This window comes from Crinia signifera, chromosome 2 (assembly GCF_055691185.1).
Source record: "Crinia signifera chromosome 2, ASM5569118v1, whole genome shotgun sequence".
In the NCBI taxonomy this organism is placed as follows: Eukaryota; Metazoa; Chordata; class Amphibia; order Anura; family Myobatrachidae; genus Crinia; species Crinia signifera.
Genome location: NC_139218.1, coordinates 335,521,421 through 335,593,509, shown reverse-complemented (window position 1 = coordinate 335,593,509; position 72,089 = coordinate 335,521,421). Strand labels below are relative to the sequence as shown.

The window sequence follows — 72,089 nt, the reverse complement described above, 5'->3', positions numbered from 1 at the left end:
CTGGACGTCCACGTTGATTTGACAAACAAAGAAACCGTGATGTGCATGCGAGACGGAATTCCCATGTAAGTTGATTTCATGTCGGTAGTTCTGCATGTCGATTTCTCTGCAAATGTGAGGGCTGTCTAAAAGAAACTGCTACGGGCACGCCTGAGTTGAAATTAATTGTAAGTTCACTTCCCAATAAAATCAGGAAGATTATTTGCAGAGAATATTAAGAAAACTACATTGAAGATAACCTTAATTGGGTATCTACCACAGTGCTGGTCAGATCACTCAAGAAGTTGAGATACAAGATAAGATAAATACCATCGACACTCAAGAAAACACAACAGAAGAAGTGAGAAGATCTTCAAGGGAAAACAAAGGTAAAGCACCCGTACGTTTATCTTACAAAGCAGAGGCAATTAATATACAAGAACCTACCTCATGGGAAGAAATTGCTACCTTTTTAGAAAGAGAAGCACAAAAATGGCTAGAAGCCGCAAAGGAAGAAATTAAGTCACTGGAAGATAACCAGACATGGACATTGACCAGACTACCCGCAGATAAAAAGCCCATAGGATGCAAATGGACATTTAAGGTCAAATATGATACTGAAGGAAAAGTAGAAAGATACAAGGCGAGATTAGTAGCAAAAGGGTATTCACAGAAATTTGGAGAAGATTATGATGAAACGTTTGCTCCAGTTGTGAAGCACACCACCATCAGAACCTTACTCCTAACAGCAGCCATAAGAGGTATGCAGGTGAAACATTACTACGTGAAGACAGCCTTCCTACATGGTGAATTAAAGGAAGACATATACATGGAGCAACCACCAGGCTTCATAGATGCTCAATTACCAGATCACGTATGCAAGCTTAACAAAAGTCTATACGGTCTAAAACAAGCAGCGAGAGCATGGAATACAAAAATAAATGAAGTATTGATGGAGAAGGGGTTCATCAGAAGTAAAGCAGACCCCTGTCTTTATACAAAATCAATAGAAGGAAGATGTTTATACGTATTGATTTATGTGGATGATTTGCTAATTTGTTTTGAACAAGGAGGAGATGAAACTGAGCTACTACAAGAGCTAAACAGTCAATTTGAAAAAAAAAGACCTAGGGCACATAGCACATTACTTGGGAATGGAAGTCTCAAGAGAAGATGATTGTACATTCACTTTGAGTCAAAAACGCAAGATTCAAGAAACCATTGAGGAGTTCGGTATGCTAGAAGCAAAGACAGTAAGTACTCCTATTTATGTAAAGGAATCAAACAATCAGAGTGAACCATTACAAGATAACCATCTATACAGACAAGCTATAGGAAAATTGCTATATATTGCAACCGTCACAAGACCAGACATTTCCACAGCAGTTGGGATATTAAGCAGGAAAGTTTCCAAAACGAAACACAGATGGACTGGAACGCAGTTAAGAGAGTAATTTGTGACTTAAAGGGAACAATCAACAAGAAACTCAAACTCTCAGCAAGCAAAAGTCAAAAATTAACAGGACATGTTGATTCAGACTGGGCTGGAGATGTAAACGACAGAAAATCCACAATTGGATATCTATTCTCAATCGGAGAAGGATTAATCAGCTGGACAAGCAAGAAACTGTCATCTACAGAAGCTGAGTACATAGCAGCAGCTCACGCCAGTCAAGAAGTTACATGGTTAATGCAACTATTATCAGACCTAGGTATGCATCAAGAAGAACCTATCAATATATATGAGGATAATCAAGGATGCCTTGCGTTAGCGCAAACTGAGAGAGTAAATCCCAGAACCAAGCATATTGATGTCAAGCATCATTTTCTGAGGGATCTACAAGAACAAGGTCTTATAGAGTTGAACTATTGTCAGACAGAAGACATGACAGCTGATATCCTGACCAAGCCTCTTGTCAGAGAGAGACATTCGAGACTTACATTAAAAATGGGTTTAATTGAAGAAACCTAGTCTGATGAGAAGGGGTGTTGGAATATGTGCAACAGACTGTGGGTTTCACTCATATGCATATACTGTACATGTGTATGTACACTGGAGGGACAGTAGATGGTGATATACTGTCATATGTATTGTTTGTCTGCTGTTATATTCCTGTATCTCTCTGATGTTTCCTGTTTGTTGTTGTCTTAAAGAGAAGGAATGGAGAAGCACATGTAGCAGACATCTTGTGTGAACAAGATACCACTGAATGCTGATGTTATGTAATGTTACATTGATCCTGTTACTCAGTTATACATTAAGAAGTTATACCTTTACAAGACTCATCCTATCTGATTGCAAGGTAACACCTGTGACCATCTTTTATGTGAAGCTGACCGCTGCATACATCATTGGTAGATTCCATCGCAGAAACGCCAACAATTACATTGCAGCTAAATGAATTCACCTCCCAGCTACAGAGGGTAACATCTATACATGGACTGGCTTGAGAGCAGTGGCGTAACTTACGAGAGTGCAGCTGCTATGCGGCCCTACCTGCTTTGAGGGCATAATGTGTATGAGGGGGCTCTGCCAGGTGTAACGTGGCATCTATGGATTGTATCATGTAATGGGGGCTCTTCCTGGAATAACATGTATAATGGGGCTGCGACTGGTGTGATGTGTAATGGCCCTGTCTGGTGTAATATGTATAGGGGGCTTTGCCCGGTGTAACATGTATAAAGGGGCTTTGCCTGTATACGGTTGATAGATCTACAGTCTGATAGATAGACAGTAGTGCAACAGCAAAAGTTCAAAATGCAATAGGTCATCAGGGTCAATAGTTCAACAATGAGTAGTTTGTCATTCATGGCATAATGTGTAAAAGGGCTCTACTTTACATGTTGTTTATAAGGGGCTCTACCTGGCATAATATGTAATGGGATTCTACCTGGTGTAATGAATATGAGGGCTATACCTGGTGTAATGAGTATAAATGGGCTCTACCTGGCATAATGTATATGAGAGGCTCTACATGGAGTAATGTATAAGAGGGGGTCTACCTGGCATAATGTGTAAAAGGGGTCTCTACTTGGTATAATGTGTAACGGGGCTCTACTTGGCATAACATGTGTAATGGGGGCTCTACTGCATAACATGTATAAAGGGAACTCTGCCTTCCCTAACATGTAATGGGGGTTCTGTCTGGTGTAACATGTAATGGGGCTCTGCCTGGCGTAATGTGTAATGGGGGCCCTGCCTGCTGTAAAATGGGAGCTTTCTTCCACCATTGTTAGACTTCTTCTTCTTCCACCATTACCAATATTACCCCAAACTGGTCTGCAGTGTAGACCCAGGGGTACAAGTACCCCAAGGCTTGGAACTGCTGCTCTGGATCTATCAATTCACAACCACTCTGTCTGGAGTAACTTCAAGGGCGTAACTACCATAGGTCCAGGGGGTCAGCTGCTATAGGGCCCAGAGCTGAGAGGGGCCCACTTTGCCTGTTAAAGTTACATGTGCTGTATACATTTTTCAGCATTAGGTGATAAATAGGGGCCCTTCCAAACTTTTGCTATGGGGCCCACATGTATCTAGTTACGGCACTGAGTAACTTGTATAATGGTGCTCTGCCTGGTGTAACGTGTATAAGGGGGCTCTGCCTGGCATAACATTTATAAGGGGGCTCTGCCAGTTAGAATGTATATAAGGGGGCCCTACCTGGTGTAATGTATGCTTTATGAAGTGTAATGTGTAACAAAGGCTCTGCCTGGCATAACTTGTACAAGACAGCTCTGCTTGGTGCACCATGTATAATGGGGCTTTGCCTGGCATAATGTGTATAACAGGGCTCTGTCTGGCATAACTTGAAACAGGGGCTTTGTCTGGCATAACTTGAAACAGGGGCTCTGCCTGGCATAATGTGTTCTTGGCATATTGTATATAAGGAGTTTTTACCTGATTTAATGTGTAATACATTGCAGCTAAATGCATTCACCTCCCAGCTACAGAGGGTAACATCTGTACACAGACTGGCTTGAGAACAGTGGCATAACTTACGAGAGTACAGCTGCTATGGGGCCCTAGCTTCTTCGAGGGCATGCGTATAAGGGAGCTCTACATGGCATAACATGTGTAACAGGGGCTATGCCTGGTGTAACATTCAAAAAGGAGCTCTGTCTGGTGTAATGTGTAATGGTGGTTCTCCCTGGTGTAATGGAGGCTTTTCCAGGCATAACATGTAACAGGGGCTCTGCCTGGTATAACATGTAAAAAGGGTCTCTGCATGGTGTAGCATGCATTTTGGGCTCTTGCTGGCATAGCATGTGTAAAAGGGGGCTCTGACTGGCATAAAATGTGTATAAGGGGCTCCGCTTCGCATAACTTGTATAAAGGAGCTCTACCTGTTGCAATGTGTAACAGGGGCTCGGCCTTGCATTATGTGTAACAGGGGCTCTACCTGGTGTAATGTGTAATGGGGGATCTATCTGGTGTAATGTGTAAAAGGGCTCTACCTTACATATTGTTTATTAAGGGCTGGCCCTACCTTGCATAATACTGTAAGTATCAGTGTTCTACCTGGTGTAATGAATATGAGGGTCTCTACCTAGTGTAATGAGTATAAGGGGGCTCTACCTGGCATAATGTATATGAGGCTTTACATGGAGTAATGTATATTAGGGGCACTAGCTGGTGTAATGTGTATTACTTGTTTCCAATTGTAAAGCGCAACGGAATATGCTGCGCTATATAAGAAACTGTAAATAAATAAAATAAATAAGTGGAACTACTGTGTGGCATCATTTGATTAATGGAGACTATTATGCTATGTAACACATAGTTGCCTACCCTCCTGCATTCTGCAGGAGACTCCCTGAAATAGCAGCAATCTCCCTCTCTCCCTCATTACACTAGCAATCTCCCTCATTTCACCTAGCCCACATTACACTGTTACATTTTGGGGGGGAAAAGGAATGAGAGATAGATACAGTTACATTTATTCATCAGCACCATTTCTCAGCACTTTACCAAGTATAGTACTTTGGGGCTCATCTACACTTGGATATAAGTCATTTTGCAAGATTCCTCTCAGATGTAGTAGTGCACACCCACGCTTCTAGGTGCCACGTTCACAATCTCTTTTCACAATGTCTCCATATATGGAACTAGACACGCCCTCTGGGTGGAGCATGACACGCCCCTTCAATGGGACACTGTGCAAACTTCTACTACCAACTATAATCTCCCTGAAATTAGTTTTCAAAAGTAGGCAAGTATGATGTAACATGAATTGGTACTATTTTGTGGCATCCCCATGAAGCCCATTGTTTTAAATATGGGGGAGAAGGGCACCAATTCTCTTTCTGGCACAGGGCACAAAAATGTCTAGTAATGGCTCTGTTCTCTCTTCGTGACACTGTATCTCTCTCCCTCTCACACTGTCTTTCGCTCTCCCTGACATTGTCCCTCTCTGTCCCCCTGACACTCCACTCTGTATCCCTCTCTCTCTTCCTCTCCCCTGCCTTGCTATCGCTCATTCCCTATACCTATTTCTGACACTCTCTCTCAACCAAAACCTCCCTCCCTTGCTCTCCCCTCTCATACCTTTCTCCCCGACACCCTCTCATTCCTCTCCTCTGGTATGAGCCCCACAAAGTTCTATTTAAGCTCCAGCCTGAGAACCTTGTTTGGATACAATTCAATATTTAGCAGAATGTGATGGTGGAAAATAAAATGTTTTTTTTTATTTTTTTTGCATTTCTAAGAGAAAACTTGCACATTGGAGTTTTTCTACATTTTCCTGACTGCATCTTTACAGTATCTGTTTAACTGCCCCTCTCACTGAGGAACAACTGAAGCTCATACTACTGTATCTGTTGTCTGTTGACTTCTTTACTGTCAGCTATCCTTCCCCAAGTTCATCCCTAACAATTTCTTACCGCTTTTCAGCCTTAACCTACTGTATCTCTTGCTACCCACTGTCTTTCTAGGTTCTAGGTCATTAACTCCATCAACAAGTCTTCTAACAAAGCTGCCAGGGCCGGTTCTAGAGTGTTTTGTGCCCCTTTGCAATCTATAAATTTGAATACTCCAATAAATATGTCCTCTTGACATGTTTCAAATGATGAAATGTAAAATGCAAGGGGAAAGTCCTCAAAGTTTGTGCACCTTGGACCTCATTGTTTCATAGATTTCTTTATAAATGATGGGATTTTATCAAGATTGTTCTTCTTCATTGTTCTTGGTTTTTTTTGTGCAGCTTTCACCCACATGGACAAATCCCTTCCCTTTCTGACGTAACTACCGTGGGTGCAATTGGTATGGGGCCTAAGATGTTCCCAAAGCCTGACGGCGGCCCTCATACCATACATACACACACAGACATCATGCACACACACACAAATACTATATCATACATACACACACACACACACACATCATGTACATACCATGTACACACACATATCATCAGGTACACACACGTCATGTAAACACACCATAAAGTACAGGCAGCACGGATGGTGAAATGGCTAGCATTACTGCCTCACAGCACTGAGGTTGTGGGTTCCATTCCCACCCTAACTGTGCAGAGTTTGTATATTCTCCCCGTACTTGCACGGGTTTACTCCGGGTATTCCGGTTTCCTCTCACAATCCAAAAAATATCCTGGTAGACTAATTGGCTCCCAGCTAAATTAACCCTAGAATGTCTGTGTGTACATGTGGTAGGGAATATAGATTGTAAGCTCCACTGGGACAGGGACTGATGTGAATGTTCAAATATTCTCTGTAAAGCGCTGCAGAATCTGTGTGCGCTATATAAGAAACTCTTAATAAATAAATAATAAATAAACACATACATACATACACACATCATGTAAAGATAGCCACCCTCAAACAAATATCAGGACAGTCCCTGAGCCACCCAGCATAACACCATCTGGTCAGATAATACACTCATGCCAGCTCCAAAAAGATGATTAACGGCGCTGGTCCCTTCCACTAATGGTAAAGTGGGTTTCCTTAATATTTCTCAGAAAGAAGTGATTGTACCTTCTTGAGTAAAATCTGTACTATGCTAAAGAGTTACTTTACTCGGGACATAAGAACCTTACAAAGAACTCCTTAAAGAGTTCTTAATGCTAGAATTAGAAATAAAATCATTGTGAATTTAATGCTTAAAAAATGTTGTTATATTGCTTTGAAAGAACAGTGCTCTCTTTAAGGCGTTCTTTGCAACATTCTTATATCCCGAGTAAAGTAACTCATGCCAGCTTCTGGTCCCCCCTCGCAGCCTGCTCTCTCACTGCCTGCAGGGCCACCAATAGGGGGTGCTGTGGGTATAGCTGCCCCAGACCCCAGCCTCTGGAAGGGCCCGGGAGCTCATTTTGCCCATCGCAACCAAACCGACTGCCTCCGCTGCGCTCAGTGTGCTGAACAAAGCAGGTTCCGGAGTGCAGGCTTATTCATGCCAGAATGCCGACGGCCAATTAAAATGCTGCAATGGCTTTTGAGCCAATCAGAGCTTGCGTACTGGCAGCCAATCAGAGTGGCTGCCGGTACGCAAGCTCTGATTAGCTCACCAGCTGGAGCTCCATTTTAATTGGCCGCCGGCAACCTTAAGTTGAAGAAGCCTGTGCTCCGGGACCTCTGGGAGGCAGCTCGGCAGAACAGTAGATGGGGGAGAAGGAGCCGGGTTACGGTAAGTCAAGTGAGGAGGGGGGAACCGGACTGAAAATGAGTCCCGGACCCCAAAACTCCTGATGGCAGCCCTAACTGCCGGGGAGAAACTGTAGGCTGCCTTTGTATCCAGTGCCCCCTACCTCCAGCCAGCGTGCACGTGTGCCGGTGACCGCATATCCTTTTTATTAATTTTTGCTCCCTCTAATTCTTTCATAAACCATGCTTGGTTTGTTCATAATAGTATTTATCTTACATTTTACATTACATTACATTGCTTGATATTTCATTGCTTCCTTTGTCAAATTGTAACCGTTTACTAAGAGGCTTTTGTATCTTCAATAAAAAACAGTCTAAACATGAAAACCTTGTCCTTACTTCAGAGTGTTAGAACAGCGCATTAGAAGGTTGTTTATTAACAATAACAGTGTTACAGCTTCCCATAAACAAAGAGTATTGTCGTCCATTTTATTTTGCCAAATAGTTTTAATGCTTCTGAATGCCGGCAAAAGATGAAATGATCACTTGCCGGAAAGTCTGTGTACATAAAATGTATCCATTTATTTACATAAGATGCTTTTTATGCATAAAATTATCACCGATGTACATTATACAGTAATACCTATTTATTGAATCCACATACATGGGAAAGGAGATAGTGGCACCTTCATCAAATTTTTCCTTTGCCAAAGTGCTTGCAGCCCGACTGACACGCAGGGGGCGTTCTGGGGTGGACAACCGGCGTTTCATGGGCATGCCCATAGAAATGCTTCCTCCTCTGTGCATGTGCTATCACATGGGCTTGGACAGGGCAGGCGGAGTGCATTTGGCGGGGCAACGTTAACATGCTCACTGGGCTCCGAACATGCACAACCCAGCGGGCAGGTCTGAATAGAACCCAATGTGAGGAGTTGGACATGAATTCATACCTCCCAACATTTGAGATTGGGGGGGGGGGGGGGGGCATGACCTTGGCATGTCTTCATGAAAAATAAACAATGGTGAGCCACGCCTCCTGTTTGCCATCATTATGGGGGCATGCCCAGCACGGTGAGCTGCAGGCCATACCCCCAGGCTCTCTCCTGTGAATAAATGCACACAGCATTTACTCACCCATCTGCCCCCCCCCCCCTCCCCTGGAGGACACTGATGCTTGTAGGTGAGACAGCGGTAATGCAACTGCCCCACAAAAATCAGGACAGTTGGGAGGTAAGTTGAATTCATTTGAAAATAGGAAATCAGCATCTGTTACATGATGAAACAAGAAACTGATGGAAGTGGGGATTACAAGTGCAGGGGCATACGGACGTTAGCTCCAGGAGCTGTTGAGGAGCAGAAAGGATGCACAGCCAGTCATCTCTCCACCCGCCTCCGCCGTACCTGCCTGAGTGAGAACAGGTAATGAGACAAGTGCAGGGAGGGGGGAGGGTTTGAGGCTCATACAGACAGAGACCATGCAACCCTCCAAAAATGGCTGCCGCCATGTTGGAGACGAATGCTAGAGGTACATTTTTCAGGGGAGTGTAAAGTGCCTGGTGCGCTGTGCACTTGCAGCCCCCTGGCAGCTTACAAAAAGCATTTAACCCCCCAACCCATGGCAACGAGCATGTAACCCTCCATGGCAACTAATATGTAACCCCCATGGCTTACTCCTGTGTGGCATAATGTGTAATAGACATTACAGTGTTCAGTATAATATGTAATAGGCATTGCAGTGTGTGGTATATGTAGTATGCATTACTGTGTGTGATATAATGGGGGAAATTTACTAAGAATACGAATAAGAAAAATTGTATTCGTATTCTTAACACAAATGAATATGTATGTATACGGCTGTTATAGCCATATGCAAATTCTTATTCCGGAGAGTAAGTTACAAATCAGTCAAATACGACTGCTTTGTACTGATGTTGTATCCATTTGTATTAGCGGCTGTATATACGGCAGCTAATACAAATTCGTATAGGCAGCCTGCACAGAACAGTCAGTCAGGCTGCAATGCCCCCACCCCAAGTCCATAACCAGCCCCGGGCTCACAGAGCCGGACCTGGTTTTGGCCGCAGGACTTTATATAATAAGTGTCCCCCGGCTGTGACATTACACTTCTGGCTGGTTGGGCCTGGTGCTGGTTCTTAAAATACGGGGAATCTCCCGTATTTTGGGAATCAGGACCGGCCCTTGAGCCTGGTGCTGATTTTAATTGTTTCCCTGATTTTTTAAAACCAGGATCAGCTCTGTTTACGGCCGTGGGGGGGGGACCCCACGCTGTTTTTTTAAATTTATTTATTCATTTATCTCTTTTTTTTTTACAGTGAAGCAGGCTTCTGCCAAGTACGCCTAAAAAATGAATCATATTTTCCAGGCATATTTTACCGGCATTTAGCGTCTGTATCCTGCTAATTGCTGATAATTACCTAATTAGTAAATTAATATAGCTTCCCTTCTGGACTTGTAACTTGGTGGGATTGCTATGCTATTACTGGTGCCTGTCCTTGTGTTTCCCTCCTATATCCCTATAGATTGTAAGCTTGCAGCAGGGCCCTCCTACCTCCAAGTCTGTCTGTTGTTACCCAGTTTGTTTTATCACTGTCTACTATTGTAAAGCGCAATGGAATCTGCTGCACTATATAAGAAACTGTAAATAAATAAATAAAATAGTAAATTAGGAATCACCATTCTTTTGAATAATGATTCCTATTCGTATTTCCACCTATTCATATATACACTTTCCAGTAGTTGCATTAAAATATAGGAAACTTATACACAAATTACTCATACTGTATACAGAATCTCAAAAAAGAACAAACTCATTATACTGTAGATTGCCCAAGTAAAATAAAAAAAAAAAAAAAAAAAAGAAACACCTGGTTCAACTCACATGAGTACTGGTCCATAAATTAAAAAATACTCTATAGACAAATACAAATACTAAATAATATATAGACAAAGGTATAGGGAAACCTGACCATTACCATACCTAACAACAGTCCCGATTGTCAGGGCCTGTCCCACCCGCGGGCGGCAGTGTCCCGCGGTGTGGGGGGGCTGTTGGGAGTCCCCCCTGTCAGCAGCTAAGCAGCGGGAAATAAACGCTGTGCGCATGCGCACAGCGTCTATTCCCGCAGCCAGGGGGCTGGGGGCATGGCTAGAGGCTCACAGAGCCTCTGGGTCATGCCCCCATAGCGGCAAAATATATTGTCCTACATGTCCTCAGTGCAGGAGGCCGGCGGCCATCTTCCTGTAGCCGCGGCCGTGTTCTGGAAGCCGCGGCCAGCGCAGGAGGGCTGAGTGTCGGTAGTAGCCTCACCGGTGGGCAGGAGGGGCATGTACTGCGCTCTCCCCTGCCCCCTCCTCCCCCCAGCAGCAGCAGATGGAGAGACAGCAACAATGGTGAGTTGCTGGTGGGAAATTTGGGCACTGTGGGGCATATGTGTTTCTGGCACTGTGGGGGCATATCTGGCACTGTGGGGGCATATGTGTATTTGGCACTGTGGGGGAATATCTGGCACTGTGGGGGCATATGTGTCTCTGGCACTGTGGGGGCATATGTGTATCTGGCACCATACCTCCCAATATGACCCTCTCCAGGAGGGACACAATGCTCTGCTTCTGGACTTCCCTCTTAATTTAGGATTGCCATCACCTGTGGAGAACCACCTTTCTTATTAGTTATCCTGTTCGAAAACAGGTGATGGCAATCATACATAAAGAGGCAAGTCCAGAAGGAGAGAATTTTGTCCCTCCTGGCATGGGTCATGTTGGGAGGTATGTGGCACTGTGCGGGAATATCTGGCACTGTGGGGGCATATGTGTCTCTGGCACTGTAGGGGCATATCTGGCACTGTGGGGGCATTTGTGAATTTGGCTTTGTGGGGGAATATCTGGCACTGTGGGGGCATATGTGTCTCTGGCACTGTGGGGGCATATCTGGCACTGTGGGGGCATATGTGTATCTGGCACTATAGGAGCATATGTGTCTCTGGCACTGTGGTGGCACATGTGTATTTGGCACTGTGGCGGAATATCTGGTACTGTGGGGGCAAATCTGGCACTGTGGACATCACATTGTGTGGTGTAATGGGCATCATGGTATGGGGCATAATGGGCATTACGGTGTGGGGAGTATTGGGTAATTGCCATCACAGTAAGGGGTGTAATGGGCATCAAGGTGGTTGGCATAATGTGTAATTAGCATCACAATGTGCAATCTGCAGGTACACAATACAATCTTGGTACAGGTCACGCCCCTTATGATAGGCCACATTCCTAATTTTCCAGCGCGACACCGGCGCGCAACAAGCATTCCGTCTTCCAGAACGTGGCGGGGGGGGGGGGCGGTGGGGTGGTGGTGGTGGTATGGGCCAGTGCTCTGGACTTGCCCCCTAGGCTAAAAGTTGCCAGCCAGCCCCTGGGTGCCGTGGCGCCAGTGTCCCTGGAGCAGGGACAGATACAGAGGGGGGCGATCGCTGCCTAGGGGAGTTGATTGGAAGCTAGTGTGCCAGGAGGTAGGGTGCAGATGCTGCAGTGTGCCGGGAGGTGGGGGTGCAGATGGTGCAGTGTGCCAGGAGGTAGAGGTGCAGATGATGCAGTGTGGCAGGAGGTAGAAGTGCAGCTGGGTGCAGAGTTGTTGTGCAGGTGGCGCATTGTGGCAGGAGATGGCAGTGCAGGTGGATGCAGGTGTAAGCTGTGTGCCGTGGAGGCAGGGGGTTAGGCAGATACAGTTGGCAGGGGTTAAGCGAGTGCAGCGTGGCAGTGTGGGTGGTTGCAGTGGCGCAGGGGTTTAGGTGGGTGCAGTGAGTTAGGTGGGTACAGTCTAGCAGGGGCTGGCATAGTGCAGGTGCATGTAGGGGGTAGGTGCATTGGGGCAGTGGGTTAGATGGGTGTTGTATGGCCAGGAGTTGCAATAGGGATTAGTTGGGTGCAGTAAGATAGATGGGTGCAGTGCCCCGCTCGCTGCTGTCCCTGGCTGTGATGTGTGTGCTGGGAGCCGCTGGGAGCATTTTAAATTTTCGCACGGGCCACCTACTTGCCCATTTTAATTATTTTGGCTTAAGGATGCCTTTAAAAAGTCATGAAGATCCAAAAGGTGCCTTGGACTGAAAAAGTTTGGGAACCACTGGCCTATAGCAACTAATCAGCTTCTACTTGTTTATTTAGCACCTTCTAGAAGATAATATAATCAATAGAACTCTGATCTTAGTAAATTTACCCCTATCTATCATTTTTGTAAAGAGAAATAATAGAATCTGATTGGTTGCTTTGGGCAACATGACCTCTTTTTAATTTTTGGAAGCTTTAGTAAATGTACCCTTATGTTTTTATAGCCCTATTGTACATTGGTACACAGTCTTGTTGGATCAGAAAAGGGCATTCCCCAAATTGTTGCCACATAGTTGGAAGCATAGCGTCATTCTAAATGTCTTTGTATGCTGAAGCGTTAAGATTGCCCTCCACAGGAGATAAGAGGCCTTGCCATAGGCGAATCTAGAATTATGGTAATGGGTGTTCCCAGATCCAGACATAACAGCAGGGGGACCTTTGCGCGGCGTAGGCGCGCGGCAAAATAGGGGGCATGGCCTCATGGGAAGGAGTCACAAAAAGGGGTGTGGTATTACACTTTAGACCATACACAGTAATGCCCATTACACATTTTAGCAAACTCCGTAATACCCATTACACATAAAGCCACACGCCGTAATGCCAATTACAAATAAGGCCACACACCATAATGCCCATTACACATTGTGCCACACATCATGATGCCCTTACATACTATATAACAAGGTAATCTGTGACAAATGTAAATGATAATTATGTTGATAAACATTAGCTATGAGGTGCCCACCGTCACACTTGCCCTTTTGTTTGGCGTAATCGCAGTTTAAGATGGGCCACTCTAATGCAGGATGGCCCGAATAGCAGTAATGCCGGGGTTAGTGGTTCACTAGTCTAAACAATTGTAAGGGGAGCTACCCAATGTTGGGGTTCCCCTGATGTGTACGGTTCCCTAAAACGTAACTTTTAATTAGTTCATAATTAAGATAATAGACTAGACAAACATAAAATTCACACAATGACACACATTACACATAAACACAGATATGACAGTAAGGTGGTGTACAAGATAGAAACTGTACCTCCTTGTGGTCCTGGATAAGGATACTAAATAGATACTTTGTCACAAAATAGTTACATTCAATTAGATGCTTATCCTGTATTGTTACACTTTTTAACAGGGGACCCTGGGTGGGCAATCCTCAAGTGTATATCAAAATTTGCTGTGCATATATGTCTTTATTACGCCACGGAAGACGTCAACATCTTCCTAACATTTTCAAAGTGTGAAATCATGTAATCACTGGTGAAAAAAGTACAATATGCACATACACTTTTACTCTGCGCCACGGAGGGCTTGTACACCATTAAAGCAAATTTATCACTGTCATAGTTGGAGTTTTAAAACTTAAGAGTCTAGGAAATGCGTCTTGACTCGTATTCAAACCATTACACAAGTGCGCAATTTCAGAAATGATTAGTTACAGAGCTAACCAGCAGATCAAATATACTTGATATGTTTTTAGCGGTTCTAGACCCCTAGGGTGTCCGTATAGGTATGAGGGGTGCCTCCCTCAATCTCGCACACCGCACAGACTCCCCTAAAAAACTCTATGGCCAGAAAACTAGAATAGGGAGAGAGATAGAGTAGAATATCAAAGTCCGACGTTCCTGAACGGGTACTTGGGGGTGTTCCCAAACCGACTTTATATACCCGGTGTTAAAGGGGTAGCGGGGTCTGGTTAAACAGGGAAGTCCCCTTTCCTGTTCCGCAGAGACCACTATTCTCCCTATCAGCTGCCACTGATAAAAGTGGGCTTTTAAGGGTATTGTGGGAGAACACTTTTCCCCTTAGGGTGTCAGAGAAAGTATAGATGGCTCCGTGTGCCCTAGGGTGACAGGCGGCTGCTGCCCAGCTTTATATACCACTAGGTCAGGGTGGAATTAATACATAGGTTCCCGTGGGAGGTCCCCCTTCCCTCAGAGAATGTTTTCTACACCCTGACCGGCTACCATCAGGTTAAATCAGATGGGCCTTATGGGTATTGCGGGTGAGCGGGCCTGTGTGCACCTATCAAGGGGGTTCCTATATTGTCGAGCCAGTGAGTGGGGGTACTGCTGCCCAGTTGTGTCCCTTTGTCCCCCTGGTTAGATAGATCTCCAGTGCAGGGTGGTCCCCAGGGGCACAATCTGGGTGAGTGACCCTTGGAGTGATAAGAGAACCAGAAAAGAGAGAGGTAGAGCTGGACAGTATGCTGCTGTCCTCCACTTGTAACCCTGTACAGAGGTGAGGGATGAGCGGTACTTAAATCCAGCAGAAAAAATAATAGTTTTAGAAAGTAAATGTAGAGAGAAGATAAGATGGGCGGTTTAACATGGGTTAATTCCAACAAGTATAACCGCCACTCCGCAAACGGAGTAGTATAGATTACTTATCTGGCCAAAGAGTTCAAAGGAATTGATATGGCTAAGTGCGTGTCCTGAGTGCAGGATTTAAGCGGGGTCAGAGGTAGTATAGCCCAGATTATCGTCAGTGCCGTGTGCGGGATGTAGGAAAGAAAATACCTGTAATGAGCGCCTGTTGCGCTCACGGCACCCGGCACAGTCTGTGAGTCTGCCCGTTTAAAGTTCGCTGCTGCTGGTTTCGGGGGAGGCTCGAGAGGGTACCTGTACTGGGCGCCTGCTGCGCTAGCGGCACCCGTCACCGTAGGTCAGTCTGCCCGTCTGCTGTATGCTTATACTAGTTGCGGGGAGGCGCACGGTAGTGGCGTCACTCCACTACACCACCAACGATCGTTTCACCTGTTGAAAGGCTTCTTCAGGGTGCGCACCCTGAAGAAGCCTTTCAACAGGTGAAACGATCGTTGGTGGTGTAGTGGAGTGACGCCACTACCGTGCGCCTCCCCGCAACTAGTATCAGCATACAGCAGACGGGCAGACTGACCTACGGTGACGGGTGCCGCTAGCGCAGCAGGCGCCCAGTACAGGTACCCTCTCGAGCCTCCCCCGAAACCAGCAGCAGCGAACTTTAAACGGGCAGACTCACAGACTGTGCCGGGTGCCGTGAGCGCAACAGGCGCTCATTACAGGTATTTTCTTTCCTACATCCCGCACACGGCACTGACGATAATCTGGGCTATACTACCTCTGACCCCGCTTAAATCCTGCACTCAGGACACGCACTTAGCCATATCAATTCCTTTGAACTCTTTGGCCAGATAAGTAATCTATACTACTCCGTTTGCGGAGTGGCGGTTATACTTGTTGGAATTAACCCATGTTAAACCGCCCATCTTATCTTCTCTCTACATTTACTTTCTAAAACTATTATTTTTTCTGCTGGATTTAAGTACCGCTCATCCCTCACCTCTGTACAGGGTTACAAGTGGAGGACAGCAGCATACTGTCCAGCTCTACCTCTCTCTTTTCTGGTTCTCTTATCACTCCAAGGGTCACTCACCCAGATTGTGCCCCTGGGGACCACCCTGCACTGGAGATCTATCTAACCAGGGGGACAAAGGGACACAACTGGGCAGCAGTACCCCCACTCACTGGCTCGACAATATAGGAACCCCCTTGATAGGTGCACACAGGCCCGCTCACCCGCAATACCCATAAGGCCCATCTGATTTAACCTGATGGTAGCCGGTCAGGGTGTAGAAAACATTCTCTGAGGGAAGGGGGACCTCCCACGGGAACCTATGTATTAATTCCACCCTGACCTAGTGGTATATAAAGCTGGGCAGCAGCCGCCTGTCATCCTAGGGCACACGGAGCCATCTATACTTTCTCTGACACCCTAAGGGGAAAAGTGTTCTCCCACAATACCCTTAAAAGCCCACTTTTATCAGTGGCAGCTGATAGGGAGAATAGTGGTCTCTGCGGAACAGGAAAGGGGACTTCCCTGTTTAACCAGACCCCGCTACCCCTTTAACACCGGGTATATAAAGTCGGTTTGGGAACACCCCCAAGTACCCGTTCAGGAACGTCGGACTTTGATATTCTACTCTATCTCTCTCCCTATTCTAGTTTTCTGGCCATAGAGTTTTTTAGGGGAGTCTGTGCGGTGTGCGAGATTGAGGGAGGCACCCCTCATACCTATACGGACACCCTAGGGGTCTAGAACCGCTAAAAACATATCAAGTATATTTGATCTGCTGGTTAGCTCTGTAACTAATCATTTCTGAAATTGCGCACTTGTGTAATGGTTTGAATACGAGTCAAGACGCATTTCCTAGACTCTTAAGTTTTAAAACTCCAACTATGACAGTGATAAATTTGCTTTAATGGTGTACAAGCCCTCCGTGGCGCAGAGTAAAAGTGTATGTGCATATTGTACTTTTTTCACCAGTGATTACATGATTTCACACTTTGAAAATGTTAGGAAGATGTTGACATCTTCCGTGGCGTAATAAAGACATATATGCACAGCAAATTTTGATATACACTTGAGGATTGCCCACCCAGGGTCCCCTGTTAAAAAGTGTAACAATACAGGATAAGCATCTAATTGAATGTAACTATTTTGTGACAAAGTATCTATTTAGTATCCTTATCCAGGACCACAAGGAGGTACAGTTTCTATCTTGTACACCACCTTACTGTCATATCTGTGTTTATGTGTAATGTGTGTCATTGTGTGAATTTTATGTTTGTCTAGTCTATTATCTTAATTATGAACTAATTAAAAGTTACGTTTTAGGGAACCGTACACATCAGGGGAACCCCAACATTGGGTAGCTCCCCTTACAATTGTTTAGACTAGTGAACCACTAACCCCGGCATTACTGCTATTCGGGCCATCCTGCATTAGAGTGGCCCATCTTAAACTGCGATTACGCCAAACAAAAGGGCAAGTGTGACGGTGGGCACCTCATAGCTAATGTTTATCAACATAATTATCATTTACATTTGTCACAGATTACCTTGAGTAATCAATGTTAAAGAGTGCCCCAAGAAAAGAGAGAGTCTTTTTTCTTCTTTTTTTCACAGCAGCATTTACTCTCCTGGGTGCACCTCCACAGTTCGAATAAAAAATACGGAGGGAATCTACCCCCTACTAATTAACTTTAACTATTGTGGATCTTCATACTGTAACATATTCTTTATACTTAATTCTGACTTGTGCACTGGTCGCCATCCCTTCCCCCTTTTCCCTCATAACAGTATACTATATAACAAACCATAATGCCCATTACATATTTTCCACATAAGTGCTGCTTACCTACGTGCTCATTGCTAGGGGGTTCTTGCTTGATGGCACCATAGTACCCATTACACATGATGCCGCACACCATAGTACCCATTACACATGATGCCGCACACCATAGTACCCATTACACATGATGCCGTATGATCAAATAGTTGCTTTACTGGCTTTTTTAAAATGTCTATAATTCCCTATTTGCTATCTATAAAGAGTCACAGAAGTATGGTATTAACATAGCTGATGTACTCATAGTCCAGATATTTGTGTTATTACCATGGATGATTTTACTTAGGGGTTGCAGGACTGACATCTGCTGTAGGTAGGACATAGAGGTAGGAACCACTGCTGGCTGGGATAAGGTCATTAGGTCAACCCATAGTAGATTGACATTAGGCATTGGGTCGACCACTGAAGGTCAACAAGGCTTCGGTTGACACATAAAATAGGTTGACATGGCAAAGGTCGACAGGGTTGGAAGGTCGACACAAGCATTAGGTCAACAATGGGAAAGTCGACATGAGTTTTTCACTTTTTTATATTAGCCAACATGTGCCGACAGGCGGTATTTCATGCCCTACCATCCTCTAGGTCGTGGAGTGAGAATAGAATAGTGCACTGATCAGAGCGCAGCAAGCCAGGCAAGGGGACGCGGTACACTTTGATGGTGTCATGTCAACCTTTTCACTATCAACCTTCCCATTGTCGACCTAATGCTTGTGTCAACCTTCCTACCCTTAAGTGGTCGACTGAATGCATGTCAACCTAATATAGATCAATCCAATGACTCATACCCTGCTGGCTATTATATGAGTCTTATTTTTATTCTTCTTATTACTATTTTTTGTACAGCACTCCCAACTAAATATAATAATGTGGCCTCCCCACACGCATTCCACAAAGTATTATATCATCCTTCATAACAAACACGTAAAGTTTTACTTTGTAAGAAAATAGAAGGAAAAGTACGATATAAATCTCCAGCCACTTGTGTGTCCTACGCATCCATTGCAAACCTATTAATGTTGAAATTTGTTTTCCAAACATCCGTGATGTATTTGTGAAAACAAATTTGTATTTGCAGCAGAGACCGACTTCAATGATTCATATACCAAGCCTTAGGGATGGACCTAGAACTTTTCAATCTCGGCAGGAAACATTCTGGTCAAGTGTTTTATACAGCTGCCCGCTTCAATGGGGGGAAAAAAAGTTGCAGTGAGCTTAATGATAACCAATTCAAAAAAACACTTATTTAATTGAATTCAGCTACCTCTTTTCTACCAAAATCCCATGTCCTCTCAGGGCATTCTATTAATACTCAGAGAAAGGCTAAACAGAAATAATTAAAAGGTATCCTTGACGACAAATTATATTCACTGGCCAGATGGAACCATTTGTTTGGACATTTAAAATGTTTTCTACCTTCTACCATTCTGATAGGGTGAACAGACAAAGTAACTTATTTTGAACCGATGAAAGAATTCTACTTGTTTTTCTTCTCCTCCAGCTTGTTTACAGCGTAAGAGCGCAGCTCCATGTTGTCTTGGAAACATGTCCGTCATACATTTTTTTGAGCATTTCTGTTAATGCATCTGGTTCTCAAATATATTAGTATTGTTTTACCTTCTGCCCTTTCCATATATTTTGTTTGCTTCTCATGCTCACCTTCTGGAAACCAAAGTACCACTTATGGATGCTGGATGCTTTTTACAATGATAAAAAGGAATGTTCACGACATGATTTCTTTATGAGCGCTAGCATTTACATGAATAAAACTAAATGAGATCACTCAGATCCAATAAAAACATAAATAGTTACTTTAAAGAGTCAAATAAAACATGGGTATAGAATGTAAGAAACGGGAATGGGAAATTTTTTACAATTGTAGACATTACATATGATAAAACAAACTGGGTAGCAACAGACAAACTTGAAGGTAAGAGGGCCCTGCTGCAAGCTTACAATCTATAGGGACATAGGGGGGAAACACAAGGACAGGCACCAGTAATAGCATAGCAGTCCCAGCAAGTTGCAAGTCCAGAAGAAAAGCTATAGAATACATAAGTGCCTCAGAGGGTTATGTGTGTGGTACTTAAATATGGTAGGCTTGCCTGAAGAGGTGAGTTTTCAGGGAACGCTTTAATGTTTGGAGGCTGATGATTCTTGTCTGTCTCCAGAATGTATTTTCACCAAAAAGTGTTTGGCTACGCAAGTTTGATATAACTTGCCGGTCCTCCAATAGCTCATTAATTATGTATATAAGAATCAGAGAAGTATGTAATACTAAAGCTTATACAGAATGTCAAGGAAGATAATTATTTATCACACCAATATTCCACATCGCTTTATAGAGAATAATCAGACCCTGTCAAAATGGGACTTACAAACTATATTCCCTCCTCCATGTATGGTCAGGAGAGTGGGTGGTCTGGTGGGTGTGATGCTGAAAATTGCATCATAGTAGGCCCAGCCTGGTATGCAATGCTTTGATTTATGATTACTGTAATTGCAAATCATAAAGGGCCATGATGATGCGATTCAGCCACCCACATTTGTAGGTAAGTATGCCTACCAGTATATTATTAGATTATGGGAGGAGTCACATACAAAACGAGGAGAGCATAAAAATGCCACACAAAGCTTTCATAGCTATTGAACCCAGCACCTAAGAAACTATTTAAGATGCACTAAAAAAGGTCTTTACCTTTACCAGTTTTCTTAAAGTTGACATCTGTTCACAGGTTCTTACTTACCACCAGGTTTTAGGCACATACTGTAGTAGTAGTAGTAGTAGTAGTAGTAGTAGTAGTAGTAGTAGGGACTTATTCCAGAACTGGCCTGGTGCTAGATCTAAAGAAGCAATACTACAGTATAGTTGTGTGGGTAAAAATTGCAGGTACTCAAACAAACAGGTGCTACAGATGTGTCCACATACATCTTGGCTTTTTTTCTCAATTTGTCACAACATGTAAAACACGGCTTAGCTGTTTTTCCAAATGTAGCAAGTAGATAGAGTCTAAAAAATTTCTGAAGCAGTAGAACTTGTGGTACTCTTTACCTAGAACGGCGCCCATCGCGGTGGTCGCAGGTACATCGCATGCCATTATTGTCACATGCGATGCGACCGATGCGATCAACGTTTTAACGTTGAATTTCTATATTACATTGAAATAGCGTCGGTCGCATCGTGCACAACCAAAACGGCCGCGATGCGATGGCTGAGATTTCAACTATTTCGCATAGGGAACAATGTTAAATTCCCTTCAGATCAACCCAGTGGACACGATTTCAAATAGGGAGCAATGTTAAATAGCCCACAGACCAGGAACAATGTTAAATAGCCCACAGACCACAAATTTTATTGAATAACCACCAAGAAGTGTGAAGTGGCCCCCCACCATTGCCAACGCCACCACACTATCAACAGCAACCCGAAGCGTGGTGAGCGCAGCGAGCCCACAAGGGGCGGCGGTACGCGTCCTCCGACCTTTTCATACCCCCACTATCCACATCGGCGTGGAGTTGAGAATAGAATGTGTGGCGAGCGCAGCAAGCCACCGAGCCCGAAGCGTGGCGAGCGCAGCGAGCCCCGCGAGGGGACGTGGATACCTGTGAAGCCCGCGAGGGGACACGGATACCTGTGCCGAAGCGTGGCGAGCGCACGTGGATACCTGTGAAGCCTGCGAGGGGACACGGATACCTGTGAAGGTATTCGAGTCCGCTCGCCACGCTTCGGGCTCATCGCACAAATCGCATGCATTGGGTGCATAAAATGACGCACTCCGACTCAATGACCGCGATTTCCTATGGACATGATGAATAAACAGTATAATCGCAGTCATCGCAGGCATCGTATGCATCACTCGGACTCAATGAACGCGATTTCCGATGGCCATGATGAAAAAATAGTGTAATCGCAGGCATCACATGCACGATAGCCGCGATTTACATCGTCAGCATGGCAGGACGGGAGAAATGCCCAGAACAGGAGTAGGTGAGTCCGCAGGTCCGTAGGCAAGGCACCGGGGCGGGAAGGAGCGATCAAAAGCTCCACCTGCCCACGGCCCCTGTCAGACGCTCCATGTCCCCCCACCCACAGCAACAGGCAGCAAGGGGATACGGTTTAAAAACCGGACACCTTCGCAACCGGCTGAACAGGGAAAGAGGACGCAAGGAGCACCCAGAGCTGCCATCACAGAACCCCCACCCAAACGGCACCCACCACCCCCGCCAAGGAGGAGAACTATCCCCACACCCTCCGCAGTCCAACACCCATCGGCAAGTCATTCGGCAAGCCAGGCACCAACACCGCAAATCAAGGACATGGCACAGCGGGACGCTGCAGCCGTATAAGCATACAAACCTGGACTGTAGCCCCCCTGGATCCCTTTGCATCAGAAGAAACAACGTTCGACCCCCCACACCCACAGAAATCCAGGCTCACAGGAGTCAGACAGTTCTGTGCCATAAGTAAAAACCTGCATAAAAGTGTTATAGAAACTGCATAATATTGCAAAAGCATTTTATTTCCCATTATTGTATCATTTGATTGTAACATTAATTGTAACATCATTTGTATCATTTGATTGTAAATGTATGTATACCTGCACCACTTGAAGTACAATTTATTTTACACAAAATCCCATTGTTTATTCATCCAACCCTGGACCAATCGCACACCCCACATCAAAGGAGCGGAGCGCTACACTAAACCTTACCTGGTCAACAGTCATTAGGTCGACACCATTAGGTCGACATGAGTCTTGCCTGAAGCATGGCGAGTGCAGCAAGCCATGCAAGGGGACGCAATGCTACGTTTCAGTGTCCATGTCGATTATGTCGACATTCTGGACAAAAAAAATTGAAAAACCCCACGTTGACCTAATGACCCTGTCGACCTAATGAAACTGTCAATCTAACCCATGTCGACCTAGACTCATGTCGACCTTCCTGCATGTCGACCTAGACTCATGTCAACCTAAATGCATGTCGACTTAAGGGTGTCGACCTAATGACTGTCGACCAACATTGTGGTGGCCTAATGATCCATACCCCTGGAAGAAAGTAACTACACCTATTCTGGCGACAACAGTTATCCAAAGTAACCAAAGGTGAGCGCAAGCAGAGTGGGGGTGGTGCCTTGGAAGAGGTAGTATGCCAAGCAGCTTCTAGTTAACAGGAGGGTCACTCCTGTGCAACAACCGGAACAAAAACATGAATAAGCAGCACTGATGTTAGTATATGGATAACTAATAGCAATTGGATTTACGAACAAATCAAATCTTCATACACATACACAATATTTAAAACCATGCATGTATAAATTAGGCCATATATTTTATATACATGTAAAATACACTTAGTATGTCAAGTATAAATCAAAAGCAATTGGTATTAGTTATTAATATACTAACATCAGCACTGCTTATTCATGTTTTTGTTCTATCCATATAAAGTGCATGATGTAAGTCAGGTTGTTTGTAGTGAGCCAAACATTTTATGTGTTTTTTTATTTTTTTTACAATTTGATCACTGTCTGCCAGTTTAGCTGCTAAGAAAGATGCTGAAGCTAGTTCGTAGTATCCAATTACCTGCAATCATTGATCATGGGTAATTTTCTGGCTGGGTACTACCAGGGGCTATTCAATTAGCTCCAACAAGTTTGTATGTTCCGCGTGCCAAATCCAAAGTAAAAACAGGATGGCGACAGTCGAAAACACACAGGTTTCACTCAGCCTTTGTGTTTCTGAAAGTAAATGTATTTGTTTTTTGGTGACAAAATTGGATAGCCCAAAAAATGTTTTTTAAAGAAACATCTGGAAAATTGTTAAAAACGTTAAAAAAAGGCTACTTTGATCCCCCCCCCCCCCCCCCCCCCATCATCTTTGAAGCATGACATACTATATCACTAAATAACAAGAAGATAAAGTAACGTTGGTGAACATTTTATTGTACTTTATATGTTCTGTTCTTTTTCCGGACAGACATTTTTCTGAACCACTAAAGGAAGCAAATGTCTGACCAATTCTTTAAAAACCTATTTTAGACCCCGACTACATGACAAACTACGGGCCTTTGTTTTCTAGGAAAGGTTATTCAGAAAGTTTTTGCAACTCAACTAGAAACTGCCATGGTATGTGTGCTTAATGATCTTCTGATGGCAAAAACAGTAAATCTTAATCGTTTTGGATCTCTGCAGCATTTGATACCATGGACCATGGGAATCTTATTGAGCACCTGAAGTATTTCTGTAGTCTGGATTGCCCAGTCATTAGTATAATATAATCATATAATTTGTTAAACGGTACAATTATTGTATACAGTTTGAACTAGATCGCATTGCATCGCATCAGTTTTGCAATGCAATGAGATGAGATCTAGTGCAAAAAGTGTGTGCAGCATACTGGGTGTGGTATAGGGTCCCGACATTCGGGATCCCGACAGTCATTATCCGGATGTCGGGATCCCGACTGGCCGGACTCACACAGCATGGTGAGCGCAACAAATCCCCTTGCGGGCTCACTGCGCTCACCTATTCTATCCTCCCTCTATGGGGGTTGTGGACCCGCACAAGGGAGAATAGCCGGTGGCCGGCGGGATACCGTCGGGATCCCGACCTTGGGTAAATGACTGTCAGATCCCCGTCCGGCACCCCAGCATACTTGTATTGCAATGAGACGTGTGACGGAAGTGTGCCTCTCATTACACCCAGCAATTGTACCTTGTATGGGCACCTTTATAAGCATTTCACAGAGAGATTCTTTTGGCGGATACTCATGGTCACCAGTGGCACTGCCATATTGTGTCCCACAGAGTTCTATACTATCTCCCGTGCTTTTTTCAGTATACATGCAACCACTGGGTGAAATAATCAGCCATCATGACCTGGTCTACCACTGCTATGCAGATGATACACAACTGTACCTGTCCTTTTCCCCAGTCAGTGGTGTAGCTAGGTGCCACGGTGCCTGGAGCAAGGGCATGCTTCGCACACACACCACCCCCCCCCCCTTCCCCGATTTGCAGTAGGCGGGGCTCTTGCGCGGCGGAAAGAAGGCGCAGCCTAACACTATACCACACACCATAATGCCCATTGCACATTTTAGCAAACTTTGTAATACTCATTACACATTTATTATTTATTATTTAAATATTAACCGTTTCTTATATAGCGCACACATATTCCGCAGCGCTTTACAGAGACTATTTGAACATTCACATCAGTCCCTGCCCCAGTGAAGCTTACAGTCTATATTCCCTAGGCTACCACATGTACAAGCACACACAGACATTCTAGGGTTAATTTTTGTTGGGAACCAATTAAACTACTACTATTTTTGGATTGTGGGAGGAAACGGAATACCTGGAGGAAACCCACACGGGGAGAATATACAAACTACACACAGGGCCATGGTGGGAATCGAACCTAGGACCTCAGTGCTTTGAGGCAATAGCCGCTCGCAGTCTAGCGAAGCCGCACGTGCTTTTGTAACACGCACTTTATTCACTTGTCTGTGTTATATGTTTAATGTTATTTGTCATACTTCACAGTTTTTTAAATAAATCTAATAAAAGGTATATTTTATAGAAATGTCTCTTCTTTGGTGCACCACACCGTGACAAACTTTGCTCTATTCCCCTTTAGAAGTATTCTCACTTGTCCGTGGTAGCACACCCCTGCAAGAATATTTAATTACTATATTTTCCCTCTATAGTAGGCAGGAGCTGCACACACATATGTATTTATAAGAACTGCAATGGACCCCCAAACCAGATCCGTCCCCTTCTGGAATGGTTCATGTTGGAAGGTATGTCAGTGTATGCCTATTTTCAATTCTCAAGTCTCCCGCTGGACTGCTAGCCAATAGACGCTCACAGTCCAGCAGCCAATGCTGCTTCTGATTGGCTGCTGGACCGCAAGCACCTAGTGGCTAGCCATCCAGCAGGAGACTTTAATTGAAAATAGCGGAGGACTCTAGCCAGCAGCAGGGCACAGCGGGTAACAGGGAGCGGGCGAGCAGGACGGGGGAGCCGGCGGCAGAGTGCACAGCTCCGGCGCCCTGTGGTATTTCCAGCTCCGGCGCCCTCGCTATGCCGATGTCCCCAGTTACTGAGATTCCAATAACAACCCCAAATGGATGTCTAGGTAAGTTCCCGGAGTGTATGATAAGTCACAGGACAAGACTGCAGCGTACAAAACCAACAGGACTTATGCTTGGAGGTTCAGAACTCAGGGCCGGTGCAAGGCACCGGAGCGCCCCAGGCGAGTCGGGGTGGGGGCGCCCCGGTGCCGGGGGGGGGGGTACCTGTCCTGCGGCGCTGTGTATTTAAATCTGGCGGCGGAGGCAGCTGGGGTCCCTGTAGTCCATTAGAAATCACGAGCGCTATCCGCCGGGCTATGCGGAAGCGCTTCTAGTGTGAAAACACTGGCAGCACGCTGATTGGCTGAGATCAGCCTGCGCCGTGCTGCCAGAGTTTTCACACTAGAAGCGCTTCCGCATAGCCCGGCGGACAGCGCTCGTGATTTCTAATGGACTGCAGGGACCCCCGCTGCCTCCGCCGCCAGATTTAAATACACAGCGCCGTAGGACAGGTAACCGGGCGGCGCAAAATGCCGCCCTCCAGTGGCCGGCGCCCTAGGCAAATGCCTAGATTTGCCTAGTGGTGGCGCCGGCCCTGTCAGAACTACAAAACACTGAACATGTGTAGAATCTTTGTATTGTCCTGGATAGCGGCTTGACACTGAAACATTAGGTATTAGCCACAATCAAATGCTCATTCTTTCATTTGAAGAAAATAGTTAATTCCCAGCGAAAGAATTGTACTGCTTGCAAATGGTACAAAATCCAGCTGCCAGGCTATTAACCAACCGGCACATTTCAGCTACATAACACCCATGCTCTACTTCCCTTCACTGGCAGCCTGTAATATAGCAAATCGTTTTCAAGAATAGCTTTCTGACTTTCAAAGCCCTACATGACCAAGACTTCAACTTTGTGGCCCAGACTCTATAGAACTCTATCTTGCACAGTTTGAAAATCGTTCCAAAAAAGACTCAAAACTTTCCGTTTTACTCAGCATTTGACTACTGTTCAGTGTACGGCTTGTTTTGTATTTGTGCAGTAAAGGCAAATGTAAACCACTATGAGTACCTTCTTATAAATAACTATTATTATTAGTAGTAGTAGTAGTAGTAGTAGAAGTATAGTAGTATTAGTATTAGCAGTAGCAGTATAGTAATAGCAGTAGTAGCATTTTCTTTTATTTTTTAAGTACTCTTAAAATAACAAACATTTTGTTCATTTTATTGTTTATATGAGGTGTAACCACAGTTTTAGAAAAATAATGTGAGGTTAACCACAAAAAATAATGTTGTTTAATATGTATTTTACTTATAACACCACAGATTCTATATTTTACTTAACAGGACGTGGATTACGTAACATCACCCCTTTTTGTTTGCTATTTATAACTACAAAATATTTGGTTGGGACTCGGAGCGATGAAGTCTTGTTCGTACAGGTCCAAATTTGGAAGCTGTCCGATGTTATTAGAAATGTGCATGCTCATGGCCTGCAATGCACATGTGCAGGGCCTGGTTGTGCGCATCATCGGCAATTATTGTAAGGCACTTGCAGCCTAAGTGAAATGCGGTTGGTGTATTGGGGTGGTTTAATGGGAAGGCACACAAAAAATGATAGGCCCAATGAACCGCTGGGAGTACTGGGAAGCCCCTGTTTTCCTCGCAGCCGCCAAGTGAATTCTGGGCTACAGTATGTGTCGGCTGTGAGCTGCAGGGAGAGGAGAAATCATTAGATGGTATGTAAATATTGAATGATTTTTCCTCTGAGTGGACGTCTGAGAATGGATGTGTACCCGTACACATCCGTTCCCAGCCCTGCAAATACCCTCATAAGGCAGCGGGTCGGGTGGTGGCGGCTACCTGCTGGCTGGGTTCCGAGCACTCGCAGCTCAGTGACCAGGTCTGAATCGGGCACAATGTGTAGTGGAATTACTATAACTATGGGTACTTGTGTATTATCACGGCATCGCACCTCCCGCATATATAAGGTGTACGATGGCATTACATTACCTATACAATTATAACATTGTATGACATACAATGAGGTTTTAGGCACCCCCCCCCCCACTATCCACGCCACCCCGAAGCGTGGCGAGCGGCGGCGGAACGTGTCCTCCGACCTTTTCATACCCCTACTATGCATGTTGGCGTGGAGATAATCTTATATAGTGTGGCGAGCACAGCGAGCCACCGAGCCCGCAGCGTGGTGAGTGGCCACGGATTACTTAACATGTATTCCGCATCCCCTCGCGGGGCTCACTGTGCTCGCCACGCTTCGGGTTCGGTGGCTCGCTGCGCTCGCCACGCTATATGAAGTCATGGCATTATTGTACACCCTATACAATATAAATAAATGAGCACTGAATACATTACATAGGAAAATCGGATCGCATCGCACGTCACTTACAATGGCCCATGCGATGCGATTTCCCTACGCAGAATAGCCCACTAAGCAAATAGCTTAGTGGGCGCCGTGATAATACACAAGTACCTAACTATGGGGGTTATTCTAGTCCATTCTTTCTGACAAAATCCTTCTTAATTGGACAAAACCATGTGCACTGCGGGTGGGGCAGATGTAACTTATGCAGAGAGAATTAGATTTGGGTGGGGTTTTTCTTCAAAGTGAGATCTATATTGAAGTGTAAAATAATGCAGTCAGTATTTTCCCTGCACAGAAACAAAATAACTCACCCAAATCTAATTGCCTCTGCACATGTTACATCTGCCCCCCTGCAGTGCACATGGTTTTGTCCATCTAAGAAGGATTTTGTCAAAAAGAATGAACTAGAATAAACCCCTATGTTTTATTGGAACGATTAACACATTTAAACATACTGTAAGCCCACTACTGTAAGCGCAAAAGCATCGAAAGCTAGTCTGCTGCCTTCTGTGTTTGTGCATGTGTGAGAAAGATGTAGTTTTACTCTCTGCCAGCCAGGGCCACCACTAGAAATGTTGGGGCCCAGGACTGACCTACAGTCCGGGCCCCCAGCGGCACAGCACCATACCTCTGGCCGCCCCCCCCCCCCCCCCCCCCCCGGACTGATATGACTCACTTAGCATCACCCCATGACTAATACAGCACACTTGGCAGCACCCCATGAATTATATGGCAGACTTGGCTCACCCCAGGAATTATTTGGCAGACTTGGCTCACCCCTGGACTGATACGGCACACATGGCGGTAGGCAGGGAATTATATGACATATTCCTGCAGTAAAAATAAAAATCTATGCTTTTAATGCAAAAATGATCTACGTTTCGTTGATCGGCGACCCTTTCCTGATGAATGGGTCGCTGAACCCCGAAACGTAGATCACTTTTGGATTAAAAGCATCCACTGTGTTTTTCACCATTTACCAAGTCTCCGAGTGCCACTTCTTCTGTCCGCTATATCTGGAGGGTTGCTGTACCTCATAAGGAGGCACCGGAGCAAGGAATGACATTTTCATTAAGTCCTGAGTGACAGGTCCTCTCTGCATGTATATATATATATATATATATATATATACATACCCCATGCCACCCCCCATGCCACATTTCATTATACACAGCCCCCCTCCCCCCATGTTGCTGCCCCCAGGACACACTGCATTATACATTATACATAATGCCAGGGGGGGGGGGCTCACAAACTTTTTTGCAGGGGGGAGCAAAATTTATAGTTACGCCACTGCCCCTGGAATTATACGGCACACATGCGGGCACCCCAGGACTCATACAGGACACATGGGGGCACCCATGGAATTATATGGCACACATGGGGGCATCCCTGGACTGATACAGGACACATCAGGGCACCCATAGAATTATATGGCACACATGGGGGCATCCATTGAATTATACGGCACACATGGGGGCACCCATAGAATTATATGGCACATATGTGGCCACGTAAAACAAGACATTTTTTCCCCCAGCTCACTGAATAGTATTAGTAACCAATCTTGAACACTACATGATAATAGAATTCAGAGACACTGGGTGAGATTTAATAGGATGAGAGTTTCAGAAAGTGAGAGATTTGGTAAGAAATCTCCAGTTTTTTTAAAGAGGCAATCATTAACACTGCAAAACCAGTTTGATTTTGCAGTGTAAATGATTGCCGCTTTAAAAAAACTGGAGATTTCTCACCAAATCTCTCACTTTCTGAAACTCTCATCCTATTAAATCCCACCCACTATCTCTCTTATTTTAATTACATTTAATTTTTTATTTTTTCTCTCTCTCTTTATATATAGCTTCGGCTTCCTATCACTAATTATTAACACTTAGTATCTCACTGGCATGCCGCACTGGGCTTCCTAGCTCATGATAGTTTTTGGGGTGCCACACCCTGCACCTAGATATAGTGCTAGGGACCCCCAATATACAGAGAAGCCTTGACGTGGCTTGGGGGCATAGCATAGACCTCCGCAGGTATATGTAACCAATATCTCTGAATTATATTATCATGTAGTGTTCAAGATTGGTTACTAATAATATTCAGTGTGCTGGGGAAAAAATGTCTTGTTTTACTTACTCAGTATTAACCCCTCCCTCCTGCACCTGAGTGGCATTACTGAACTAATTGAGCATCTACCACTATCGGTATGTACATATGTGGGCACCCCTGGACTGATACGGGACACATGGGGCACCCCTGTACTGATACGGGACACATTTGGGCACCCCATGACTGATATGGGAAACATGCGGGCACCTCTAGTCTGATATGGGACACATGGGGGCACCCCTGGAATTATTTGTCACACATGCGGGCACCCATGGACTGATACGGGACACATGGGGGCACCCACACGACGTATATGACATTCACTTGCCGAATGAATGAAGTAATTGGCTATTTAACACTAACAGGTTAGCCCTTTTTTCACCATTGTGAACAGATCTGCTAAACTCTGTCACCTGCACACTAATTTTCTCTATAAAATTCCATCGATATATGTTTGATTTATATGCTATTATGTATGTTGCTGATAAGGAGTCTATTGTGCACATACAACGATCCATGATTCATAAAGACCTCACTCATCCCTGCATGTGGTAATGTGCACAGTATTTCCCATTACTGGCGCAGTAATCACGAATCCATCAAAATCCTGCAGTGGGTACATATATCGTTATTCTTGGAGCAATACCTTTTTCCTTTCTTATTTATTCCAATCTACTATCACCTCTCACCTGGACTCGCTCACTCTCTCATTCGCCTGGGTGACACCGGGGGAAAAGCAGAAGTGACAACTGGCTCCTAGTTCCATTTGAGGCTCTCTCATCTGATATCATATACTGCCATACATCGCTGTGCCGCCTGATCCCATCCGAACTCAGCAGCTAAGCAGTGACTGGCTGGATCAGTACCTCTTGGGAGACCACCAGGGAATATCCAGTGCTGTATCAAACATCCAGACAGCAGAAGTAGCGAATGCATACGAAGAGCATTCCCCCTTCTTTCTCATCTATTAACTCTGCTCTAACAATAGTAACGTAAACCTGTTGCCCTTATAATTGTATACGGGTCAAATAATTGTTGTATACCATCCACTGAGGGTCTGGAGCAAGACTCAAAAAATACTAGAACCAACGCACCTTTGATGTGCACTGTATTAATATTACTTTGCCTTGCTCAAAATAAATTATTTACTGCCTGGTTAATTCCCTGCAAATCATTTTCGCCCACTTGACGGATATTGTATTACAATTTCGCTTTTCTCTGCATTGTGTATTAACTATTATAAATAAATTGCACAGTTTAATTCACATGCTGATTTACATTTTAAAATTGTTCTTTGTATCAAAATTGACGTGTGCTTGTATTTATTTTAAGTGTAATCAATAAAGGTTAGATTTTATGTCACACATCTGTACACCATCTTTTCATTATCTTAATATTTCAAGTGTGCCCCAAAAACCCTTTTGTTCTTCCTACGTCTCCTCTAAGACACCTACTTTAATTCAGTTATCCTGCTGAATCTTTTGGGAGCACCACCAACCTAGTACCCCACAATAATCTTCTTGTTATTAGGTCGCATGTTGGTTTTCTACTAAACTCTTATTTCTCTAATTTTTCCTCCACAACCTGCCTGTGACACTTCACCCAGTTATTACTGTCTTCATTTGACTCTGTTAGGCAGGAATTGTTCCCTTCCTTCTTATCCCTGCTTTGAGGAGTCATTGTCCCAGGGGTGTGTTGTGTAGGGACTCCTCGCTGTCAGTTGTGCCTGCGACTAGGTCGCAATCCCGTCTTGGCCTGGTGCCGGCAGTTAGGGGTCATTTCCCAGCTAGGCCCAGTAGTCAGATTGTCCTCTTGGGCTACCCCTTGGCGATCGCTTTCCCCTTGTCAACACCTAAGACCTAGCTGCATCAGGGTCGGAGCGGGCTTAACTCGCTCCTTCAGACGCGGCGGCCACAGGCGAAGCCTAGCTCTGCAGGGGTTTGCCATCTGCCTCGGGGACTCAACAGAGTGAGAGTAGGATCCGCTGTGGCCGTTCTAACCGGCGGTCCCAGCTACGGGCTCATGCCTGATCTCCTGCCTCCTGTAGTCAGCAGTAGCTACCTGCGCTCTGGTGGGCATCGTAACACTGATTGGCTGGATGTTTATCTCTCCTTATCACCCCTGCATGTATCTCTTGTTAAGGCTTAATACATCTTCCCCAATGTCTCAATTTGATTTTTTAGTGGTAGCTCAAGAAGCTAGTATAGCCAAGCTACAGTATCTACAGATATAATTAGGTCAAAACTACTACAATAACAGGAATGTGTGACAGTTGAATAAAATGCTGAGAATACTGCATTACACACTAAAGATCCAAAGCCCATAAAATTCAAATACAGTATAAGTGCTAGGTATGTCATAAGACAGTCCATAAAGTGTCTGACTGCAAACTTAGAAATGTGAATGCTACACAGAAATAGCAGTGTAACAGCAAAAATGAGTTAATGCCACAGTCTCAGAAAAGATTGCTGGCATATTGATTCATTTGCTGCTAGACTTTTCAGTTTCAATCAAGAGTGTCTCACTACATTGTACATGTGTGAACTGTGCCATAACAGGGTGTCAATGTGCCCCATGCTATGGACAAGCTGTTATAAATAACTAGAGATTTTTGATTTATAAGAGCGCTATGGTCTAGGGCACTAGAAATTGTGCAATGTGTCTTAAAGGAGATTAAAAGTGATAGAAATTTAAGGCGAAAGATTAAGATTAGAAATGAGTGAACACCTGTAAAACAAACTTGTTAATGTTTACGCTCCTTTTGCAGTCAGTGAAGAAAGTCCCGGTTCCTCTACTTTCCCTATCTTACCCTTACTGAGCGGGATTCCTCAGGCTTGCTGTCCGCTCCAACAGATGAATTTCTGCCGCAAATGTGGCGTTGCTGGCAGGACGAGGTCTGGTGATGTCACCGCGTCATCGTGATGTCCATAATGCATGAGCAAGGGAGACAGGAAGGAGGTCCAGCGTCAATGAGTTTCGTACCTCAAGGTTGAAAAAGTATAATACACTAATAAACTTATGAAATGATAAAGAATCCTTCTATTAAGTTTATCTTGTTGGATGCTTACAGCTTACACACACATTGAATATATGATTCATGTTTTGTGGTATATAAAATGTGTTACAGAGGGGAACAAAAATGAAGTATTAACTAGCAAAACTGTATTGCAACAACTCACAGAAGCTCACAATCTGCTATTTTTAAATATTTTTAAGGTACTTCCTCATCTTTGCGGCCACCGCTTACGCCAGTTACATTAGCTGCTACGTGAATCCCGATTGTTCCCTCATGATTGCTCACCATCCTTTGGGCTCAGTGGCTCGCACTGCTTCGCTCACCACTAAAGGTAATAAATGGCGGTGTGGACTCCAAAAATAACCCTCGCGGCTCGCCTTATGCTACATAAGTTCCATAGCGTAAGCGGTGGCCGCAAAGATGAGGAAGTACCTTTTTTTTTTTTTATTCTTAATTTTCTAAGAGAATCAATACAAAGTATAATCACTTAGATATAAGGAAAATACCAGGGGTGAGAGGGAAAGGGGGGGAAGAGGGTCAGGGACAGGTACAGATATACCACAGTTCCTTGTATATATGATGGGATTCAGGTAAATACGAATTGCAGTTGTTTGAAGATACAAAAACAAAGGGAAAAACTTATTGCATAAAAAGAGGTATAGCCCCGTGGGGGGCGCAGGGGGCGGCTCGATACAGCAGAGACATCTACCCCAGCCATGGAAATGCACTAGGAGCGGACAGAGGTTACAGGTGGAAAAGATCCAGGGCCAATATGTAGGAGCCAAGGACCCCAGACAATATCCAATTTATGGGGACAATCGTGGAGGTAATAGGTAATCTTTTCCATTGCAGCTATGGACCAGACATAGTTAATTAGGGTGGATTCTGTGGGGGGGCAGGGGACTTCCAGTTTTAAGCAGAAAGGGACTTGGCCGCAGTTAGAATATGGGATAGTAGCTTATTAAAGGAAGAGTCTGGAAAAGAACGAGCGAGTAGGAACGACCATGGGTCTAGGGCGAGTGGGATACCTGAGATAGACTTCAGGAGCAGGGCTATCCTAGTCCAAAAAGGGGAAATAAAAGGGGGAGTTACCTGGGGGGAAAGCAGGGTTACTCCATAGAGGAGTAAGAGGGGAGCAAGCAGAGGAGAGTTTGTAGGCAGAATAAGAAGAATCCCAGATCGCCACACAGAATCTAAGAGATGAGAGGGGGTAGCCTCAGACATATGAGGCTTGGATAGACCCCATATGGAGGCCAGAGAGTAAACACCTAGATAAGCAGCCTCCAAATCAACCCAAGAGGTAGATCATGGAGGGGCAAAGGTGGCAACCACCTGGCTTAAATGACAGGCCAGGTAATAATGCTTTACATCAGTGTAGCCCCTACCCACCTCAGATCTAGGCATTTTAAGAGCAGAAAAGGCAATTCTGGGGGTCTTGTCATTCCAAACAAATCTCAAGAGAGCAGAATGAACGTCATTAAGAACTTTAACTGGGATCTTTATAGGTAAGGTTTGGAAAATGTACAGTAGTTGGGGTATCACATTCATTCTACTAGCCACGGTCCTGCCCAGCCACGAGCCAGGAGTCTGTGCGGGGGTGGGGAGTTGGGGAGCGAGACTTCACGGTAGCTTGAGTATTTTCAGCTGCGCCCCACAGACCCTGCCGGCGATGGCTCCCCCAAGCCACGGTGGGGTCTGCTGCACCATTGTTACGCCACTGCCCAGTACGACACTAGGCGAGAACCATGATGGTGTTGGCCACTGATTGTTACAATTTATAGTCTATAAGGGAAGGGAGTGAGGGTATAACTGAGGTGAAGGAGCAAGAGATAAGGACTGAGGAAGTGGTAAATGATTTGCTTTACTAACTGATAGTGCAAGCAATAGGTATGGGAAATTATAATTGATAAATATTCACACATTCCAACAGTTGAATATGTGTCACTTTGGATAAACATGCTTTGTAATGATATAATAAGTGATATCTAATTTTATATCAAGTTAGTGCAATGTTTGTTAATTCCATTTTTCACACACCCAATCTAATGTGTTGAGAATTTCTGTCTGTGGAAACATCATACTTACTGACTCAGCCAAGTAATGCCACAGCGGTTTTCAAAATCAGTCCTCAAGTACCGCCAACATGTCATGTTTTAAAAGTTTTTTAATTATGTACAGATAGGCTCATCTATGTAGCTGTGTCATAAATTATCCCACTTGTTTCCAATAGATAAATCCTGAAAACATGACTCAGTTGGTGTTTCTACCCTATTTGAATTTTGAAAGGTGCTGCAGCCCTTCCTCCACTGGAATCCATTGTTCCTCCGATCTTCTCTGTTACACAATTTTCATGCAATTGTCCACAATTTCTATTATTTAATCTGAAAGGAACCTGATTAAGTAAGAAGAGATGCCATCAAGGGGTATGGAAGTTACTAATGTATAAGACCCGCTGTCACTTGGACCTGCCATTAGCAAGCATGACATTGAAGGGTAAATGCATTTATCTGAATGCTAGGAGTTTAACTGGTAAAATGGGGAACTAGAGACCCTAGTTTTGGAGGAAGATTTTGATCTCATAGGTATTACTGAAACTTGGTGGGATGAATCACATGAGTGGGAGGCTAACATAGAAGGTTATAGTCTTTTTAGAAAAAACAAATTAGGTAGAAGGGGAGGTGGGGTTTGTTTATATGTTAAACCACCCTTAAAACCATACATGAGGGAAGACATAAATGAGAGCACAATAGAGTCGGTAAAATTGGTATGGGTAGAAATCACAGGTAATATTAAAGGGGCTAAAAAACTTAGGTACTTGTGTATTTTGGCGGCGCCCATCGCATCACATACCATTACGGATCTCTTGATAAGCAACAACGGGGACATTGTTACTAACATAACCATAAGGGAGACATTGGGGAACAGTGATCACAATATGATCACATTTTATTTAGATTTTAACGAAGATAATTATATTGGAGCAACTAGGTCCTTAAATTTCAGATTTGGGTAATAGTGCACACTGCTCAAGTGCAGCAGCAAAAGCAAACCGGACACTAGCATGCATTAAAAGGGGTATGGATTCAAGGGATGCCAATGTGATAGTGCCTTTACAAGGCATTGGTGAGACCACACTTGGAATATTGTGTTCAGTTCTGGGCACCGCACCTTAAAAAGGACATAAATTAATTGGAACAGGTAAAGAGAAGGGTGACTAAGCTAGTAAAAGGTCTTGAATCACTAGAAAACAAAGATAGGTTAACCAGGCTGAATATGTTTTCACTGGAGAAACGGAGGTTGAGAGGTGATATGATTAATATCTTCAAATACAGGATTGGGAATCATATGGACCTTGGGGGTTCATTTGTTCACTAACAGACTTATACTTAGGACACGCGGGCATGTACTGAGGCTCGAGGAAAATAAATTCCATACTGAATTAAGAAGAAGATTCTTCACCATTAGAGCAGTAAAATTCTGGAACTCATTGCCAGTGGGGGTGGTTACAGCAACTACTGTTAATTAATTTAAATCAAAACTGGATGCACTTTTGGCCACTAAGGGATTTCTATAGATATGACTTACTCAAGTCAGTAGTTACAAGTTAGATAGGTTGAACTCGATGGTCTTTTTTTCAGCCTTAATTACTATGTTACATCTGTGATACACATTCCCCTGCTCTGAAAATGGCACAATGTATGATCTGTGAGGTAATGGGTCAGTGCCCTGAAATCATGAGCATGCTTTTCTAATTTTTCTAATGCCACTGAGAGACATATTCAATTGTCAGCTGTAAAAGTTATGTTAACTGCAGCTTGAAATAACACAGCTGTTGTTTGTTAATTTCACATAGTGCTGCTGTGCTCTCTCACTTAATGCTCAATCCAATGGTCATTCTGCAATGTACTTGTCTGTTATGTTTGCCTTGTAAAGTGTGAGAAAAATAAGGAGATCACACTGTACCCTAAGAAAGTACACACTAACATTGAATAACAGTATAGAAATCTTTTAGTGGACAAAAGCAATTGGAGCTCTTAAAAGGTGTCAAACGGGTGATATTTGCATTTTGAAATAACATTGAATAATATAAAAGGTGTATTCACCTTCAATGCACTGGATTAGTTTGGGGTGGATAAAAAGCCTGGAAATTGTTTTTTTAGTAAATAAAAATAAAAAACACCTGTTACTCCCACCTGCACATCTAAAATACAGCATATACCTATCTTACAGTACATCAATGAACTCATTATTCTGCATTTTGCAGACTATCACCCCAAAAAGGATGTCATTATTGGTCTAATTAAGCTAATTTTAAAAAAAGTTCCAGCATTTTTTACCTTTAAAATAGAGATTTTCCAGAACTTTTTACTTTCTCCAGGGCTGCTCGGAAAAATGCTGCATTAACTCCTATAAAAACTTCTGCATGAACCCTGTTCTGCTGAGATCCCTGTTCAATGCTGTCGGGGAAGAAAGCATTGAATAGGGCCCCGCTGCTCTTTCCCCTGCAGCTATTGGCAACAGGGGAAATAGCAGAGGGTCACTATTCAATGCTGTCTTCCCCCAACAGCATTGAACAGGGATCTCGGCAGAACGGGCCTGACCTTACAAGCAGTCAGGCCAGTTCTGCTGAGAACGGGAATTGTCAGCTCCTGGCTGCAGCTCGATGATTTACGGCCATTTCTCACAGCCACGCCCCCTTTTCGGCACTTGGCAGGCAGGACATTGAATCCCACCTGCCGAGCTAACGTTGAGCCGGCCGAGAACGGGAACGGGTCGCGGCTGTCGGAATACCCCCAAAAAAGATAGCTCAGTTTACTAGACAGAAAAAAGCTTTTAGGCTGATAGTGTTAAGTTTAATTTAGCCACAAAATCAAGTTAACATGGCATTGCATATACAAATTACAGGGAAAAAAATATCTTATTTGGAAAGTGTCAATTCAAGATAATATACTCAATAACTGTGTGCATTGGTGTCTAATATACACCAAATTGATCTACTTCTAGCCTAAATAAATTAATCAGTGCTATGATATATACAGTGAAAGGAAAGCATACACTGGTAAACAACCTTCGCTCTGTAAATATTAATTCTCTCTTAGCAGAAACATTCACTTCTGTGAATTATTATGTGCGTCATGTCGTTCATTCACCTCCTCTGCATTAGTCAGCTCAACAAACATCTTAGTGATTGGTAAAGTAGGCAACCTGTACATGTGCAGCTGCTGGAGAACTACAGGTAATAGCGTTCAAAGCCATGCTGATTGGCCGTCATGAATTAAAGGCTAATTGTGCCATTTGAACCATGTTAAGCGCACACAGTAGTAATATCACCATGAAAATAGCCGTTGCACCTTTTTTCAGAAGATAGATGCATGCGCATTAGCGTCTGTGCCCTTTAGCGCTCAGACTTTACAGTGCCAATTGGCAGAAAGGAGAGGGCTGCACACAGGTCTCCTCTTCTCTTAAAACGCCCCTAGCCAGATGCGGCAATATAGCGTGAAATGTATTAATGGAGCCGTATAAGCAAGAGAAGAATTTATAGAAACACTTTGTGTAATACTGATAGGTAGAAAGACCAATGTGAGGAAGAGGACAAACAGACGGCACAGAGAATACATCACTTCCGCGGGAAAAAAGATGGCCGCCGGCCGGGACTTCAGCAATAGTACGCCGCCTGGGAATGAGCATAAAGTAAAGTGACACATACTGTAGAAGAACATGGGGCGGTTATACTCTCTACATCCCGCCCGCAATATACACAGTTGGAAGTGATTCTCAATCACAGAAAGGGTATTTAAACCCTGCAGCTCAGTCAGGCAGCAACACCTTGAAAAAGATCTGATTGCAGATCAAAACGCGTTGGTGCTGACTGTCCTTTTGGGGGGACCTCACCGTTTTGGGACAGAGGACTACTGACCACTCCAGGGAATGGGGCCCCGTTTCTTCCTGTTTATTTCCATCTCTCAGCTGACCTCTGCGAACCCCAAAGATGAGTACCCCACTTGTTTTACACTTAGTATTTTAACAGTATGTAATAAAAGTCAAACTATTTTACCCTAGTTGTGGCATATGAACCATCTTTATCCATAACCTGGACAAAACAGACCAAGAATCTTGTGACACGCCTGATTAACTCCGACACTTGTGAGTTATTAGAAAGGGGATAACTCCCCAAATTCATTTCTATCAAACCTATATGCACTAGAATAAGGGGTTATACCCAACTGAATGTATAACACTGAAATTAACCTATTAGTATTACACAAAGTGTTTCTAAAAATTCTTCTCTTGCATATACGGCTTCTTTAAGACTACTGAGGAGCGTTAAAAAGAATCATCAAAACAGGGGAGTACCACTTTTTTGATTATAGCGCTCACTATCTAATTCACAGTTACATCTTCTCACATTCCAATTTAAAGGGTGTTGTGTTACCCTTCTTACTGTAACTTTAACAGCGAGCTGCTCCGAGCGCAACCTACATCTCTTCATCCTATCTTTCTCCATAGCGTGAAATGTCTCTGTCCACCGGCCATTTCATCATATATCGGCAGCTCGCTTGATTGCCTGATATATATCGCATAGTACGTACCCAGCATTACATATATATCTTGAAATATTTTAAAAGGGAAGACTTGTGCTCCATACAGGGTATAGATCTGTATGAAAACAACATGTGTAAAATGACTGTCAAAGTATAGAAAGTTTTCATCTGACTCCCTCTTGTGAGACATGTTAGTAGTGCATAAAAAAAAGAAATAAAGTGAACTTCATCTGAAATACAGCAGGTTTAATGCCACGAGAGGTGCTTTTACAGTTACAACACTAGCGCCACTAAAGTGATAACCAGGAACAGTGATTAGTACTATAATGATTAAACGTATGCCTATGTAAAAACGCCCCATAATCACTGAGCGCCTTATTCTAGTTCACTCTTTCTGGTTCAGAACAAAATGAACAGCTTTGGCGCAATACCATAAAAAATGTTCAAAGCAATGTGAAGAAGAACAATCTTTATTTTAAACATGCAAAATTCCAATAAAAAGGTAAATATAAAGGACCATACACATAGATCATGCCACGCTGGAAATGACACCTGGTATTTTAAAAAGACAATAATACCTCACCCTAAATGTGGGCTGCGGTGGGCAATGCTTGGGTCCAAGTCTGCGGCACCACCGCAGAGGGCTCAGGGTGTCTGATTCCTTATCAGAAAGTGCTGGTGCATGAAGGTGCTCAGTCCATAAGGTGCATCAGTGTCCAAAAAGCAACGCGTTTCGGAGAGGTCCACTCTCCTTCCTCAGGCTGTGTAGAGTGCCTGTTCACTTGCTGTGGTATTTATACCACTATCCTGATGCTCTAATTGAATTGGAAGCCAATCAGAGCGTCTGCTCTGTTCGCGCTCCCGGAAGTGTCCTGCGTTCCAGACGACACTTCCGGGTTTGCGTTCCAAGAGCCGTTCCGTGACTTCCGGTTTCTGCGCTGCTGTGTGTTATCAGCGCGGTCTCTGTTATGTTAAAAACAACAAAGTTACAGAGTGCATCAAACGTTATATCCCCTTCCAGATTCTCCCGATGGCTCCATATTCTTTAAGAAGTTTCGTTCCGTAAGATCTTTTCACTTAATTCCCGGAATCTGAAGCGGCCATCTTTGATAAGGGATAGACGAAGGGCAATATTCTTTACACAAAGTATTCCGGGGGTATTCATCACTCTCCTCATATTACCTTCTATACCGTACTTCGTATTCCGGTAAAGTCCACCCCTATTTACCGGGAGAGTGATGGACCCCTTTCTTTATCATTCTTGTGTAATATTTCTTCATTCCATTGATGCATACAAAAGATAAGATAAAAATAGAATTAATAAAATGCACTATTAAGAATATCTTTTTAAAAACAAGATAAAAGATACCAAATTAAAAATGCCAGATTAAAAATATACATATACATACTTAAAAAAATATATATATATAAAAGTCATGCATATTTTCAATCTAAAAACCACTTAAGCTCAAAGTCTATATTGTGTCCATTTGGTAGTAATGTATTTTAAAAGGAAGACACCCTGAGCCCTCTGCGGTGGTGCCGCAGACTTGGACCCAAGCATTGCCCACCGCAGCCCACATTTAGGGTGAGGTATTATTGTCTTTTTAAAATACCAGGTGTCATTTCCAGCGTGGCATGATCTATGTGTATGGTCCTTTATATTTACCTTTTTATTGGAATTTTGCATGTTTAAAATAAAGATTGTTCTTCTTCACATTGCTTTGAACATTTTTTATGGTATTGCGCCAAAGCTGTTCATTTTGTTCTCAACCTGTATCTGCAGAGGTGGTATACCTCTTTTATGAACAAGCGGGCTGCATAACCATAATTAGTTTGCGCTATTTTCCCACTATTCTTTGTTTCATTAGTTCACTCTTTCTGAAAAAATCCTTCTCAGATTGACAAAACCATGTGCACTGCAGGGGGGCACTTAAACGGTAATATACCGTTTAAGAGATGCGGTGTGAATAGGGTTTTACCTGGCAGACCCGTTTTTGGAAACGTTTTCAAATACAGGGTCAAAGCCAGTTTTGCAGTCTGAAAGCAGCATAAGAGGTGCAAAGACATTCCAGTGTCTTTAGCAAAATAGAAATGAATATGATTTATAGATATAAGGCCCTAATCTCTTTGGGACTCAACAGTAACTTTGAGCTGAAATTATTTTTATAATGTCTTCCCTGTTCATTTTGATGTATTGTTGTGGATTACCTATGATCAAACCAGCTTTGAATATAAGCCATCTATGTTGGATTAGCTGTGATCTCCCCTTAGTGGGATTTATGACATTTTATTGGTGACTATGTCAAGGGTGTAGTGCAGCCATTCTTATGGTGTGTATAGATACGACTGCTATGCAATCTTTGCTAACTTTTTGGTGTTTACAGGGTTGCAGACTTTTGTTATCTCCTCTCTGGGAGAAGCCCGGAGAGGAGACTTTCAGCAAGAGTTCGGGGGCAGAGCTTGAGCGTGATGTCATTAAGCCCTGCCCCCATGCTGGAAAATGACCCTGTTTGCCAATCTCCATGGAGGGGGCGGGGCTAAATGGCATGATTATGATTATGAGATGGGCAAATCAGGTTAGCTAAATGCCGCGGTCAGGGGGAGACAAAGTCACAAACATGGGGGGAGGGGGGGGCGAGCGGGGGTCCCCCAGAATCCGGGAGGGTTGCCCACCTTTTCGGGGGGCCGGGAGGGGGACCATATTTTCAGGAACCTCCCGGCCATAATGCATTTTTTTCTCACTGTATATTCTACCTATGATACACCTCAGTTATTACCCTTGATTCGTTCAGAAAAAGAAGGAAAGAAATCAGTTTTCACTGGGATGCACTCCTCATCCACATGGGGATGAGGAGTGCATCCCAGTGAAAACTGATTTCTTTCCTTCTTTTTCTGAACTAGTCAAACGCTAAATCAGTTGAGAGCACCCTAAAACCAAGAGAAACAATATTTATAAAAAGTTTCTTCTTTTTTGAAAAAATCCATCCACAGGGATATATTCCCAAAACATTATTTGGTGCGGGTCATACTGTATGTGTGTGTGATTACCCTTGATTCACCTCTCCTTCATTTCGACTTTGAGGAGATACACAGCTTTTCACACATCAGCTACTTTGAAGTTGTTGTATTTTTGGCTAATTTTGTTTTTCGGCATTTCTCTGCAATATTTGAACACTGCCTACAAATGGAGCTATTAACTCCTCATAGTCCGCATTGGTCAATGCTCGCCATCAGGGGCAACAAGCAGCTGACACGTTGAATAGAGTGAGCAGGAGGCATGGCGACGGGTAGAAAAATTGGAGAATGCACAGCAAACAAAAAATGGAGAACGCTGTGCTGTGCTTGCCGGAGCATTGAATATACCCCAAAGTGTGAGTTGGGTCACTCCATAATTATTTTGACATCACTGGGGCTACAACTCTTTAAAATAAAGATATTGCTACACATTGGTTTTTCTCTTGTTTTATTCCAATATTTTATACTACTACTTAAAGGAATATCCTCAAACTCATAATGAAGGAACTTATTATATAACTACTCATTTTTATAACTGTGTGGATTTCTAAATGTGATGACCTGTTTGTGTCTCATGATATCTATGTCCCCTTTACTTTCTGCTCTCACATTGGATCGGATCAAACTGATATTTTAAAATTTTTGTATTTGCCTTGTTCAGTATGGAATAACCAATTTTCTTCCTGTACTTTTGACAGACAGTTTAAAATAAAGCATGAATAATAAATAAAAAAAAGAACAAATACACTTTTTCTAATAGGACTCAAGGTTCTAAGGATAAGTCGGACCCAATTTCCCTGAGCTCCCCCAGCAGGGCTCACATATGATTTAATACTTGATGTGCCATTTTTTACATGAAATAAGTCGCAATCTCCTGGCACCTGCTCTGTGGTAATGGGCGCAATGTGAAAGGTACTGTTTGGGTGCCCACATTGGTCACTTTTTGCACATTTCAACTCACAGCCTCAGCAACTAATCTCACCCAGAGAAACAATTGAATATTGTTGGATACCATATACTGGCTTCCAATGGCAAAAACAATAGAATTTGGCATTGAGAGACCTGAGCTACAGTAAGTCATCTCCCTACCAGATCTCTCTGCTTTGTACAAGATCTCTCATCTACATGCATTACTCGCTCCCACACACGATTGCAGGACTTTCTGTGGAATGCCCACCCATGAGCAATAAAACTCTAGTCTCCAACCCTTCAAGCACTCCCTGAAAAAAACACCTCTTCCAGAGCCAACCACATAATTTTTATAAGCTATCCTACTCAAATACACCCTATCTATAGAATCGTTATTACACTACATTCTGATAATGAGGCCTCCACACAGCCCTGATCTCAACAGTATGTGGTCCCTGGGTTGAAAATGTCTAGGTCGTCAGTCGCTAGGTCGACCACTAATGGTCAACATTCAGTAAGTCAGTACCTAAGAATGGTTGACATACTTTAGGCCGACATTTACAGGTCGACATAAGTTTGAGGGCAACATGGTCCACATGAATAAGGTCGATTCGTTTTTCCCTTTTTTTTTTAAAAAAGGTGGTTTTTCTTACTTTACTTTCCAAGTGGGCAAAGAATATAATAGAGTGCCTGAAGCATGGCGAGCATATTGAGCAATGTGAGGGGACACGATACACTTATAAGGTGTCTATGTCAACATTTGAAAATTCCCATCGACCATGTCCAAAGTTTGTTTCAACCTTCTGTCAATGTCGACATAGCATATGTTGACTATACTTAGGTGTCGACCTAGTCACTCTTGACCGTTAGTGGTTGACCTAGACATTGTCTAGCATCTCCCATGCCTCTCCAAGCTACTGGAGAGACTTGTCTACTCTCGCCTCACAACACGCTTCATTCAGGCTTTCGCTCTCAACACTCCACTGAGATAGCACTGACTAAAGTGGTAAATTGATCTGGTAACTGCTAAGTCTAAAGGCCATTACTACTTATTCTTCTAGATCTTTCTGATGCGTTTGACACTGTGGATCTCACTCTTCCCTTACAAACACTACACTCCCTAGGTCTTAATGATACAGCCCTTTCCTGGTTCACATCTTACCTATTTGATCGCTCTTTCAGTGTTCGCTTCTCTGACTCTACTTCCTCATCACTACCTCTGTCAGTCGAAGTTCCGCAAGGCTCAGTCTTAGGTCCTCTGCTTTTCTTAATCTATACTTCTTCTCTGGGCAAACTAATCAGCTCTTTTGGATTTCAATATCACTTATATGCGGATGATACTCAAATCTATCTATCAACCCTATAGTTGTCACCAGTGGTTTTGGGCCGAGTCTCTGAATGTCTCTCTGCCATCTCATCTTGGATGTCTTCTCACCAACTCAAACTCACTATTTCCAAAACGGAATTACTTATATTCCCGCCAACTAAGAAAAGTTACCATCCTGACATCTCCATCACTGTTGGCATTTCAACAATCTACCCTACGCCACAAGCTCGTTGCTTAGGGGTCATCCTCGACTCTGAACTGTCCTTTCTTCCCCACATTCAATCTGTCACCAAGATCTGCGTCTCTCTTCTGCACGGATCACTAGCTCCCATTCACTATTACAGGACTTTCATCGGGCTGCTCCCATCCTATGGAATGCCCTTCCACGCACAATAAGACTCTCCACTAGCCTCCAAACTTTTAAGTGTTCCCTGAAAACTCACCTCTTCAGGCAAACCTATCATATTTAAGTTCTACACGCATAACCCTCTGGGGCACTTATGTATTATATAGCTTCCCTTCTGTAACTTGGTCGGACTGCTATGCTATTACTGGTGCCTGTCCTTATGTTTCCCTCCTATGTCCCTATTGATTGTAAGCTTTAGCAGGGCCCTCTGACCTCCAAGTCTGTCTGTTGTTACCCAGTTTGTTTTATCACTGTCTACTATTGTAAAGCGCAATGGAATCTGCTGAACTATATAAGAAATTGTAAATAAATAAATCATCTATACCGTAACCATCTCAACATCATGGAGTTGGGTTACATGAAGAGACACAAGAATTTAACAACCATATTTATAAAAGCAAAAGAAGCATTAGATGTCACTGGTGTGATATGAATGATGTCATGCTCACCTATGTAAGGTATAGTAGAGGTTGAGTATCCCTTGTCCAAAATGCTGGGAACCAGGAGAATTTCGGTTATCGGAATATTGCGTATTTCGGAATATTTTAATATTTCATTGATGTATTTTGAAGTATCTTGCATTTATGCTGTACAAACACATCAACCACATGAAAAACACAGAAATACATTTTATTTGTTTAAAAAAAACAAGGTTTCAAAACATGTAACAAAGTTTGTGTACTATCTCAGATACTAAATTTGAAAGTCACGCAATCATTTTTCTGCACATATTTAGTGTCAATTACATATCATATCCCCAGTAGTGCCAATTACATATCATATCCCCAGTAGTGCCAATTACATATCATATCCCCAGTAGCGCTGTTACAAATGTCCCCAGTAAGTTTTTAGCAAAAAAAAAAAAAAATGTTTTTTTTTCCCACTTTCTGGAATGGTTCTATTTACTGCATATGAGGTCTCATGTATTAGGATAATAGCGAGAGCAATACTGTAGCTTTATCACGATAACGACACATTTGCGCTTATCCCCCAATCCAGCTCCTTCTTATGTCACCACCACACCACGGCGGCAGCCACAACAAGAAGATTCCCTCGCCTGCTACTTCCGGTCAGGTGACGACAGCGATTCCTGAGCTGAGTGGGCGGGGCTTCGGCTGTGTGTTGCTGCTGCCCTCCGCATCTCACGGTGACTGATACCGGCTGTGATCGTGCGGGCCCTCCCGCGCCCCTGACCGGCAGGTGAGTGACAGGCCACAACGTACCCGGTCGTTGGTAGCCAGGCCTTAACGTGCCCCGGTACTCTGACTGCCACCCACCCACCCGTGCCAAAACCCTCAGCTCACTGGCGGATGTTACATAACTCTAAAACAAAATATCAACATGTACAGTGCCCGCCCGCACGCCTTTCCTCGCCGCTGCCGCCCACGGTCTCTGAGCTGCACAACCGGTGTGATCAGTGTATGATGCAGAGGTGTGTGTGTGTGTGTGTGCATGTATGTATATATATTATACCATCTCATCTCATGTAATCCCATCACTCTGATCATTGCCCCGTTACTTGTCTCACTGCACTCAGTCTTAGTGCCCATGTTAAGTGCCAACTGCACAGTTACATCAGCCAGTTTCAGTGCCCAGTTACAGCAGCCAGTCTCTGAACCCACTACCCAGTTACAGCCCCCCCCCCCGTCTCCGTGCATCCTTACAGAGAACCCTACAGTGTGCATAGTTGACATGCCACTGCTGGCTGCCTGCCTCCTCTTGATTGGGAGTTGTTCGACAGTCAATAGGTTGACACATGAAAAAGGTCAACACAAGCAAAAAGGTTGACGTGAAAATGGTCCACACAGGAAAAATGTCAAAATTATACCAACTAAGTGGGCGTAGTGTTAGCGTATAATAGTGTGCCGAGCGCACATGTGTGTCCATGTCAGCAGATTTCACACAAAAAGTGAAAAACTCATTGACCATTTTCATTTCAAAATGATGCATGTGTTGATCTGAAGCTTGTTGACTTTTTCCTTATGTTGCCCTTATGATCCACACCCTCTTGATTACCTGCAACCAGCTGGTGCTCAGGAGAGCCGCCAGACAATTCTGTCATTCTCATTTGCTGACTCAGACTTGCACTGCTCAGTGTTTTGTTTTGCTTCATTGTATGTGGATGTTCTGACTAGTGGCAGCATGTTCACTAATGATTCCAGCAGTGCACAATATGCTGTATCAGTGGTTCCCTCCTACAGTATCAAAATAGTTTCTCATGGCACTCCTGGGATAAAGATGTTTTTTTTTTTTTTTTTTTTTTTTTTTTTTTATTGAATCAATGATACTTTGTCATGCCTGTGGTAGTGTACAGTTTGCTTTTGATTGTCAACACCTTTTATTACTTGCAGCCACTAGCTCTGATTTTGTCTGTCGCTTTAACATACATATTTTGATTTGGTCATGGACCACCAACCTGAGGCACCCCCTGCAAGAAGCTCGCAGTGCCCCAGGATCCCTAGGCACACAGTTTGGGAACCACTGGACTATATGATCATTTCATTTAATTGAAACTATACATCAAGCCAATCTAGCAAGCTGCACATTTCTGGCATTCATGTAAATATTAATTATCGCGTAATAAAATAATATTCAGAGTTGTCCAGATGTGTACTTGCCTGTCTGAGATCGTTCTTTTGTGCCAGAAATAGGGGTGGTGCAGGTGGGCATCCGGTACCTAGGTCGACAGTCGCTAGGTTGAACACTATCGGTCGACACCTAAGAACGGTCGACATACCACATGTACATGGTCGACACTCAAAAGATTGACACAAGTTTTTCATTATTGTTTTTACCGAATTGGTTCATACTTTACTAAACAAGTGGGTGTAGCGTTAGATTATAATACTGTACCGAGCTCCGCGAGTCACCATGCCCGAAGCATGGCGAGTGCAGCAGTACACTAACTATTTTGACATATGTCAACACAGCCAACAAAAAGAGTGAAAAACTTGTCGACTTTTTGAGTGTCGATTATGTACGTCATCCTTAAACTTATGTTATCTTAAATTATGTGTTTGTTATTTATTTACAGTTTCTTATATAGCGCAGCAGATTCTGTTGCACTTTACAATTGTAGACAGAGATAGAACAAATTGGGTAACAACAGACAGACTTGGAGGTAGGAGGGCCCTGCTGCAAGCTTACAATCTATAGGCACATAGGAGGGAAACACAAGGACAGGCACCAGTAATAGCATAGCAGTCCCACCAAGTTACAATTCCAGAAGGGAAGCTATATAATACATAAGTGCCTCAGAGGGTTATGCGTGTGGAAATATGATAGGCTTGCCTGAAGAGGTGAGTTTTCAGGGAACGCTTGAAAGTTTGGAGGCTAGTGGAGGGTCTTATTGTGTGTGGAAGGGCCTTCCATAGGCCAGGGATGGCCAAACAGTCGATAGATCCCAGTTGAATGGGATGCTGTTTTATGGCTTCCTGTGTCAGAATTTTACCTCATCAAGGCCCTTATTCTGATCTGTGCGGCCGGAGCCGCATACGTTGCTCCGGCCGCACAAACCAATCCCCGCCTACAATACGGATCGCCACGGCCGTCCGTACGCGGACGGCTGGCGATCCGCATGAAAATGGTGGGGCGTACGCCTCCACCATGGTGGGAGCTGCCCCCTGCATTCGATGGTCGGCGACCATCGAAGGCAGGGCCGCACGCTCCACCAGCTCCCGCAAGCTTAGACCACACGGACAATCGTCCGTGTGAAAGCTTGTATGGGGGCGGAGAGCTGACATCCGGCGATGTCAGCTTTCCGCCCCCATCACTGGCGTCATAGCCTCATTACCATGCATACGCCCCGCGTTTGCATGGGAACGCCCATGAAACGCTGGGCGTATGCATAGGGTAATGAGGCTATTAAGCCCCTCACGCCCCTATACGCCCCCTTTGCGGCGTATACATTTTTTGTGCGGCGATTTCGCCTGCACATGCGCAGAGTGACCTCTGCGCATGTGCAGAGTGAAAACATCGGCGGTACGGCCGCACGCGGGCCGTACCGCCGAGATCAGAATAAGGGCCCAAGTGTGGCGTACTGTAATGTGAAGTTTGTCTCATTACGTGTTGCATAATGTGTAAGGGATGGGCCCGGTACATCTTACACAAGGGGAAATGCCAGTAGATTCCCGGTAAGTAAGTGTACAAAAATACATCCCATGTTGTAAAAGTCCATCCACCCCTGCCATAAGAATTCCATGTGTTGACCTTCTGTCACTTTCAATCTAGGGTATGTCGGTCTTGTGACTGTCTACCTAGACATTGTTGAGCCATTATCATAGAACCATGCAGGTGCACACTAATGAATGCGGCTATATAACCAAGGGCCTTATTCTAGTTCACTCTTTCTGACAAAATCCTTCTTAGATGGACAAAACCATGTGCACTGCAGGGAGGCAGATGTAAAATGTGCAGAGAGAATAAGATTTGGGTGGGGTTTTACTTCAAAGTGAGATCTATATTGCAGTGTAAATATAAAGCAGCCAGTATTTACCCTGCACAGAAACAAAATAACTCACCCAAATCTAATTCTCTCTGCACATGTTACATCTGCCCCCCCTCCAGTGCACATGGTTTCGTCCATCTAAGAAGGATTTTGTCAGAAAGAGTGAACTAGAGTAAGGTCCAAAGTGTACAGCGATGTGTAAGGGCTAATATTCAAATTGTAGGGCCTGATTTGGAGGTGGATGCAAATAACGCAGGTTCTACATCTTTATATGTTAATGCCAGAGGAGGTGTAAGCTTGCCTATAGATTGTAAGCTTGCGAGCAGGGCCCTCATACCTTTGACTGTCTGTAAATTCCCAGTTTGTTGTATCACGGTCTCCTAATGAAAAGCGCAACGGAATATGCTAAGCTAAGAAACTGTTAATAAATAAAATAATACATTGTATAAGTAGATGCCTCCTGCCAGTTTTTCTGAGCCACCGCTGCCTCCAGTTACTCAGACTGACTGACTTGGAATTTGTGCTTCTGAAGCCAGTGAAGCTGTGACACCGCCATGGGCTTCACAATGCCCAGAATTCTCTGGGGTGGTGCTGGTCGCGGCCCATGCCCTAACCCCAAACTGCTGCAGCTTTTCAGGGTTTACATACATCTCTGTATACTGTGTCAGCAACCTTTGGGTTTGCGCACATCTCTGAATTCCGTGAATGCGATGTGGGTCCAGTTATGGCTGACACTGCATACTCTGCATTCAATTCTATTTAACATGCTACTAAAGCTGAAACTTTGCTATGAGTATCGGATAATAGTTACCCACTAAACCAACTTGACTAATGCTGGGTACGCACTGTCCGATAAATGCTGACAATCTGTTAAATGCTCCAATCCTTCAGGGATTATGGGATTTGGTTGTACCCATATACACTGAGCAAGTTCTATCCAAGTGTGTACAGTCCTCAGATCTCTGCAACACGATCGGCCTGATAATTGGATAATGTATACAGTACCTGGCACAAGTCTGTTATGGCATTCCATAAGTAATTAGCTTTGACGTGTTCACCTTTGGATGTAATTCTTGTTATTGCATGTTCCAATGTTCATGAATATTACATTCCTCACATGATCTACAGAATGCCCAACCTTACATATAGATTAGAGCTACAGTACAGTATGTAGTGACACACAGCCGTTTCTCTCATTGCTGGACTTCAGCTGGGACAGCGCTCGTGACGGTTCTCTGTTGTGACAGGTAAAACGTGTGGTCTAAAACAGTGGTTCTCAACCTCGGTCCTCAAGAACCCCCAACAGTTTACGTATTTCAGGTCTCCACATAGACTCGCAGGTGACATAATTAGCTCCACCTGTGATCTTTTAAAATGTGTCAGTGAATGATGGGTGCACCTGCTCGGTGACCTGGAAAATGTGCACTGTTGGTGGGTACTTTATGACCGGGGTTGAGAACCACTCTTCTAAAAGACAGCTGTAGCTTGTGAATGGTGTCATTGAGTCTTTAAGTTCTTGTTGATTGTTTTATTACCCTACACACCTGCTCAGGTGTTACACCTCAGTATGTGCAGACATGATGTGTTTTACTTTGTTTGGTTTTCATTAAATGTTCTGTATTAAACAGATGCTGAACACAGACTATGGGGTCCATAATGTCTGCCTACACCAGTCGTGCGACATCCTGGAAGCAGGCTAGTAACTCGCGTGTTGAAGAGGATGATGATTTGTTAGATGAGAAGGACAGGGAGGAAGATATTGCCCAATTTCCATATGTGGAATTTACAGGCCGGGACAGCATTACCTGCCCGTCCTGCCAGGGTACTGGATGCATTCCAACAGGTGAGGCACAAGGAGCTGCTGCTGCTGATCTCCGGTGCAGATTTCTTACTGCCCGTCTTCTCTGAACTGCTAGTAGTAGAGAGAAAATACTTCCCATATAAGTGTACATGGGAATATGAACAATAATATTACCTTTTTATTTTATGTCTGGACTAGACCTAATTTTATCTAATGTGTTTTATCTGTAACAAAGTCCTAGAATTGTTTTGTTTTTTAACTTCATTTCTGCCTTATGGTTGTTCTTGGTTTGTAATTTTAATAATAAAGAAATTAAGTTCATTTGATGTTCACTACCTATTTGGAAGATTATAATTATAATTAGGGTAGCATGAACATGGTGTAAACAGGAGTGACTAAATGCCCATAGTCTGCTGCTGGTAATACCGGCGGATGAGCGGCTTTGAGGACGGCTGTGCATAGCTCTGCGCTATGCACAGCCCCCCTCCCCCCCCCCCCCCCCCTCCATCGGAGCCGGGCAGGGGGAAAGACGCTCAGCGTGTATGCACCCCGCAGCGGTGATTGTCATCATTGTGTGATTGTCCATACACGCTGGGCATAGTGTGTATGGACCTAAAAGGTCTGGTAAAGGCCTTAAAACAGGCATGTCCAAACTGTGGCCCTCTAGCTGTTGTGAAACTACACATCCCAGCATGCCTTGCCTTAGTTTTAGCATTCCCTAATAGCAAAACTGTGGCAATGCATGATGGGACTTGTAGTTCACAACAGCTGGAGGGCCATAGTTTGGACATGCATGCCTTAAAAGGTCTGGTAAAATCTACTAAGATGTATATAATAATTAAGTGGGTATAATAATTTAATTTACTTAAAACATAATTAAAGGGAAGGATACTTGAGGCATGGGTCATTTTCGGCTAAGAACTTTGAATTCTATCATTCTAAAACATTTTTGTTTTCCTAACTGCCTTTGTTTTATATTCACTGTATTCCTGTGCATTGTTTCAGAGCAAGTGAACGAGTTGGTTGCATTAATACCATACAGTGACCAGCGACTGCAGCCCCAGAGAACGTAAGTATGGAGGAGAGAGTGTGGAATCTTTAATCATATGAGGGATTGTAACAGATAAAAGCAATATTGATTATACATCACCACAGCATCACCCCACCCTTTAGGACAGAACCTTTTTGCTTTTTATCTATGCGCCTTGGTTAAGCTGGGCACATGCCTGAAAATGTATCTGTCCAATGAAAAATTATTATTTGGATAACTTTTGCTAAATTAAATGAAAGTAAATTTTTTTCTGATAAATCTTTAGATGTGTACCCAGATTTAGGTCACAACTCACAGGGTCAGTATTCAACTGACCCCCTGCACATGGCATTTTCCCCTCACTGGGTTTTTGCAGCGACCTGAAAACCACGTGTGCGGCCGCTAAAACAGTGAGGCTCGCGGCTGATGCAGCGGGCTCCCTGCATTAGCCGCGAGCCTGTTTGGGGGGAATCCTCCCCATCATCTGAGAGTGAGGGTTCCCTTGGAACATTGAATAGGGTGAGCTGCCGGCACGGTGGGGGTTAAATGGCGAGGTTCGCTTGTTTTCTATCCACTGTTTAACCCCCTCTCTGGCTACATTGTATATGAGTCTTGGTCTTGGCTAAAACCCATGGCTGTGTGATGTTTTGGATGGTGGTGTGAGTTGGAGGACAAATTATAGCCACTTTCCCTGACTTCAGTTTCCCATTGGTCCTCTTGCTAACACCATTGTTTATTCAACAAGGCTCAAGAGGTGAACAAACTTGTTTACTAAGTGTAAGAGTCATGGTTGTTAGAACATTGGGCCTGATTCAGACCTGTTTTCTAGGCTGCGTATACTAGCGAATAGGTAAGTGCCGCCCTGCCGAATCCCCTCATTAGCATGCGAGGGGATGTGTACTCGAACACATCCCCTCGCATGCAGCCAAGGGCAGAGAAATCATTCAATGATCGCTGACCATTGATTGTTTTGTTTGTTGTTTTTTTGTTGTACTCTCCCCTTCGGTAATAAGTCAATCTAAATGGACTGTTATTTCCGCCACTGATCACCGAATACGGGGCAGGCGCTGGCGTCATGTGATGCCAGCTAGCAGGCCATGCCACGCCTGCTTTCCCAGGGGAGCAACCAGCGTTTTTATTGGCGCTCCCCTGCTCCAGCACCCTGTCCGCCCTCACCCACTCCCTCTGGAGCAAACGGCTCTGCAAGTGTCAAACTCGCCGAAGCCATTCACTCCTGGGGTTTACACATGCATGCACAAACACTTCAAACATTGAGCAGGGCTGAATTGGCCCCATAGACACACACTCTTCATTAATGCCTTCCTTTCTGTTACAGTGTTTACTTTATCACCATGTCCTATTTGATTTATAGCGTTTGTGTATCCATAGCAGGAGGCTCACGTGTTTTTTTTTTTTTTTTTTTTTTACTATTGAATGGTTTATTTAATGCCACTATATTATGCAGCACTTTGCAGGAAATAGTTAATCATTCACAATACGTGTGCTTCATGACTATTTCTAATTTGCTGTGTTCACATTTCTCAACAGGAAACTTTATGTCGTGCTTTCGGTTCTGTTATGCCTGCTGATATGTGGCCTTGTGGTTTTTTTTCTGTTTCCACGCACGGTTCTCGTAGAGGATGGTGGCGTCAGAATGGTGAAAGTGTGGTTCGATAATGAAAATCACATTGTGAACCTCGCTATGACGGTACGTTGTTGCAAAATATTTGCTTCATCTGGTACAATGATTTGCATGTTAATCTCACACACACGTGAGAGAAAAAATGACTCACATCTAGTCACATGATCCTTTCGATAGGATTACAGCGGCAACACGGCCAGTTATGGACTTCACAAGCTCTCTGAAATCTGTGCAGCTACAGTACTGTACACCATGCTTCCTGAATAAATAATAATAATACAAAAAAGAGGATCAAACAATCAGGTTGCTTCTAAAATGTAATTCTATCTTAATGTAGCTCACTCAGTGTGAGGAGAGTTGACCCCTCTTGGTAGAAAACAAACACAAGTAGAAAGAAAGGGAGCAAAAAAAACCGGTACTGAGAGCGAATGCAGTACAGAAGTTTATAAACTTTCCACTGTATTGAAGCTTTGTTACTCATCCGTAAAATGTTGGGACCCTATTTTGGAGATATTAAAGGGTTCATATGAGAGTGACCACTGACGTCATTGGGGGGCGGAGGGGCGGTGCATCTTCGGGGGGAGCAGTCAGCACTTGGAGCTAACGCTGCCTCCACCCTGTAGTGTGAATGGATCCAGGTTGCCTGGATAAAAACCCGTCTTTTAACCCGTGTCGAATTGCCAGGTTGCTGGACCTGGGATTTTTCAAAAGGCCCTTTCACACAGCACAGTGACCCAGGTGGACACTACAACAACCCGGGTCTGACCCTGGTTATTTGTGCAGTGTGAAAGGCTCCAATGTACTTTTGCTTTTAAGTTTATACCAGAAAACCGGTAAAACTGGGTCTATGCAGGATCACGCTACCATATATACAGCACTGCTCCATGATCAGAGTATCCTGTAACTGCTGACAGTTTTATGTGAAGCAGTGTCATAATGAATGAAGGCAACAGCAGGTGCATTTTAGTTATAATAAAATCAAGCCTAAAATAGTGACAAGTCTTCGTTCAACATTTGCAGTAGGCTTAATAAACAGTAAGTTGTGTGATTTTAAATAGAGCAGGTCTGGTCACATGGTGGTTACAATGAATCGCAATCCAGTTAGATTTCTAATTCTGTTTAATAGACTCCTATACTGTATAGTAGCAACATTGTGGTTAGTCAGCCAGGCTGACACCCCTCATCTGCCAATATTTATTCATTTATTCGAACGTTAAAGTTGAAGAATGAATTTCACATGCCAGTTCTTTTATACATATAATGAAAATGTTATTTCAGTCCATCTCATTGAAATCAGTACAGTTGCTGTATCGCACAAAACCCGGGAAACATTTACATTTCTCATTGAATCTTCATTGCAGCGTACTGTAACATGGAACACTTTTTCTCAGAATAAATAAAGGGCAATTAAGATGTTTAAGAAGCTTTAGATATTACCCCTTGTTATGAGTCACAATGCACCGCAGTAAATAATCTCCATATTTAAAGGATAATCATTCCTGTCCTGCAAAAGCTTAGCTAAATCTGTGCATTGTGGCTGGTATATTTGCACTATCCTATTATTGGTAGTTATTTGTCAGGAGAAACCGCCTGCGATTGTATGTCTTATGTTAGGTGTAAATTTTTTTTTTTCCATTTTTTTTTATCCTTTTGACACAACTTTCAACTTCTCTTGCAAGTGTATAGTATTAAACATTTTTATCTACCAACCCTGCGCAAATGTACATTTGTATGTTTTCAGAAAGTTAATGAATTTTTTCCTAGTAAAACCAAAAATCAATGGTTGCTGTTAGGTGTTTGTTTTTTATGACCTGCTGCTTTTAGTAAGCACTGCCTGTCTCTTTGTATTCTGGCTTCTCCATGCATGCTGTTGTCCTGGAGAGCACGGCAGGTGCAGTTTGGGTAAATGTTTGATGATGTTTCGACCCTTTATACATATCTAGGAGAATAGAGGAGCATTGTTAAGTCTTTGTGCTGCTAACATGAAATAAATAAGGCTTTATTCAGCGATGTACGGTAGGCAAATGCATTCACAGCTGCCAGGGAGTTGTATACAGAAGGCTATAATAAGTCTCCTCTGCTGCTTGTGTCATCGGTCACATATCAGGCAAACATTGACCATAGGCGTAGACCCTATGGCGGTAAGAAGTAATACACTGGAGACATTTTTAAGATATGGGATCCTAGTCGCAAGCAGTAACCCTCCCCATAATATTTGCAACTCACCTGTATATTTGCTGCCACTTTGCCATAAACTCACCCAAGTTCTCCCTGTCAGTCACTTTGCGAATCCTCTTTAAAGCTGTGTACACACAGTGCAATATGGTCGCTGAGCGACCATATTGCCAGCGATTTGTTTGTGCTGCAGCGATAAATCACTGGGTGCATGCTCCCGTGTTCAGCCCTCACTGATAGTCAACGATCAGCGGTTTCCCTCTGCAGCTCCCCCAGCAGAGTCTCCTCCGGTCGCTGAGGAAAACTGGACACTGAGCAATATATTGCACCGCGTGTACACCGCTTTAGACTGCTGGAGCAAGACCATCACTGTACATGGGCAGTGCAACTTAGGCGCATGCCCAGACCACAAATAATCTGCAATCTCTGTATAAATCCCGTAGTTAATTTTCAGTTGGGGATTCAGTTTGGTGAATTGTTTACAGTATTGCCATTAGGACAGAATTATTGTAAATAGTTATTTTTCCACTAAATTATTTGCTGATCATCCTGTTTTGAATAACTGATATATGTTGCTATTTGTGCACTGTTCAGTTTCATGCATGAGGGCAGAAATCTGACTGTGGGTGGTTTGTTCCAGGTGAGAACCTACAGAATTTTGTTACATATGTGAATTTTGTTTTTGTTTACAGAGCACACTGAAGATGACCAATTCAAATTTCTATTCAATATCTGTAGACAGCCTGATCAGCCAAGTGCAGTATATGAACACTGTCATTGGAACCCAGCAGCAGAACAATGTGTCCATTATTCAACCACTTGGCGAGAAACTGGTAGATTACATGGTTTAATTGTATTGCGTTATGTGCATTGCCATGTCTGCCATGGGCAACAGAGATTCTTTATGTGGGCCGAATTAGGTAGCCCTCCATTTTCATAGCGCTGTAGTATGCAGTACTAAAAATAATGTGACTTTGAAACTTGCAGGTTTAATATACTGTAAGCACCACATACTTAACAGAGATTTTATTCTTTACTAAATAGTCCTTTAGAAACTTTTTTTTTTTTTCATTCTTTCAAGTTAAAATAATTGGGAAAAAAAGATGCCAAGGGGCTCCCATTGAAAAATGACCTCCCAAACCAGTGGCAATTGCCCTCCATTAGTATTACTTCCCACCCCCAGTGGGAGATCCACATATTTGCAAGCTCTCTCTGTAATTTTATTTACATTTAAAATCCCTCATCCACCAATTTTCTTTACACAACCCCCAGGGCAAATCGTGTCTAGGGTAGCAGTTTCTATATAGATTAGTTCTCCATGCTGCAGTCCTATATTGCTGGGGTGAGGTTCCCCTCCTCCGACTTTGATCCCCGGCAGATGCACTGCAGAAAGCTTTTTGCATGGCATTCTGGGGTGCAATTCCAGCAGTGACAGTCGCACATCTCTACATGACTTCCTTGGGGGCCAGTGGAAATCTGCGCAGAATGGATTACATTTTTAAAAGTTGGGGATCATGGTGGCATGCAACCATATCACCTAAAGCCCAGCTGTCAATTTGGCTTTGACCAGGCCAATTAAATGGTCAGACGTATGCATGAAATATTAAAAAGCAAATGGTGTAAGGAAATACGGTGGTGTGCAGGTGAAGCACTGCAAGGATGGAAGATAAACATTCCCAATACTTTTGTTTTAGAGCACGGGTAGATGGATTTTAATTGGCCTTTTTATTGATTGATACAAGATCCTTATTTTCATTTTCCTAAGGAAATAAATTGTGATTTAACTGAAACAAAGCAAAGTTTAGATTTGTGCAGCTTATGATAAAAAAAAAACTCCCAGAAGAACATTCTGTAAAAACAGCGTTGTATTTTCCTGACCTAACATGATCTAAAGCTGGTACACACAATGCGATTTGCGGCACCGCTGATATACTCAACGATATTTGCCGTGCTCTCAGACGAAAGATGTAGGGCACACACGCCGAACAATATCATTATCTGTATTGTTCAGCGACATCACTTGCCCCCCACTGAGCATGCAGTTATTGACGATAAAGGCAGATTTGTCTGCATGTTCAGACAACAGGGGTCGTTAATGACTTACGGAAGCACGCATTATTTATGATAGTATGTACACACTAGATCAGTGGTCAGGGAACTCTGTCCTCATTACCCCACACAGTGCATGTTTTGCTGCTAACCCAGCAGGTGCACAGGTGTACTAATTACACAGACACATTTTATAAGGTCTGCAGGTGGAGTTAGTTATTTCACTTGTGATTCTGGGCCTTATTCTAGTTCACTCCTAGAGGCAAATTCCTTCTTAGCTGGACAAAACCATGTGCACTTGCAGGGGGGCAGATGTAACATGTGCAGAGAGATTTCGCTTTGGGTGAGTTATTTTGTTTCTGTGCAGGGAAAATACTGACTGCTTTATTTTTACACTGCAATATAGATCTCACTTTGAAGAAAAACTCTACCCAAATCTAATTCTCTCTGCACATGTTACATCTGCCCCACCTGCAGCGCACATGGTTTTGTCCAGCTAAGAAGGAATTTGCCTCTCTAGATAAGTGACCACTTCCAATAGTCCTTTGTCGGATTGTTCTTCAGAAAATTCAGTAGATGAAGAGCGAGGCAAAAGGTCCCACATCGGAAAATGAAATTGTCTTTTTGTCTCTTTTACACAATGATCTAATGCAGAGATTCTCGTCCTCGACCCTCAAGTTTTCCCAATAGGTCATGTTTTCAGGATGTCTTGCCTGCGGAAGCAGATGAGATAATTACTGACCCAGTAAAATTGATTAACTCTGCTGTGCGCGATCAAAGAAAACCACAAAACTTTACCTGTTGGTGGCACTTGAGGCTTGGATTTAAGTGCCCCACTCTAGATCAGTGTTTTTTCAAACCCGGTCCTCATGAAACCCAAACAGTACATGTTTTCCAGAACATCTAGCTGGAGCCCAGTGCTGTTAATTGTTTAACAAAATAGATCTACAGGTGGTACTATTTAGTCCAGAGGAAATATTGAAAACCTGCACCATCAGGGCTCAATTAGGACTGCGTTGGAGAATGCATGTCTAAATCAATGTTTTGTAACTCCAATAGTCACGGATCCCTAACAGTACATTATATTCCAAATCTCCTTAACTTACTATCTTTAATATCACAATCATTTGCACCTCCTGTGGATCTTTTAATATGTCAGCCAGTAATTGATACACCTATGCACCAACTAGAAGATCTGGAAAACATGCACTGGAGTTGGGAATCACTAGCCTTTATCTTCAGTGGCTAAGTTGAAAACCCCTAGGAACGGATTATTGTACCCATGCTTGTACATTTTGATTACATCGTTTTTATTAAGATGCAAGGTAATACATTTATGTCTTAATAGCTACTTCAAACAATATAATTGGTGATCAGTGTACAGAACGTAATGGCAATCTGTATGTTTTCTAGGTGAATTTCACAGTGAAGTTGGAGTTGGGTGGAACCTTATCTTATTTATAGTGAGTATTGCACCTAGAGGGAAGTTTATTGCTAAAACATGATGCTGATAATAAAATTGTAATGCTGAAGGAAATTGATAAAGTCAGTAAGAATTTGTGCTGTGGTATTTTTTTGCATTGCTACTAAATGCCACAGGTATAACCGCTGTATGGGCTCCTGGCACCCTTGGAGTTGATAGACTCATAATTTTGCTGCAACCATACAAGATAGAAGGGTCTGATAAGGTTCTTATTGTCTGATTATTCAATGACATAGGTCAATTCAATTTGTACTTTACCAATTTGTACTTTCACGGTACTTTACCACAGTATTCAACTACTCGCGGTAAAGTATCGTGAATGGAAACAGAAGTTGCCTAGTGCTTATTATTGGGGCTCCCGACTTCTTCTTAAAGCCTATTTAATGCCCAGTAACAGCGTTAAATGGCATTAACTCACAAAATCTGTGTTTAAGTTCATGGATTTATGCGTTAGTGCGGTCGAGGCACCATTTAACACTCAAGTTATCTAGGATCAATCTTTTGACCAGCTGAGAAAAGTAACCAATTTGGATTAATACACGCTACATGATTTTTTTAAAAAAGCTATCGCTCAGAGAGGGCCCTTCTGAGCGGTATAGTTTAGTTTGTATGCTCAATATCATGAACGACACCACACACATACACGCGCACACCTTGTAGTTTGTGCATACAGCATAATCTGACTATATCGTTAGTGACTGCATGCACAGGGGGTGACCTGGTTGCGTCACTGAACGGTATCGTAATTGTGTATGTACTATTAAATTTGCAGAGCGGCATCGCCAGTGCCGCTATTCGGCTACTGTGTACAGGGCTTTGGTTCTTACATGTCATTATTAAAAATAAAAGAAGTTTACTTTAAGGTTTTGTCATGATTTTGTGTCTGGTTATAGTTTCAATTTAAATGTTACCATTTGTCATTTTTTATGAATATTCATTTGTAAGTCTGTTTTGTCTATGTTAAGTTTACTCTGTTTTTGTTTTAGTAACTTCTGCACTTTTCAGTCGGTGAAAGTGCACAACATCGTTGTATTCATGCGGTACGTATAGATTTCTGTATTCTTTTCTTTTCCCTCCATGTATTATCTTGCTCAGACCAGTTTGTGCATCCCAAATGTAGCTGTTTTGACTGTGAGTTTAAAATAGCTTAAATCAACACATTCATATCCACACTTCATGCAAATATATTACTAACTAGCCCACATGCTATATATGAAGAACTTGGCAAACAGTATATAACCGTTAATTCGCCCTTTGCTTTCACTGTGATTACCTAGTTAGTGTACCCGTTTTCTTATGACTAACCCTGTTACTATAGCCCACATATTGGAAATAACCTTATACGTGAATAGAAGACAGGTTCTTTGTGGTAGTTCTCTACCTGCAAACTGTTAAATAAGAAATCATCCTAAATCTAAAACTCTTTTGAGTTTACATTGAGTTAAAATAATATTGACCTCACTATTAGCGATCCTCAGTCATCATGTACCCCACTGGCTGTAGCAGTTCATGTTGTAAAGACACAACCATGAAACATCAGCCATCTAAGCAGCCCTATGGTGATGTAGAATGGCTACTGGTAGTAATGCTGTGTACACACTGAGATTCTGACTAATTAGATTTTTACTATATAGTCAAAATCGAATAGAAAGTTAGTCATAATTGCACAGTATTAAGCCGCATTCGATCTAAATTTGTGGAGCCGCATATCGGGGTCGAAAGCAGAAATAGACGTGCAAGGAAGCCTATTTCTGCTAGATTGAAAGGAGGGCCACGCTGCTCAATGCAGCATGGCCACCGCATTGTCATCCCCCTCCAATCAGTATCAGTGGCCGCCAGATCGCACCGGGTGTACACACCTTAAAATGTCAGAGCTTATGTAGCTTTGATGGAGATCCATAAACTGTTCCGACACACCTGTGTATTTGCTGCCACTCCTATTACTTTATTACTGTGGTCCCTGATAATCAGCAACTTTGACCTGCGGGTGCCCCAGCCAGAAGGAGACCTTGACATTGGGAGCCATGACTTGTGGGAACCCGACCAGTGAAGGCAGTGTATATAAACGGTCACCATATGCAGATATCTTTCAAGTGTGTGCCCAGCATAAAACATGTGCAGACCACTGATAATTACTCAACCGCAAAAATAAAGTGTATTGCGTACATCCCTGAATTGGGCCCTTATAGCTTTCCTTGTTCAATTCACACAGATGTGCTGGAGAATTAGGTTTAGGGTTAGACCAGCCATTCTTTTTCCGCACAAATGTATTCTTCTGTAATGCCTGAGGTTTTATATTTATTTGGAATGGTATGAAATGTGTTTTTATTTGTTCTTTTAAGTCGGTAACTTTTCCCTCGTTCCTCGAACAGAACATCAGTGAAGTTATCCTACATCGGACACACGTCGCAGAGCTCCTTGGAAACCTACCAATATATTGATTGCGGAGCTAATTCAACTTTACTAACCGACCATCATGCACTGTAAAGGGAACGCAGAGCGAAGCACAGCACGGTCACCTTTTACTTTTCACTGTGATTCCTCCATAGACAGCATTAAACGAATACCACTGCAGGAGCTTGTAGCACGTGTTTACATTAACGAGTGATGGAATCTGCTCCAACGCTTTCTTTTAACTGCGCAGCGTTCGATTAATCACAATAATGTAACTAATTTATTTTACAGTAGTTCTGGGAAACCGTTTTCTAATCTGCATTATTTTGTATTGCACTGGTGGACCTCTTTTTGTGTAGTTCATTTTAATTGATTGAATGCACTGGCCCTTTGCTTGCCGGGGGACTTTTTTGCAATTTTATACTCTGTTTGTGCACATAACCTGTATCACCCGTCAAAATACAGTCTCCCAACGTAATTAAATCAAATTCCGTTCAATTTTCAGTACTTCCTTAAATTTAGGTACTTACATTTTAGGTACATAAACGGCTAAAATATTTGTGCACCCGGTAAAGCTTTCAGTAAACTTGATGGCAAATATTTGTTCTCCTTGATTTTGATTCCTTAAATATTGAGTTGTCAAAGCCCATTTAACATACAGTAATATAAAACAAGCTAGTAGCAATTCTGGAATAATTGTTATCCTTGCAGTTGATATTTTAAGTGCACTGTGACTAAAAATGCTTTGTCTTCATTGTGTTTATTACAAGGGATTGTAAATGCTGTATATAGCTTTTAGTTTTTTGTTTTTTTTTTCTGTACAGTTTGACCACAGTCTCTCTTAAGGGACTGAAGTTGTTCAGTTATAATGGAACCCACAACCCTGCCCAACCTGGTATGTGGTCCCTGGGTCCACAATGTCTAGGTCAAAGTCACTAGGTCGACCACTAATGGCTGACAGTGACTAGGTAAACACCTTGAAATGGTTAACATACCATAGGTTGGCATTGACAGAAAGTCTACGCAAACTTCAGGTCAAAATGGACCATGCCTTAAGCATGACAAGTTCAACGTCCATGTCAACATAGACACCAAACACCGTGAAAAACTCACATGGACTTTGTGGGTGTCGACCATGCCCATGTTGACCTTAAGCTAATGTCAATTTTTAAACTATAGTATGTCGACCATTAATTGTCGACCTACACTTTGTCTACCATTTATACCATACCCGCTCAGCATGTGTTCCTAAATTGTTATACGCACACTGTATGGCAAGGACAAACACAAGACGGAAGCTGTGTAAGTCCTTTGATAAAACCTGTGGCATTTCCTGAAACCAAATTTTTATGCATCCTAAGTTGTCAAAATATAAAAAGGGAGAATCAGAGACAAATGAGGGTTAGTATGCTTTTAGATGTTCCCTTTGGCTCATGACTTAAAGGGCTGGTGCTGTGCACTTTTACCTCAAATAATAAACTACAACTCCCAGCGTGGTCTGCTGACAGCTACAGTGTAATAACTGCTCAGGAGCTGCAGGCAGACCACCCCAGTTCTAACCATCAGCTTCTTCATGTTCTACAACAGAGCAACTAGAAATGTGTGAAATCTGCCAATTGCATTGAGAACCCTGCTCTCTTTCAGGGGTTCTCAGTCTGTGGGAACCCAACATGGCATTTTCCTGTTTTGGCAAGGGATAATGTATGCAGAATGGATAGGCTAGTAAATACAAATAGCGATTAAACGTTTATGGATAGGAGGATGGGTATTGTGTTTTTAAGGTCTACTTGAAGGTAACTTTGTAAGAAAGCAGTTGAAGGCAGCTGATGAATCTGTAGGGCACCAGTTACTATGGAGACCGCAGATTGCCAGGCCTACATTGTACGTACAGTAAGGTGAAGTGTTACAGCTTTTTAACAATGTTGGCATTATTACTTTAAATATGATGCTTAACAATCATGCTTAAAGATAAAATGGCGACATCATTAACATTCTGGAAGTAGCCTTTAAATGAGGTCTGTTTTATGGCACTGGCCTTCTAATAGCCTCAGATTAAGCAAAAACATACGTATCCCAACGAGTAACCCTCTATTACTCAGTCAGGCTAAATAAACATTTTTTTCAAGTTCAGTGTCTTATGTGATTAAAGTTAACACAATGTGCCAACTGAACACATAGCTCAATAGGAGTCCTTTGGCTGCATTACCAAAAAGGGCCCATATTCACCAGGCGAAAAAATGCCAAAGATTTGCCTTTACAGTATTCATTTTTGTGTACATATTCGCCCATGCCCTTTCACGTTTTTCTTTTGTGGGGGGCGAATCGGCATGGGTGAAAATTGACGAGAATTCGCCAAAACCACATGAATTTGTGGCAGTTTCACCGGTACACGTGGTTTTTGACACTGCTGGATTTAAATCCGCACTGGGATTGAATAGTTGAATCCAATTCGCTCCCCCCCAAAAAAGCGAAAAACTGCCATTTGATCACCTGGCAAAAAATATCAGCCAGGATTGAATATGGGCCCTAGTGTTTGATTGATTTAAGTTACATCAATATGATCCATGGTCTAGCTCACTAAGACTGGCTAGTATTGGTTGCTTGTCAGGCATGCAGAGGAAATGCCGGTATTACAAGCCGTTTGTGGGAGGGATAAATGTCCAATCACTATACATTGTGGAATGTCATTAATAAGGGGGCAACACACATAGATCTCATATTATTGCAAACCTAGTTGTATACCGTTGGCTGAAAATCTGGTTGCTGTATCAGCAAATGTGTACTGCTTCAACTCATTATTGTCTACAAAATAGCACTTTGAACACTTAACTTAAATACCCAATAGATCCATACCATGTGTAATTCATGCCAAATAATTTGACTTGTTTCCCCCTCCGATTGTCTTACAGGGGGTTGGGAACATTTGGTCTACAGCATGATGGTCAACAGACATTAGGTCAACATGGGCAAAGGTCAACATGGTTATAGGTCAAAAGGTCATTAGTTCGACAATGTCTAGGTCGACATGGGGTTTTTCACTTTTTTTAACCTGAATGTCAACACAGTCGACATGGACACAGTTTAAAGTGCACTACATCCCCTCGCATTGATCGCTATGCATCGGGCAAGGTGCCTCGCTACGCTCGGCACACTATTTAATTCTCCCACCACGCCCTAGTGGATGGTAGGGCATGAAATGCCGCCTGTCGGCTCAAAAAACAGTGAAAAACCACATGTCCACCTTTTGACTGACGAACTAATGACCTGTCGAACTAATGACCTTTCGATCTAGAACTATGTCGACCTAATGACTGTCGACCATCATGCTGTAGACCAAATGACCGCATCCCGTTACAGGAAGCCTGGGGACTTGTGTTTTTTTTATTATTATTATTTTATTTATTTATTTCACAAATTCAGGCATTGCACCAGCCTAATGTTTTTATTTTGCTTTTGTTGTATAATGTTTGAACATCCGTATATTTGCAGTTTGTTATATAATCAATCTAGTCCTTAATGCAATAACGAATGTGACATTTACAATTCAAGAGTTTTCTTTTTGTCTACATTAGAGTTTTACATAATTGTATGTTATATACGGAGCTGGGGCAATTTAAGTTGGAACAGATGCTTCTTACTGTTATAAACCACTGATCTTCCTGTCCTGTGCATACAGAACGTAACTTTAATTCTAATATTCACATTCTAACAGTTTGGGTTGTATATATTTTTGTTTTTGCCATGTTAATAAAATAGTTTGCCTTTAATGTTTTGATCTTTGTTTGTTTTAAACTTTTCTTTTTAATTGTTTTTATAAATTTTGAAGTATTTTCATTCATTTTGTGTAATTATCCTCTACTACAATCACTGGAATAAAGTGGCAAAAGAAATGTACATTTGGTTGAAAAAAAAAAAGTGTGGATGCAGTCAGGATCCTGGACAGCAGTATCCAGATGGGCATTTGCAGACTAGGCTACTGGTAGTTTCAAACACCAAGATGCCTACGGGTGTGGTATGTTTCTCCGACAGTCGGGATCCCGACAGTCATTATCCCGACGTCGGGTTCTCGACTGCCCGGACTCAGACAGCATGGCCAGCGCAACAAAGCCCCTTGCGGACACGGTGGCTCGCTATGCGAGCCACCTATTCTATTCTCCCTCTATGGGGGTCGTGGACCCCCACGAGGGAAAATAGCCGACGGCCCTCGGGAACCCGCCCTCTGTGTTTTAACAGTCGGGATCCTGACGTCGGGATCCCGTCCGGCACCCAAAGCCTACAGCTCAGACTACTGCATACGTATTGCAGTATGTATGTAGCCTGTGTATGCAGAGGTGTATATACCATGCTTGTTTTCAACTCCAAATCAGGCTATTTTAATATATTTTCTTGAGATTCGGTTACAACCGGAATCCACACTGCAAACTCAACTGTGGCAGTTGTGAATACATTATTCCAGCATTCTGGGCTCTGGAGGTTTCCAGTTTTGACTAAAGGGTTATTCTGGTTCACTCACAAAGGCACAATCACTCTCTAATGGTCAAAACCATATACACTGCAGGTGGGCAGATGTAACATGTGCAGAGTTAGATTTGGGTGTTTTATTGTTTCTGTGCAGGGTAAAGACTGGCTTCTTTATTTTTAAACTGCAATATACATATCAGTTTAAAGTACAAACCCCACCCAAATCTAATTCTCTCTGCACATGTTACATCAGCGCCACTTGCAGTGCACATGGTTTTACCCATTAGACAGTGATTGTGCCTTTGCAAGTGAACCAGAATAACCCCTTTTTGAGCTAGGCAAAACACTGCAATCTAGCAGGATAGACCGTGCATGCACTGTCTATCTGCGGGTGTTGACTATAGGACATACACACAGTGATCTGTGCTTCTAGTCAGAAATGGAGCTTAAATCGCCTTGTGTGTATGCCCCATTAGAGTCAGACCTCTGAGCGGCTGAACAAATGGCAGTTTGGCTCGCCTTCATTCATATCCTTAGCATCTGACGCCATTGAACTGCCTCCGAGCTGTTACAATTCTGACTTGTTGCTGCACACTGGCGGAGAGCTGTCCTGTAGTGCTGCAAACATTTATAATAAGGTTACATTATTTGTGTTTGTTGTTGTTGTTTTTTAGCCATTAAACCTTATTAATAAATAAATCCTGTTTGCTTTCACCTCATGTAAAATATTAAGTTTCCCTAATGGTGTACACCAATGAACTAATGACAGTAAAGGTAAAAATAAACACAATCTGCCAATGGACCGTAAGGAGTAAATTTACTAAGATGGTGGTTCTATTTCAAATGAGATGTTGCTATGAGCAACCAATCAGTGTCTTATTAGCATCTTCTGGAAGATAATAGAGAGAATCAGATTTTTAATAAAACTCCCATCTTAAGGTGCGTACACACGGGGGCGATTTTGAACAATATCGCGGGAAATATGGTCGCTAAGCGACCATATTCCCCACGATGGGAGTGTGCACCGGCCATATATCGCCGGGTGCGCGCTCCCGTTTTTACCCCTGTAGTGATCGCTGGTCGCAGGAACATGCTCCTGCGACCAGCTGATTACCACTGCGGTGCTCCCCCGGCAGTTTCTTTTTCATCAGCGACCATCTCTGGTCGCTGATGAAAAGGAGAAACTGAGCAATATATTGCTCAGCAATATATGGCTGAGCAATATATGTCCCCTGTGTGTACGGGGCTTTAGTCAATTTCCACCCAAATCTCAGACAAAAAAATGTTGTGGAAATGTTTAAGGAATATTTAGTCACTGGGTCAGATTTATTAAGCTCGGTGAAGTGATAATGTGTCTGGTTTTATCACCGGCCAATCAGCTCCTAACTGTGAAGTTACAGGCTTGGTTTGAAAAATTACAGGTAGAAGCGTTTTGGCCGGTGATAAAAACCAGACAGTTTATCACGTCACCGAGCTTAATAAGTCTACCCCTTTATGTTCAATTTCAAAATACTGTGTTCCTTTTCAATTCTGGATTATACTTGGCTGTCAACTGGTGGTAGAACCTTTGCAGTTGAGTATAATGCAATGGTGTACCATTTTATACTTCTGAGGTGGTCATCAAGTACCACAGCTGCTGCTTCATGGCAATAGAGTGCCATGAAGCAGTGCTTTGCAATAGACCTTTGACCACTTGTCAAAAGGTCCCATCTCAGAGCCACTTCTACACACTGTTTTGTCACTGCTCATCATGGTTATAATAAACTTACTACTTGCAAGATTCTGCTTGAAGACTGACAGCTGCTACATGCTGTGACCTGTGATATACAGATAAAAGCTAGACTCTAATCTGTATATCAAACCCTCAGAAGTAATTGCTTCCAGACACCTCTAAAGGAGCCTGTTATAGGCAGTAACTACTCTTACCACCTAGTGTACAGTTGGCAGTCAGATTCTAGAGCAGGGCTGGCCAAACCGTTTTTTTTTAAATCTACCAACCGTTTTCCAGATCACCTAGATGGTGCACAGGTGTAGTCACTACCACACTCAGATTTTCAAATACATTGTTTCCTAACTGACACATTCTACAGATCCAAAGGTAGCCTGCATAACATGAGCTGTAGGTAGATCTCGATTACTGGTTTGGAAACCCCTGGTCTAGTGAATTATTCATTAAACCACCGCTTGCTTCAGATCATGTTTATGCTATATATTTAAAAGGGCATTACTTTTACTAGCAAGGAACAGTTAGTAAAAGCATTGCCCTTTTACAAAGCAAGCATAAACACAAGCAGAAGTGATAAGGTTATATGACTCTTTGTAAATAACGTTCTCTAGTGGACTACTGCTCGTCCCTCCCTGTGTCACCCAACATCCTACACAGATCCACTCACAAACCAAAGAGGAGATTGGGCCTTAGATGAGACACGGGGAAGTCACACTAGCCTTATAAATGATGGATCAAAAAGGCTACTTAAATATAAAGGTTAACTATAGAATAGAACTCACCTAGGTGGTTTAGATTGTATTGTTAGTGTTACAATGCCGCTCCAATTCCCATGAGCAGAAATGTTAATGTCGCCATGTCAGTGGGTCCTACATCCAGAGAGCGTAGCATACCTTCTTCCTGTATAAGACTGTACCTTGGAGAACTTACCACACTGCTAATATACTTTGAGCATCACGAGTCATCCTGGACTGTTGAAAGGGGCAAAAGTTTTGATCTTTCCTGGCCAATATGTATATAAAAGATCTACAAATAGCAGCAGAGTAATCCAATTGGCAAATAATATTTTCCTCTCCACTGCTTTTCCCTTAAAATGCTGTCCACTCTTTAGGTACATGTCCTGGGTTCTCCTTTCCATGGCGTTCCTTCTAGAGGTGTTGTACAGGCTGTGCAGAGAAACGCCACAAGCTCTCCAGACACGTCTGTGACTTCTAAATGCACAATAGCATTCAGATATAAAGCACCACTCGTGTGTTGGCTGCTGTTCTGTATCTGCAAGACTAGTGAGATCTGTGTGCACATGTCCTTGTGCCTGAGGAAAAAGTGGTGCTTTCTGGAATATATCCTATGCAAAATAAGTTCTACGGTGTAGCTTTTCCCTCAGGACATAATGGGATTAGAAGACCTTGCACACACATTCTACACGGATACTCTAATAGACATTAAGGGGTAGATTTATTAAGCTCTGTGAAGTGATAAAGTGTCTGGTTTTTATCACCGGCCAATCAGCCCCTGTCATTTTTCAAACCAAGCCTGTAACTTCGCAGTTTTATCACTTCACTGAGCTTAGTAAATCTAACCCTAAGTAACTTGATAGAGCAGGATCATGGGTGAACTTGGGTGTCCTTGGTTTGTTTCTATGGAAACTACACCAAGGTTTGCCCTCCTACCACTCAAAGTAGGTGATCCTTTGACACGCCCCTCCCCCTTCCTTTATAAAGGAGGCTTGTTCATTGCATGTCCTTTTTAATGGTTGACCAAGCCACTCTGTGGTGGCTGACCACATCCATTATCAGTCCCTTATACTACATTACCTGGTAGGCCCTTCACACCTGAGTTCAACACCTTGAGTTAACATTTTGTGGGGTAAAAAAGCAAGCCCACCCTCGCTGCAAGTAGCCACCTTAGAAAAAGAAGGTTTACATGGTCCCAGCAGGTTAATTACAATATTTTACTTCAGTAGCTTTAAATTGTATACTGAACATTTATACATGCATGAGAGTATAATGGTGAAAATACTTTGCTGTTTCTGTAACTAGTTGTGCTTTATGAAAACTCACACTACATTTAATGACCATGGAGCACAACAATGCTACTATCCCTGGTTACTAGTGAACTGTTTCTCCTGTGTATATTTATTTCTCTGACCGTGTCATCCTTTACTGTGCATAAGTAAATTACTCGTAGGTTCTGATGCAAAGCTGTATGGAAATCAGGCATATGTGTCCCTCATTCTAGGCGTGACCTATTCCACCCAGTCTCGCGACTGCCTCACTTGGTACCTTTCACGAGTGGCATAACCTAGTACCGAGGCCGCTCTCCCTACCTACCTCTTTATGTCGTTGCCATGCTCACTTCTTTCCCGCACTTCATTTCACACGCTTGTCTGTGTCCACCTCCCTCTAGACCAGTGGTTCTCAACCTTGGTCCTCAGGACTCCCCAACTGTGCACGTTTTGCAGGTCACCCCACAACATCACTCATTATTCACTGACACACTTTAAAAGATCGCAGGTGGAGCTAATTATTTAATTTGGGATTCTGTGAATTATTTCATCATGCACTGTTGAGAGGTCCTGAAGACCAAGGTTGGGAACCACTGCTCTAGACTAAACTCCTTGGAGCAAGGCCCTTTCCCCTCCTGTTCTCACAAGCCTCTTCTTGCATTTCAATTACAGCTCTCTTACTCACCTACCATCTTCCACTGATAGCATGCGGACACCTCCTTTGCGTCCCTACATCTCAGCTGTATTGTGTACTAAGAGTTGTGCTGCTTATTGTTCCCTGTGCTCTGTTTTTGTTCCTCAGTTACGTTTAGTTCTGTGGACACGGTATTGTTCTAATATGCGATATGTCTGTGGTGCTGCGTACAGCTTGTGGCGCCTTTTTATAAATAAAATGTTATTGTAATAATAATTAAATGCATATATTTACCAGTATGCAACGTTTGGTGCGGACACCTTCTCTATAGAAACATATACTAACTTTAGTTTACTACTAGTCATCTATCTGTATGCACTTAACCTACATAAGGTATCATAGATGCATCAGTACGCAGGAGTTTTTACACTTATGATCAACTTTGTACAGCCTGCAGTCCCGTAGAGGATCAGTGATATGACAATATTCTGAACAAATCCTATTAAGCAGTGGCGGCTTCTGTCTTTAGACTTAAGGGGGGGCTGCAATTTCCTGGGTACTGCTCATTGCAAACCGTCATTAA

At 43.1% G+C, this 72,089-nt stretch overlaps 1 protein-coding gene and 1 pseudogene across 2 annotated transcripts; both read left to right on the top strand.

Annotated features, from left to right (window-relative positions):
* The first annotated feature begins 31,230 nt into the window (after positions 1-31,230).
* Positions 31,231-31,347, top strand: LOC146061174 (5S ribosomal RNA; annotated as a pseudogene).
* A 15,352-nt stretch (positions 31,348-46,699) lies between these two features.
* On the top strand, positions 46,700-66,447 carry TMEM106C (transmembrane protein 106C). 2 transcript variants are annotated; one of them, XM_083169498.1, is made up of 8 exons: positions 46,700-46,859; positions 51,735-51,949; positions 52,913-52,976; positions 54,486-54,645; positions 57,447-57,587; positions 60,217-60,266; positions 61,273-61,326; positions 62,659-66,447. In XM_083169498.1, the coding sequence occupies exons 2-8, from the start codon at positions 51,751-51,753 to the stop codon at positions 62,771-62,773; spliced, it is 783 nt and encodes a 260-aa protein (XP_083025624.1). In that variant the 5' UTR covers positions 46,700-46,859; positions 51,735-51,750; the 3' UTR covers positions 62,774-66,447. The 2 variants fall into 2 exon arrangements, with proteins under 2 accessions (XP_083025624.1, XP_083025625.1); XM_083169499.1 differs by lacking the exon at positions 46,700-46,859 and adding an exon at positions 46,936-47,091.
* The last annotated feature ends 5,642 nt before the right edge of the window (positions 66,448-72,089 follow it).

Bases quoted from the DNA above. Each gene is read 5' to 3' on its own strand.
- TMEM106C (XM_083169498.1), top strand. From the start codon at position 51,751: ATGGGGTCCATAATGTCTGCCTACACCAGTCGTGCGACATCCTGGAAG. The intron at 51,950-52,912 runs GTGAGGCACAAG...GCATTGTTTCAG, and splicing joins TACTGGATGCATTCCAACAG to AGCAAGTGAACGAGTTGGTT. The intron at 57,588-60,216 runs GTAGATTACATG...TATGTTTTCTAG, and splicing joins AACCACTTGGCGAGAAACTG to GTGAATTTCACAGTGAAGTT.